This window comes from Palaemon carinicauda, chromosome 8, assembly GCF_036898095.1.
Source record: "Palaemon carinicauda isolate YSFRI2023 chromosome 8, ASM3689809v2, whole genome shotgun sequence".
NCBI lineage: Eukaryota > Metazoa > Arthropoda > Malacostraca > Decapoda > Palaemonidae > Palaemon > Palaemon carinicauda.
Window position 1 is genome coordinate 11,373,276 of NC_090732.1, and position 72,089 is coordinate 11,445,364.

The 72,089-nt window shown below is 37.6% G+C and overlaps 1 protein-coding gene and 2 long non-coding RNA genes across 3 annotated transcripts in view; 2 read left to right on the top strand and 1 right to left on the bottom strand.

Annotated features, from left to right (window-relative positions):
- The first annotated feature begins 5,222 nt into the window (after nucleotides 1-5,222).
- On the top strand, nucleotides 5,223-16,277 carry LOC137644830 (glucoside xylosyltransferase 1-like). The gene is made up of 7 exons (XM_068377718.1): nucleotides 5,223-5,319; nucleotides 8,073-8,126; nucleotides 8,917-9,013; nucleotides 9,489-9,822; nucleotides 12,959-13,132; nucleotides 13,243-13,401; nucleotides 16,089-16,277. Exons 1-7 carry the CDS (start codon nucleotides 5,229-5,231, stop codon nucleotides 16,257-16,259), a joined length of 1,080 nt encoding a protein of 359 aa, XP_068233819.1. The 5' UTR covers nucleotides 5,223-5,228; the 3' UTR covers nucleotides 16,260-16,277.
- Nucleotides 16,278-20,524: 4,247 nt separating this feature from the next.
- LOC137645651 (uncharacterized) lies at nucleotides 20,525-40,924 on the top strand. The gene is made up of 2 exons (XR_011045326.1): nucleotides 20,525-20,802; nucleotides 40,204-40,924. It is a non-coding gene; the product is annotated as an uncharacterized lncRNA (long non-coding RNA).
- Nucleotides 40,925-64,076: 23,152 nt separating this feature from the next.
- The window catches only part of LOC137644831 (uncharacterized), a 19,785-nt gene continuing 11,772 nt past the window's right edge, over nucleotides 64,077-72,089 (bottom strand). Inside the window, exon 2 of the long non-coding RNA XR_011045206.1 lies at nucleotides 64,077-64,583. This is a non-coding gene — a long non-coding RNA (uncharacterized lncRNA). The remainder of the gene's footprint in view (nucleotides 64,584-72,089) is intronic.

Consider the following 72,089-nt stretch of genomic DNA (forward strand, 5'->3'; position numbering starts at 1 on the left):
TGCATGTTCAGGCGCCTGTAATCCCCACACGGACGGAGGGAGCCGTCTTTCTTCAGAACGATGTGTAAGGGTGACGACCATGGGCTGGAGGCCTTTTGGCAAAGGCCCATTTCCTCCATTTCGGCGAACGTCTGTTTGGCGGTTGCCAATCGTTCCGGTGCCAGACGTCTGAATTTTGCGAAGACTGGGGGTCCCGTCGTCTTGATATGGTGATAAATACCGTGCTTGGCAGGAACCGTGGGCGTTTGGCAAAGTTCTGGACGGAAAACTTCCGGGTACAACGTGATGAGGTGGGCGTAGGCATCCGTGGGTGCGCTGATGTGGAGAGCGAGGTTAGAGGGGGCGGGTTGAAGAGGTGTCGACAAGTACGAGTCTGCGTTGACCAATCGTCGGTGGGCGACATCGACCAGAAGGTGGAAATGAGAGAGGAAATCCGCACCGAGGATTGGTATTGGGACGTCAGCAACGAGAAACTTCCAATTGAATTTACCGTTTCCGAACGATAATGTGAGGTTCTCGTAACCGTAGGTGGGTATCGCAGATCTGTTGGCAGCTACCAAACGGACGTTGGCAGATGTAGACAGACAACGTCGTGCCTTGAAGAGTTTCCTTGGCAAAAGAGAACGACAAGCACCCGTGTCTACCAAAAATCGCACGCCCGTTCCTGCATCCTGTAAAAAGAAAAGATTAGAAACACGGGAGGCCACCGCCACAAGCGATGGCCTACTTACACGTTTTTTGGCCACTGACAATCCTTGGCACATTTCTTCGCTGTTGCTCCGAATCTGAAATGGTAGTAGCAAAACTGCGGCGGATGGGAGGTAGTAAGTGGCTGTAGAAGTCGTTCGTTGGTGCGCGAGCGATTGGTGGGTGGTGGGCGGCTTTGTCGCCGCTTCGGCACGACACGGGGTAGGCGTGTATGTCCTACGGCATTTATGTCAGCTTCAGTTGACGTTGAATAGGCATCCTCGTCGTCAGGGGTGGAGGCGTTGATGGAGGTCTTGAAGTGGCTGTCCATAAGGGCGTTGGCTTTGGTCATCAAGTCCTTTATAGGTAAACTATCAACATCGGGTATGGCAGCGCGTACAGGTTCGGATAAACGGCGTATCCAAAGGGCACGAAGTAGGTTCACCTCACGAGGAAAGCCGTCTGCGGCAGGTTGAAGGCGAGCGATACTGGTCATTTCCCTGAGGGCAAGCGAAGCCCTTTGGTCCCCCAACGGTTGTTGCGAGAGCTGAAAAAGCTTTGCTATACGGGCGGCTGGCGACGGCGAGTACTGCTGCAGAAGGTATGTTTTGAGGGCGTCATACGCTATTGGGGTGTCTCCTTGTTCACAAAGCCAGTCGGATATTTCTGGGAAGGTGTCCTCGGGTATCGCCGCGAGAACATAATCCGCTTTGGTGGTTGAGCGAGTCACGCCCCTGATATGAAACTGGACTTCTGCGCACTGAAACCAAGCAAACGCCTCTCCGCTGGCAAACGATGAAAGTTTGAATGGAGCGGCCGCAGCACCAACTGCCGTAGAGTCCGCCATAGTACCAACGATGAAGGGGCGAGGGGGTGGGGGTGGAAGGCGGTGGGAGCGAGTCGACTTCCGGGGTCACCAATGTGACGGGCCGAGAGAGGGTTGTGAACTCAAAGGCAGGATGCAATCAACTGAGTTGTTTATTAAGGAACACTCTCCTTTATATACAAAACCTCAAGGCAACAGGACATAACATGTTTGAGAGACAGACAATGTTACAGAGAAAAACCGGAGACATGATCATTCAGGTTCTTTATAGTGCGAGGGAAAGCGCAGATACAAGCATAATATATACAAAATAATCATGTACAATTGTGTGACACACGGTTGGTACAAATCAATCTATTTACTTTTTAGTTTGAAATCCATGGGGAAGAAATGATACTGTAGAGTTCTTCTTTTAGAATGTACTAAATTACCCCCATTAACAAAGCAAAACATAGACACTTCATAGAATATCCCCTATACGAGTTCATACACTCCTCACGCCGAAGTACAGTAGGCTATAAAAAACAGGAGCGTGAGAGTGACTATAGATAGGAGGCTCGTGAGAAACCGACCTCACTTTATAAATCAGGCCCACTATCCCATGACGTCACAAGGATTACTCCATCTAATGCGCAGGAGCCATACATTTTCCCCCAAATCCCTACCGCCGTGCAGATACCTGGTCCCCTTTTCAGTATCTTTGGGTAGAAAATGTATCCGGGTTGATAAATAGGTTAGTATCCGAACCAGAACAAGAACAGCAAACAACCGCAGCATTGCCGACACTTGTAAATGGAGTTTAAACACACACGAGTGTAAACACACATGCCTAGGTGAGTGAGGTGACTCAAGATGCCGTAGTTCGAAAATGTCCAGAATTTCAAGCGAGAGTTAAGCCTATTGACGAACGATGACCTAGTGATTTTTGAGAGACTTTGAAGTGGCCACAGTGGGTGGCCAGAAAAAAAAATCCATACAAGTTATGAGACTTTTAGTGGATCCTCCTGCAATGGAGTTGATTGGTTGACCACCTTACTGTCTGAAAAGTTATAGTGAAATAAAGTGATGGCTTATAAAGAAATTCACCTTCCCCAATGCAAGGAAAGGTGATATGAAAGAAATTTATCAATAAAACATTCGAGTGGGTGAGACAGTTCTAATATTTGCAACCCTGATCTACCCAGATTTTGATAGTATCGCAACTCAGAGTGAAAAACTTCCAGAAGGGGATAAAAAAGCAATAGCCTACAAAAATACACAGAAACTTGTAAATCCGTATTTATTTGGCTATCGGTTCACTGATTATCACTCATTGGCAGACGTAGTGAAGATGATACAAAATAATCTGGACAGTTTGTCAGAAGAAAACATGCCCGAGTATAACCTGCATGATTCCGGCCAGGTGGCAGCCATAAGAGCTGTAGCTATCAATCTCCAGTCTTGGGAAGAGGAGAATGGAGTCAGCAGGTGAGGAGGAATTTCACCCACTATTTAAAGGTTTAAAGGCCGCTCATGATTGGCAAAGGCAAGGGACAGTGACATTGCCCTAGCACGCAGGAATATGCCCTAGAGACTGACCATATTTCATATGATCAGCGCCCAAGCTCCCTCTCTACCCAAGCTAGGACCAAGGAGGGCCAGGCAATGGCTGCTGATGACTCAGCAGATAGACCTATAGGCTCCCCAAGTCCCCATCCTTAGCTCACAAGGATGGTGAGGTTGCAGCGACCAAAGGAACTAACAAGCTTGAGTCTGGCAATCACCAGGCAAGGATGCTACCACCAGGCTACCAGGGGGCACCAACAACTGAAGTGCCCCATCAAATGCCTATCAAGCCTATGTTCATCTATCTCAACATTGCCCAGAAAAAAATACCGAAAAGCAGATGAGTTGACATATACAACACCCCTGCTAGTATCAGAGGAAGGGTAATGCAAGGAAGATTGATGGCCCCTACATGGCAGCAACAGCAGTCCTGAAGCAGCTAGGGGCCCAGGGTCTGTGGTTTGCTTGTTGATACACTGGCCCTAGAGCAAGGGAGACAATATTTCTTTGGTATTTATGTTGTATTAGATTCCCTACTCTAACCTGCTTCAGGAAACTCCTTGAACTACACAATAAATTAACCCCCCAAAAAGATAAATAAATAATAAAAATTAAAACTAACAAAAACATACTTCATCATCTGCTTCACTATTACAGTAACCCTGTGTGTCTTTTCTTCCTTCACTCCTTATTTCACTCTCAACAACACGTATTTTCATCTTTTATTAATCCTTTTAAGTTTCACCTCTGTCATTGTTTCTCGTCTCCCTTTTCAAACTACTCCCATTGTCACTCACAAGTGCATTCATCTCGACCAGCATCTGTTCACTTGCATCTTTTATCCTGAGGTCCAACTCCTTAAGAGGATTCTTTAATCTCCCTCTCTCTAATTTTTGTTAGCGGTCATATCTCTCTCTCTCTCTCTCTCTCTCTCTCTCTCTCTCTCTCTCTCTCTCTCTCTCTCTCTCTCTCTCTCTCTCTCTCTCTCTCTCTCTCTCTCATTCTATCCCTGTCTACTCATTTAATTTTTCTGGATGTTTGCACCTACTCTTCTCTTGCATCATGCAATTGCACTTAACATCATCCTTATTTTCAGCTTTTTCACTCAGTTTTACGAGAACAGTTGAAGGGTTATTCATTTTACACCATGAATAATATTGGGCTATATGAGTTATATGTTTACAATGAGTGCAATGTAATTGATGTAATCTCTACTCATTCTAGAGCACCAAGATGTATGTCAATTAATCCTTAAATGTATAAAATAATTTATATTTAGTTTATTTACGAGGAGAAATGAAGAGTTATTACATTTTAAACCAGATATGGAAGAATTTGAATTATTCTTTTGCAAATGAGACGCTGCCAATACTTTCTTTCGAGTGCATTATTGTATCTATACAGGAAATATAATTGAAGGTAATAGTTGCTTTATCATCTTCAATTATATTTCCTGTATAGATACAATAATGCACTCGAAAGAAAGTATTGGCAGCGTGTCATTTGGAAAAGAATAATTGAAATTCTTTTATACCTGGTGTAAAATGAATAACCCTTCATTTCTCATCGTAAATAAACGACATGTGAATCATTTCATACATTTAAGGATTAATTGATATACATCTTGGTGCTCTAGAATTAGTAGAGATTACATTAATTACATTGAACTCATTGTAAACATATAACTCATATGATTTTCTGACAATTTTTCGAAAAACTATTATCCGAAAGACAATTGTTCGAAAAACTTTTTTTTTTAAAAAACCAATTATTCGAAAACAATTATTCGAATGCGTAATTGTCCGATTTTACAATTGATCGAATTACAAGATATTCGAATAAGCAAATTTTTGAAATTAATATTATTCGAATACATGAGTTACAGCACCTGACTAGTTGAGAAGAGTAAGAATTCATTATTTTTGCCATTCATAAGCAAGTGAGTAGTTATATGAGAAATAACTCAATTGAGGTTTTTGTCTTTTAAATATATTGATGAAAAAATTAACCGTAAAGAAATACTTCTTTTGAAAATAAACATTAATGATAAAATGAGTAGTTAAATGAGAAACAATTCTATTGCATAATTTTTCTTAAATACATTTATAAAATAAAATAAAAACAAAAATTAACCGTAAACAAATAATTTTTTCTTCTTTTCCAGTTAACGATGATTAGGAGGAAAAAAATCTTAACCTGGCTAGCGATCGGATTGGCCATAACGATGATAAAGAGTCGTTTAGGTGGAGAGCGAAAATTAGGTAAAGTCTAAAATGAAAGAAATGGATGTTTGGAAAGTTTTCAATTCTACGTTTTATTACTTTTCTTTGCATAATTATATTATTCCAGCTATTATTTTTTTAATGTTCATATTTCATTCTTATCCTTTATTCATTTTCTTGATTAGGTGTAATTTCTATCAATCACTATATTCCCATCTTGATTTAGATGTTCAGTTGCCAAATTCATTCACTTTTATCTTTGTCGTTCTTTTACTTTAATAATAGTAATAATAATAATAATAATATTAATAATAATAGAAGCTATGATAATAATAATAATAATAATAATGATAATAATAATAATAATAATAATAATAATGATAATAATAATAATAATAATAAAATTGATAATAATAATAATAATAATAATAATAGAAGCTATGATATAATGTTCCCTAGCAATAACAGATGTAAAGTAGAAAAAGCCATGCTCAACTGTTACAGTATGGAAGCACTAAGGATATTTAGTTTTAGTACCAATCAATTGGAGTCAGCAGTGTTAGTAGTAATATACAAAAAAAAAAAAAAAAAAAAAAAGAGAAAGATTCACAGGGTGGTTAAAAATGTAAGGATAGAAACAGTTAAAGAACATAAATATTTAGGGGAATCAAACCAGGGTAGAAGACACTCTTTAGCTATGGTAAGCAGCTCTTCTAGGAGAAGGACACTCCAAAATCAAACCATTGTTCTCTAATCTTGGGTAGTGCCATAACCTTTGTACCATGGTCTTCCACTGTCTTGGGTTAGAGTTCTCTTGCTTGAGGGTACACTCGGGCACACTATTCTATCTTATTTTTCTTTCTCCTGTTTTGTTAAAGTTTTTATAGTTTGTATATGAGATATTTATTTTAATGTTACTGTTCTTAAAATATTTTATTTTTCCGTGTTTCCTTTCCTTACTGAGCTATTTTCCCTGTTGGGGCCCTTGGGCTTATAGCATCCTGCTTTTCCAACTAGGGTTATAGCTTAGCAATAATAATAATAATAATGATAATAACGGTACTCAGAAAATTGAAACAATAGTCTTAGCCTAAGCAAAAATGGGAACAAAAATATGTATGCAAGAAGTTAGGAAGTATGAGGACAGTAACAAGGTACGAGATTTGGCATTGTTGGCGAGAATAAAGTTATATTGAAAGTAATGATACTTGCAATGTCTGCAAGTAAAGGGGTGTAATAAAGGAGAAAGACATGAAAGAGCTAGAGAGTACACATTACAAGATTATGAAAGGAATGTGTGAACAAGTTGGAATTACACCTTATATAAGGTTAATAGCAAAAACAGGAATATGGCAAGTTAAGAATAGAATTGATTATAAAAATGTAATGCTGTTCATAACAGCATCACATCAGCTGATAAACGATTAATTAAAGAGATAGTGGAAGAACAAATAGAGGAACATATGGGTAATGCTGGAAAAAAAAAACTGTTAGAAATATTGAAATTGAAAAGGTAAAAATGTATAAAAATCAAGAACTCAAGAAAGAAATTACCAAGATAAGGTATGTAAATAGCAATAGAAGATGTTATATACTGTAGGTGACCTTAACACTAAGGAGGCTGTCATAGTAATAAGGACAAGGGTTAATGTGATGGACTTGGAAGAAAATTATAGAAACAGGAATGAAAGTGATAACTTTTGTGAGTTGTCCAGAGAGGCAGGTGATGAAACGGAACATTTCTTATCTTTGGGGAATTAAGAAATTAGAAGCAGTCGAATAGAATCAAAGAAATAGAGAATTCTTTAACTCTAGAGAATTAAGAAAAATTATGAGCAGTAGCTTAGAATCAAGGAAATTGGAATTGCCACCCATTGATGTTGCCCAATATATTAGACATGCTCTGGGATTTAAAGATAAAAATATGCAAGCTATGCTATCTGTGTAGGTGGTAAATAATGACAGTGAACTTTCTGCAGATCGCAACGCTTTGCACCTACACATCTGGTAGTGTAGCTACAACTATAGTGTTGTGAAGTGAGTAACGAGGAACTTGAAACCTGGGACAAGTTTTAAGTACCATGGAGGCTATCTTTTAACTTTTCTCAATTGAAAAAAGGGTAAAAATTAAAGATATTTTCCTGGATGCGGAAGTAACGATCCCTGATCCCTGATCCATAATACTTGTTGATTTCAGTAAAAAAAAAGAAAAGATTCATCGGTTTTGTAAATGAAGTTGAAACTAAGACTGGTGGATGATGGGACGTCCCCTTGAGAAGAGTATTTTTCTCGTTCAGGCTCTTTTAGTTATATTATGCTATGATATATTTAGTCATAGGAATAGTAAAATACTTATATTGTCAGTTTAAAATCATCAATAATCTTTTCCAGTCTTTTATACTTTGGGCAAAATTGTAATACCATTAAGTCATCATAAAAAGCATCAACACTTTTCGAAATCTTTCGTAATCTCTTAAAGCTTCTGCTTCCTTTAAAAATAAAAATGGAAATGTAACTTATTAAAGGGTAAATGAGCGAGTATATTCGATGATGATAAATCTCTTATAGAGCCCCGGTAGCGAATCCACGGCCTCATACCAAAAGAGTTAACTCCTGTTCTATTGTAAGGTTTTAGAAATTCTCTCTTTTTTTATGCATGTACCACCAATGACAGTTTAATAATTCAGTTGCTTGAGATCTAAGCTACACAGATATAAATCTTCCAATTTGTTTCCTTTGCTTTGAGACTCATGGCTTTATTGAATGACATTATACAATTGCATTTTTGACAGGTCTTCAAAACAAGAAAGAAATTCTTCCACCGTTTATCATCATCGCCTGCAAAGGTTAGTTTTCACATCAAGTATTAAAACCTTTCATAATTATAGATATTTTTTTTCTTGAATCTGATGTGGTCCAGTTATCACAATCTTCAAGAAAATAAGGAATAGAATCAGAAATTATACAAATGAATTACAAAACGTTTCTATTATTCATGCATTCTCACTGACAGCTTTTGAAACAACTTTTATAATATAGAGCATTGACCATCTCTTCAATCCTCCGAGGTGAAGGCCAGTTCTGATTGCAGTTGCTTTGGATAACATTAATTACACTGTTAAAAAAAATACGGGCGACCCGTAATTTTACTACTTTGTTATTATCTTTTAGGGGTTGGTGACCGTAATATCACTCCTTTGCGTCAATAGATCCGTTTTTTAAAACGGTAAAAATCATGGAATAAATGTTGCCAGACATTTACCGTTTTTTTTTTTTTTTTTAATGCACACTTTTAATAGTGTAGAATGTCTTTGTTTTATCGTTGGTAGTAATATTTGCAGCACTGTTAGGAACAGGGGTTAAACTTTAAGGTAATTACTTTATTTTGAGGAAATTTGCATGGTTTCAAAGTAACATTTTAAAGCTAATGATATTTTTAAGGTAATTTTGGTTTTACTAGCTTCAAATTTAAGGAAATTTGAAAAGTTTCAAGGTAATCTAAGGTAAAAAGCAGCAGCATCTTAGGTAATGGTATGTGCTCAAGTTTAAACCCTGGTTAGGAATGTTAATCAGTCAGCTTCCTGAATTGTATTAAGCGACAAATAATAAAAAAAAAAAAAAACACCTACTTTCTAGATGAAGCCAAGTCTGTGACTTCTTCCTTCACAAGGCAATTGCGTCAAATTACAGTGCTTTTGAAGTCAGCCGTGACATTCACAAGTGAAACCTTGAGGTAAGAAATTATTTTTTTTCTTTAGGTTTCGAATATTTCTCAGCAACATCCTACATTCGCAGTGGAATGTTCGTTGATGTTTACTTAAGGAAATGTGAAACAGTAGAAGTAATGTCTAGTAATGCGATAATCTTAACTTTTAAAATTATTAATGAAAAAAAAAAATATTATGCATTGAAATGTGAACCTCTTCCTTAATATACAATTCCCATCAGTCATTTTTTTTTGGGGGGGGGCGGGGGGCGGTGGGGGAGGGATAGTAGATATTGAAGGAAGAAATTCTTTTTACATGTGTAGTTTTCTGATTACCTTTTGCATCCAACTCAGGCAGCACTTTTTAAAGTGTTAACCAATTTTGCAAGCTTTCTCTCCTGTACCAGATTCATTGTCTTAACAAAGTCTGATTACTTTTTGCATCCAATTTAGCTTTATTGAAAGAGTTATCTAATTTGGCGAGCTTTCTCTCCTGTACCAGGTTCATTGTCTTAACCAATTCTGTAGATGTCTTTAACCAAATAAAGTCCATCCCAAGCAAATGGCCGGACAATTACAAATCTCGACTGCAGTTTGAATCTGGTAACGTTTGGTATCCATCGGATAGAGAAGAAATGAAAAATTACTTTAGACCATGCTCGAGTGCTAGGCTTTTCCTGCCACAATCCTTGAGGGATATTGATGCTGCGGTTCTCGTGGATACGGACACTATATTCCTGAGGCCTCCGGAGGATCTCCTGAGGGAAATTTATAGATTCAACGAGTCTCAAGCTGTTGGAATGGTTCAGACTTCGAAAGGTTATGTTAGGAAACAGGTGGGTGATAATCTACTAACGTTCTTTAAATTTTATTTTCAGCACTAATTCAGTAAAGAAATGTGTAACGTGACTATTTTTCAGAATGCAATGGGATTATTGGAGGGAAATTCTATTCAACTATCACTGACATAACGTCATGTAACTTCCAACAAATAGGAATGAAAAATATGATTTACCACGGACTAGACAATTGTTATTTTCGGCAATCAGCTGAGGCTATAATTACTTTATATAGATTTTCCTCTCCTAAAGTCTCGAGAAGATCAATAGTGAAGGATGTAATCAATGGCCTAGTATCAAGTCGAAGATAGGATGAGTGCTTACAGTAAACGAATGACTAACCTAACCTAACCTAACCTAACTTAACCTAACCCCCCTAACCTAACCTACAAATTATTTTCAGGAACCATTGGTGCATAAAATGTTCATAAAACCGCTTTGAATAATCCATGTTCGCCTTGCAGATTAATTGAGATACTACCGCTAGAGGGTTATTGGGTCCTTTGACTGGCCAGACAGTACTACATTGGGTCCCTCTCTCTGGTTACGATTCATTTTTCCTGTGCCCACACATACACCGAATAGTCTGGCCTACTCGTTACACATTGTCCTCTGTCCTCATACACCTGACAACACAGATTACCAATTAATTTGAAGTTCTCTGGCATCCTGACATCGAAAGTCATTGACGCCGACACAGATTACCAAACAATTCTTTTTTTTTTTTTCGCTCAAGGGGTCAACTACTGCACTGGAATCGTTCAGTGGCTACTTTCCTCTAGGTAAGGGTAGAAGAGATTCTTCTAGGAGAATGACACTCGAAAATCAAACCATTGCTCTCTACTCTTAGGTAGTGTCATAGCCTCTGTACCATGGTCTTTCACTGTCCTAGGGTAGAGTTATCTTGCTTGAGGGTACACTCGGGCACATTATTCTATCTAATTTCTCTTCCTCATGTTTATTTTTTTGGAAGTTTTTATAGTTTATATGTGAAAGATCTAATTTAATGTTTGATCTTGAGATATTTTATTCTAATTGTTCATTATTTCTCTTGTAGTTTATGTATTTCCTTGTTTCCTCTCCTCCCTGGGCTATTTTTCCCTGTTGGAGCCCTTGGGCTTATAGCATCCTGCTTTTCCAACTAGGGTTGAAGCCTAGCTTTTAGTAATAATAATAATAATAATAATAATAATAATAATAATAATGTCTTTATATTTGAATTTAGATCATATGAAAATAGAATTACTTTGGAAAATAAGGTTTTAGCACTTGGAGAATTGGTGATGTTACTCCACTATGAAAATGTGTTTGTGGTAGCTCAAGTCCCACTGATTACCGCCCAATTTCCAAAACTCCCATATTATCTAAAGTTTTTGAACGTCTTTTGGCAAAACGTCTCAATAGGTTTGCTGCATGTAATCCTTTATTCCCTAGTTTACAATTTGGTTTTCGTAAAGGCCTTGGAGCATGTGATGCCCTTCTTACAATATCCAATGGTGTACAAAAATCCTTTGATTGTGGTCAGGAAGTTCGTATGATTGGCCTTGATTTTAGTGCTGCCTCTGACCATATTAATCATGAGGCCCTTGTTTTCAAACTCAAACAGTTGGGAGTGGGTGGGTCGTTTCTTAGCATTATTATTGAATTTTTAAGTAATAGATCTCAAAGAGTTGTTGCTGATGGGCACCATAGTGAGTATAGGAATGTGATATCTGGTGTTCGTCAGGGTGGTGTTCTTTGCCCATTACTTTTCATACTATATACACATGACATGTGGTTTGGCGTAGAAAACAAGCTTGTTGCATACGCGGATGATGCTACTACCTTTGCATCAATTCCATCCCCTGAATATAGATCTGAATAGAGATCTAGCTAAAACTAGTACATGATGCAAATTATGGGGTATGAAGTTGAATCCTAGCAAAACTCAAAGTATGATTGTAAGTAGGTCAAGGGCAATGGCTCCTCAACATTCGGATCTCAGCATTGATATTTTTTTTTTTTTAACTTTTTATGACTTTTTTAAAATTTTAGCTGTGAATCTCGACGGCAAATTTACTTTTACGAAACAAATTAGGTCCGAGTCTTCTTCAATTGCACAAAAAAATTGTCTTTTTGAGAAAATCTTTTAAGTTTTCAGTGATCAAACTATTTTGAAGAAGTGTTTTAATTCTTTCATTTTGCCTTGTTTCGAGTATTGTTCTCCTGTCTGGGCCTCAGCTGCTGATTCGCATCTGAATTTATTGGACAGGAACTTACGGTCTATTTGATTCCTTATTCCTGATCTAGATGTTAATCTTTGGCACCGTCGTTCATTTAGTTCATTATGCATGTTACATAAGATTTTTCATAATTCTGACCGTCCTTGCCACAGCCCACCCTCCCCCTTTATACACCACAAATGAAGTTTCATATGCTGAATCCCCTACTACTGCTCCCTCAGCGGTCACCAAGGCGGCCGGAGGAAGCAGCAGGGCCTATCGGAACTGCGTCACATTAATGAAAAAACACTGAAAAGAGACTGTGAACAAATACAGGGTTTATTGTGGAGTTGATGAGCAAGTGCATGAATAGTCACAAGAATAGAAAATTCAGCTTTTTAAACTCTGGTTAAAATGTATTATTATTATTATTATTATTATTATTATTATTATTATTATTATTATTATTACTTGCAAAGCTATAACCCTAGTTGGAAAAGCAGGATGCTATAAGCCCAGAGGCCCCAACAGGTAAAACAGCCCAGTGAGGAAAGGAAACAAGGAAAAATAAAGTATTCTAAGAAAGGTGACAACATTAAAATAAATACTTCTTATATAAACTATAAAAACTTTAACAAAACAAGAGCAAGTGAACTCTAACCCAAAACAGTGGAAGACCATGGTACAGATGCTACGGCACTAACCAATACAAGAGCACAGTGTTTTTGGTTTTGGAGTGCCCTCCTAGAAGAGCTGCTTACCAAGAGGAAAGTAGCTACAGAACAATTTCGGTGCAGTCGTTAACCCCTTGGGCGAAGATGAATAGAAAAAAATCAACTTTTTAAACGCAGGTTATAATGTATGATCACTAATAGATAATAGCAGAGCTGATTATCTTAAGAGTGTTTTAAATTCCCTGATTCCTTCAACAGATTCCTTTCCCAAAGCCAAATGGAGCCAACACAGGAGTTATGGTCATGAACTTGACGAGACTGAGAGCACTCCGAGAAGGCTGGACTAACGTGACTCTGAAGGCTTTTGACAAATACAGAAAACGACTCTCGGCCTTCAAGACCAATGATATCGTCAATATTGCTGTGGGTCAGGTATTTGTCAGAAAACTCAGTTGATATTCTATGATTAAATATAACTATAAAATTCATTAATAAGAACAATTCAGTGTATTGTTGTTATTACGCAGTATTTCCTTTTCCAGAATCCTGAAATCTATTATAATCTAGACTGCGTATGGAACTATAACACTGGATCTTGCATTGGCAGTAAGAACATTTGTCCGAAAGCTGAGACAAGTGGAGTCTATCTCCTTCATGGCACAAAAGGAGTATTTACTCGACACAGAAGTATTAAATTCCGAGTGAGTATAAAATTGACAAAGTTGTTTGTAGATTCTATATACCTCTGTCTTTCAACACATCTTGTCACACATGCAATACACTTAGAAATTATTTACTTGATGGACAATCAGCTTTGCCAAACGTATTGAAGAGACCCTGACACCTTTCTGTCTTCACCTTCCCAGTGAATCATTCTTTCTGCATTGACTCGGAGGGGTGCCCTTTTAGCTCGAAAAAGTTTCCTACTAGCTGATTGATTAGAATAACTTTGTCCAACCAATCAGCCAATAGGAAACTTTTCCGAGCTAAAATGGCACCCCTCCGAGTCAGTGCAGAAAGAGTGATTCACTGGGAAGGTGAAGACATGCGAGTCAGTACAAATACGCCTCATTAAAAAAAACTTGAGTATAGTGTCTCTATGAGTTGGTCTCGGATTCCCTTAACCCCCAAAGTGGAAGGACTTCTCCATATTCTAGCCCCTTATTTAATATCATCAAGGTATTCAGTATCTTTGGTCATAGCTTTTATTTCAAACAGCTTTCAAAGAGGGTAGTTTCATAGCGGTATTTGGAGTCTCTTGTAGAAATCATCATATCATCTTAGGCACACAAACATGCATACACATACATTGCACACACAGATATATATATATATATATATATATATATATATATATATATAGATATATATATATATATTATATATATATATATATATATATATATATATATATATATATATGTATATATATACACTGTATATATATTTATGTATACATATGTACTGTATATATATATATATATATATATATATATATATATATATATATATATATATATATATATATATATATATATATATATAAATAAATTTCTACCTCATACTTGGGATCGAACGCTAGCCCCTTCTAATGAAAGGCCAGGTCGAAACCAACCATGCCACGAGAGCCCATAAAAGGAAATCTGAACCTGACGCTAACTAGCTGTCCGAGGATTTACCTGGCGAGACATCAGTCTCTCACCAGCGAGTTTTACCTGATTTCCCCGGGCCACCACGTGACACAATTGGTTGTAATTCATTCAAATTACCCCTAATGAGTCAATATGGATAAATATCAACACAACATCGTGTTCAAATAGAAATAAATTTCTACCTCATACCTCATTAGAAGGGGCTAGCGTTCGATCCCAAGTATGAGGTAGAAATTTATTTCTATTTGAACACGATGTTGTGTTGACATATATATATATATATATATATATATATATATATATATATATATATATATATATATTATTAAATGCTAAGCTACAACCCTAGTTGGAAAAGCAGGATGCTATAAGCCAGGGCCCCAACAGGAAATATAGCCCTGTGAGGAAAGGAAACAAGGAAAAATTAAATATTTTAAGAAGAGTAATAACATTAAAATTAATATTTTCTATATAATCGATAAAAACTTTAACAAAACAAGAGGAAGAGAAACTAGACAGAACAGTGTGTCCGAGTGTACCCTCAAGCAAGAAAACTGTAACCCAAGACATTGGAAGACCATGGTACAGAGGCTATTGTACTACCCAAGACTAGAGAACAATGGTTTGACAGTTGGAGTGTTCTTCTCCTAGGAGAGCTGCTTACTATAGATAAAGAGTCTCTTTTACCCTTACCAAGAGGAATGTGGCCACTGAAGAATTACATTGTAATAGTTAACCCCTTGGGTGAAGAAGAATTGTTTGGTAATCTCAGTGTTGTCAGGTGTATGAGGACAGAGGAGAATCTGTAAAGAATAGGCCAGATTTTTCGGTGTCTGTGTAGGCAAAGGGAAAGAACCGTAACCAGAGAGAAGGATCCAGTGCAGTACTGTCTGGCCAGTCAATGGACCCCATAACTCTCCAGCGGCAGTATCTCAACGAGCGGCTGGTGCCCTGGCCAACTTACTACCTATATGTGTATATATTGCATATAAACTTAATTTATTCTTTGAGGAAAAATGAGTAAGTATTTGTAAACACTATATATATACAAACAAAATATATGACTTTCTTAACTGAGGTATTACCGCTAAAGAGTTATTTGACTAGCCAGACAGTAATACATTGGATCCTCCTCTCTGCTTACGGTTCACTTTCCCATTGCCTACACATACACCGAATAGTCTGGCATATTCTTTGCAGATTCTCCTCTTTCCTCATACACCTAACAACACTGAAATTAACAAACGATTCTTCTTCACCTGAGGGGTTAACTACTGCACTGTATTTGTCCAGTGGTTACTCTCCTCTAGGTAAGGGTAGAAGAGACTCTTTAGCTATGGTAAGCATCTCTTCTAGGAGAAGGACACTTCAAAATCAAACTATTGTTCTCTAAGTCTTTGGTAGTGCCATAGCCTCTGTACTATGGTCTTCCACTGTCTTTGGTTAGAGTTCTCTTGCTTGAGGGTACACTCGGGCACACTATTCTATCTAATTTCTCTTCCTGTTGTTTTGTTAAAGTTTTTATAGTTTGAAATAGGAAATATTTATTTTAATGTTACTGTTCTTAAAATATTTTATTTTTCCTTGTTTCCTTTCCTCGCTGGGCTATTTTCCCTGTTGCAGCCCTTGGGCTTATAGAATCCTGCTTTTCCAACTAGGGTTATGGCTAAGCAAGTAATAATAATAATAATAATAATAATAGTAATAATAATAATAATTATGTTTGCTCATTCAAGAGTGTTTTTGATGCGTGGGAAAATTACCAGCTCGGATCATCGTTGTCAGAACTCCTTGAAGATATCAAAGATAAATTGAAAAGCAAAGGCCGTCACCAGATCACATGTAGAAAAATGCCTTCCCTAGATATTATGTTCACAAAATCCCTACAAATTATGTTGGAAAAGTGAGAATTAACTCAGTTCTTATTGATTCCTAGTGTAATGAAGCTAGATTAAAACTATGTATATTTCTTTTTTCTTTTTTTTTTTTGTCCCATAATTTCCAAGATGTTGTTATTTTGGAATTATTTAATCAGAGCAACATTCAACAGAGCACCAATATAAATATTATCTTGGTTGCTGTTTTGCTTTGAGGCGATTTTCGATGCAGCAGTTGCAAATGTAAATCGAGATGTAGATGTGGCGTGAATGTTGAAATTGATTTCTATTCGCCTTGAAATATTTTTTTAATCTTACTGATTTTTAATCTGATTGTAAAATTATTGTAATAAATACAATTTTAGCGAAATCATGATGGTTATTTTCATTGTATTGTATCAAGTATTTAGTTTTAGTTTTTAAACTGTGTTAACATGTTGTACTGAGTTACACGTTTTGAATATGAATACATTAAATGAACCTATTGCAACTTGATTAAATAGATCCTTTTAAATTTCCAAAAAATTACATCAATATACAGTTTGATATTTGTTGACTTGTGTTCACTTCACTCTGTTCCTAATGGAAAAAATGATATATAAAAAAATTGTATAAATTGTATAAAAAATTGTATAAGAGATTCAGAATTGCATCACATCGCAATTCAGTTACAAAAGATACAAAACGGGTACAATATCAAACTCCCCTTGAATTTTTCTGTCTGTTAAAATATTTCAGAATTCTTGAATTTTGGTGCTAGAACAATGTATTCTCAAATAAAGCGTTCACGGGTGTTTTTCAGAGTATACACATTTGGAACGAACTCTTATAGTCTCTCTCAATACTTCCTATGAATGAGGGTGCCATATTAGAACTTCATTAAAAGAGGATTGTGGCAAACTTTTTGTATTATATCATATAAAATGTTTAAATGGCTATAAAGTTAAATCTGAGATTTGTTCATGATTTCTAACAAAATATAATGTGTATTAGGTGAAAATCAAGCATCATAAACATTTCAATTTCTTTAAAGATAAAAGAGACCTGGTCGGTGCATAAGGAGAAAATTAAGATTGAATATATATGGTAATAGATTGTCACGAGGACTTTTTCAAAAGACTCAGTTCTAGCCGTGAAGCAAATTGTACTGCACGTGTATCACATACGCTCGTACACTGAAGAGTATTTTTGTTTTTTGTACATTATCGTTGTCACTCCCCTCGCACTGATAGCCCGTCAATTCCTGTATGTACTTGAATCATTGTGTTTGAATTTTTGTGCCGTTCTTGCTTGGAACGGCTTGTATTCATACTCATGCTGTGTCGAAATAAAATCAGTTGCAATTACGCTGTCTCTCAATTATCACCTAACTGCTCGATCGCACACTGGTGACCAGCGGAGTGACTAGATCCCTCCCGCCTTTTCCCCTCACTGCTGTGTCTCTTTGTTTGATGCCACCTTCTGACGCTGACTCACCTATCAACGCCACATCATTGAAACTACTGTCCTTCGCCAGTGGAGAGGCGTTCGCCTGGTTCCAATGCTGAAGTCCAGTTTTGCATCAAGAGCATGACTCAGTCAAGCACCAAAGTAGATTACGTTTTCGCGGCAATCCCCAAGGTCACTTTCCTGGAAATATACGATTGGGTGTGCGAGCAAGGAGAAGCGCCAATAACGTATGACGCCCTAAAATCATATCTCCTGATGCAGTACTCGCCATCACCTGCAGCCCACATAGCGAAACTTTTGGGGGACCAAAAGGATACCGTCGCCCTCAGGAAAATGACCAGTATCCCTCGCCTACAACCTGTTGCAGATGGCTCTCCTTGTGAAGTGAATTTAATTCGTGCCCTTTGGGTACGGTGCCTAAGCAAACCTGTACGTGTTGCTATCCCCCATGTTGATATTTTCCCCATGAAGGACCTGATGACCAGAGTCGACGCCCTTCCATCAACGCCTCCACTCTTGACAATGTGGACACCTATTCCACATCGACGTAAGCCGATGTGAATGCGCTAGGATACAGACTCCCACCCCGTGATGTGCCGGAACGGCGACAAAGCCGCCCACCACCCACATATACCACTCCTCGCTTACGCCCCAATCAAAAACCTCTCCAGCCACTTCCTAACGCCCATCGACTTTAGTTATGCTACTACCACTCCAAATTCGGGCCTGCTGCGAAGAAATGTGTGAATGGTTGTCAGTGGCCAAAAAACGTGTGAGTACGCCATCGCTTGCAGCGGTGGCCTCCTCTATTACTCATCTTTTCTTTGTACATGACAAAGGTACAGGCGTGCATTTTTGGTAGACATGGGTGCTTGCCGTCCTCTTCTGCCAAGGCCACTCTTTAGGACACAACGTAATCTGTCTAAGTCTGCCGATATCCGCTTGGCTAATGAATGATTTGAAGTTCTCTGGCATCCTGACATCAAAGGTCACTGATGCCGATCCGCTTGGTTACTGCCAACGGATCTGCAATTAATAATAATAATGATAATAACTAGCTGAACCCCGGACGAATATTGTTTATGAGATCGCCATTGTCCCTCGTTGATGTCGCTCACTATCACGCAGTTCGCTGTAATGTTGCTACATTTAACAGCATATTTAAGAAGGCTACATGATAGCTGTGTATTTTCAATTGTGGATATTACCGTGGAATTTGGCAGGAACAGAGAAACTATGTTTCCTATTAATCCCTGAAATTTTCACTTGGATATGTGAATAATTCTATGAACAATTTACTCCACCGCCAAAAATAACCATTCAACCCATACTGAATTAAACATTTGGTTTGGCTTTTCTATGGCAGATATCAACATGAAAATTGGTATGGACAAAGTAAATATCCATCCCATAAATCTCTGAAATTCCATTTAGATACGTAAAGTATTCTACAAGTAATTTACGGCGCCGCCGAAAATCGGCCTCCCGTAGATATCGAAAAATGGCTACTGTGACTTTTCTATGGCAAGTATCAATACGAAGATTGATATGAATTTAGTTCACAAAACACCCATCAAACCCTGTGAAAATCATTTTGATATCTGTAAAACTCTAGGAGTACTTTGCTCCTCCTCACTGATATTTTAGCTAAAATTGGTCACTTACGAACAGAAGTGAAAGCCAGAGCATGCCTATAGCAGGTATGAACATGAAAATTAGCAGAAACAAAGCTTATATATATCTAAATAATCCCTTAAAGTTTCATTTGAATATGTTAATTGGTATATGGGTTATTGACTCCGCCGTCGAAAATATCATCTGCTCCCCCCCCCCCCACCACCACCTCCTCCGCTCCGAAATCTATGGTTAGAGAATGACTGGGTGAGATATCTTTAAATAAATTTGGCATTTCATGTAAGGTCACTCACTTCGTTCGCGACAACAACAACAACAACAATAACAATAATAATAATAATAATAATAATAATAATATTATTATTATTAATAGTTACCAAAAGATAAAGAAATCCGAAGTCAGTGGCACAACGTTAGATACATATATTAGAAAACTGCCAGTGTTTTGAAACTTTACGCTTTTGTGGTTAAATTATATTGGTCTTTCCCAAACTGGAATACATCTTGTAGCTCCTAGAAGTTTCTCTTTCATCAAGAATACGCATTGAAACGCGACCAGTACTGAATGTATTGTAAAATGGATTTTTTGTCGTATTCTACTTTTATTCATTTATGAACTTCTATTTTATTACAATAAATCCATGGAATATTACAGTTAAGTTAGTGAAGGATTCGATTAACAGATGTTTTCTCTCTCTCTCTCTCTCTCTCTCTCTCTCTCTCTCTCTCTCTCTCTCTCTCTTCGTTGACCAGTCTTGAGGTCCATACCTTGCTTCTTGCATTGGCTCACATCTCATATCACTTTGGCGATGATCTATGCTGGCATAAGGCAAGTTTTATCTAGACAATCATACCAAGCATCTCTCTCTCTCTCTCTCTCTCTCTCTCTCTCTCTCTCTCTGAGGTCCATATTACTTTGTTAATCTCACATTCTAGCTGAGAATAAGGCCATTTTATGCATTACCTAACTAAATTTCATCTTTCTCGATCTCTCTCCGCGTTGGGCTATACAGTCACACACAAATTATGATTAGCCGGCATAATGCAAGTTACATTAACTGAGGCTCTCTCTCTCTCTCTCTCTCTCTCTCTCTCTCTCTCTCTCTCTCTCTCTCTCTCTCTCTCTCTCTGTTGATTTTATTATCTTCATGTGATAATCTATATGTTATCTCGTTATCAACAAAGTTAATTCAGACATAGTGAGAGAACTATCTTAATCCATTACTACCCAGTTATAGGTACCTTGGTACAAACTGCAGGTATAGTAATTATACCCATTGAGGTAGCCCTGTTTTCCACCAGCCAATTAGGAGCCGCCATGCCCGTCTTTGTTAAAACTGAAGGAATGTGGCGCTTCTGATTGGCTGTCAACCAACGGACAGAACTTGAAATTTAACATCGATACCTTGGGCTTCAGTTTGGCCTCTGATGTCAGTGACTGTGAGTCCAAACGTCTTTTGTTGCTGACTTGCTGAGTATTTCTGTGAAGGTAGGGCTTGCTAATCTCAAGAACTTCCATGTTTCTAATATACGTAAACTGTGAATGTAGTAGATAAAAATCTTATCAGCTCAAAACCGATTTTATTTACGATGGATATTTGGAAAGCAAATTTGTGGTGATTGAAAACTAATGGAATCTTATCATAGGGGAGAACTTCTTGATAACTATGTGTGGATAGTTCAGAGGAGTAAAAGGAAGAAAAATAAGCGTTTTAAGTTAATGAGACCCGGATAGTTACTTTACTTTAAGGGCTGCTTTTCCGGTACTATACTCTACAGCAGCACCACAATCATTTTATATTCGTTCGAAAGCATTCAACATCTCTCATAGTATTGCGTGCTAACTGCTAATTCACCACTATCGAAGCGCTCGCAAAATTAATTTTTTTTTTTTATTGTGCGTAAAGTTTACTTGTATAGTTTTCTTCTAGTTCTTTTCAACATTTTGAAGTTGAGTGCGATTTATGTATAGTTCAAAATATATTATTAGCTATTAATTAGTATTGCTAAGGGTTTGTGGAATGCATATTCAACTGCTGGAGTAGTATCTGATTAATTAGGGACAGTTTCCGACTCGCGAGTCCTATTCATTTCCGTATATTCAATGAAAGCAACAAGGGCATAAGTGGACAAATATGTTCTGGAAGGGATACTGGTATTTGCTGGGTCATGATCTACTTACTAGGAAGATTATTTACCATTTCATCTCCCTTGATATGTCGGAAGGTATTTTTTATCCACACATTTCCAGTCTCATTCGGGCAACACGTCCTGGAAAAGGGCCTTTACCATTAAAAGATAATCTAATCTCCGTAGGAATGGAACCGAATATTGAAAACAGGGTTTAAACTTTTAATCGAGTTACCTTAGTTTGAGTTTATTTACATGTTTTCAAGGTAAATTTTAAAGGAATAAAATTTTTAAAGTAATGGCATATTTGAGGTAATTCTAAGGTAATTACGGTAATCTAAGGTAAAATGCAGCAGAATCTAAGGCAATGACCATATGCTCAAGGTTAAACCCTAGTCCCTGTTTCTGTGGTGGATGAAATCGCTATATCAGTTGAAATTGCGTAAAATTTTACAATGTAGCGAAACTGGAAATCGTGCTAAGAAATTGACGAGTGCTGGCTAGTTTAGTTTGAAATTTTTCTCTATTAGGGGTTTGGCCATAACTTGCATATTGATCGATTAAATTGCACATTTACATTAGCTTTTGTCAGCTGTTTAATATGTATGACTTGATCATTACCTGGCTCTTTAACCAATTAAGAGCTTTCAAATATTTGATAGTTCCCGAATATTGTTCTACAACCGCCAATTTTTTTTTTCCATCCTCCCCTTCAGGTTCAACATAACTGCCATCACATGAATATGAAGTACTGGCTTTTTCGAAATTTAGTGTAATTTCATATTTCATTAATTGTTAAAAATGGTCTCCATTCAGTATATAGCTATTGCTGATTATGTGTTAAGTAAAAAAAAATCCTCGAAATGGTCCACTGGGATGGCGTGAACAGTGGACTACATCCCATCAATGTACCGCTAGTCAGATCAGAGCAACAGTGGGATTCATTTTTATTTTGTGGGCAGAGCCAATACCATTAGATGGACGTAATGAATTATAGGCAATATCAATACTTTAATTTCCCGTATCTTAAGCGGGGTTTACACGGGCGAACAGCTCGTCGAGCCTGGTTCGACAACCCTGTGTTTGAATTGATGTTCGAGCGTGTAAACGGGCTATTTGGTTGTCGAGTGGCTCGATGAAAGTCAGGCTCATCTTGACTTTTGTGGGCGGAGCTACATTGTTTGACGAACGTGTGAACGGGTGTCGAACATCGAACCTCAGTTATTTAAACCTGTTAGAGGACACATCATCAAAGAAATGAATAATGGCTGCCATTAATGAAATTAAGAATGAGAAGAAAGTCGTACTTGATCTCATACATGCATATCGAGCTCATCCAGCTTTATGGAAAGTTAAATCAAAAGACTATTCCAATAAAGTGGCCAGAAACAAAGGAATACCGGACACTCAGTCTTTCATGTGGAGTTATGGCTTTCCTCATAGTAATGAAAGGGCTGACACGATTCAGTAGATCAATGTACGTGTCTTCATCCTTACGCAAATAATTGCGCCAGTCATCTGGCTCTAATTTTAGAGAAACTAGCAATTTGGTATTTGAAAATTTCTCTTTTGATCTTTTTTTCCCCTTAGTGTCACTGCCAAAGCAATGGTTATCAAATCATGTTGGTCGAGAGACATGTTGACGCTGTTTTAGCACACGGCACACTGAGGTTCAATGTACTGTCTGAAAGCTCTTCGAGCCGTTCTACAAGTAGGTTCGACAACCGGGCTCGGCGAGCTGTTCGGCCGTGTAAACCCGCCTTTAAATATCCCATGTTTTCCTACTGGGTATTTTGCGTTTATTATGCATTTCTGTCCATTATTATTGTCGCAAATCACTATTTGGTGTTTCCCTACACACAACTTCAATTTTCCACAGGAATAGAAAAGTTGTTTTTATACTCTTGAGGGCTTCCTATCTGGTACCGTACAGCAGGGGAACCCCATTCTCTACAGGACATCCACGGTCGTTTTATAATCATTCTGGAGCATTTAAAATTTCACAATGCGTATTGTCCGTCTACTGTTTGATCATCATTGTCAAAACACTCGCAGAATGTCTTCAGTTTTCTCTTGAAAGCCTTAATATCTTCAATTATTCGGATGTCTCGTGGTAGCCTATTGTATAGTCTTGGGCCCCGCATATTTAAAGGCTCTAGAGACTACAGTATTAAAGTATCTAGATTCTAATAGTTTGAAACCATCTGTAATTATTCTCGTGTCAGGACGATTTGTTGGTTGCACAATGTAGCAATTCTCGGATATTTTGGACGACCGCTTCTGATAGCTTGGTGGGTTATTGTACATTTTTAAAACTCAATTCTCGGTTTAATAGATCAATTAGTATAGGGGTGATCCTTTCTCTAGGTGGGACACCTTTTATCAGTCTTGCTCCTCTTGTTTATTACGTCTTGTAATTTCTTAGGTTTTACTTTTGGTAGATTGTAGTAGATGGTTACAGTATTCAGTTCTGGTAATCACAATTTATCACCAGTTTCTTTACGGAACATTCATCCAGGTTCCTTTTTTTTGTAAAAGAAATATTTCTTATGATAACCAGCAGTTTTTACTACGTTTATTTGGGCATTTGAAAGACACGTTGCGGTCAAGAAATACGCCTAGATTACGAATTTTACTAGATATCGACACTGTCATTATTTGTTTATTTGAATATCACCCAAGCTTCTCGGTGTTTTCCTTTCCCGCCACCATTACTCATTTTTGTTCTCATTTATAGTTTGTCATCCCCTTTCTAACACTATCAAGGATTCTGTTTAGTTTCAGTAGTGTCGTCTATATCATTTATGGAGAAGTAAAATTGTGGGAGAGGTTGTAATGGATAAACCAGAAGATATCGAGTAGGAAAAATATATTGCGCAGCCTATATTTACCGTTGAAATTAAATTAGGCGAGATGTACTAACCCAAAGTACCACCCACGTAACCTTGCCAAACATTCCATGTCCTTACGTTCAATATGTACACCCAGCAACAAAACCGGTGTCGCCGGGCTAGACCTGACTTAGATCATGCCCCTCTTGCCCTGAAAGGTGGCCGACGTTAAACAGACATCGTTAGGATGGTTCGAATATGAGGAGGGGGGAAATTACCGATATCACTCAAAGGAATGCGATGAAGAGAGAACTCTTTTATTCTTTTAAGAAATGTTATCTAATATTTCGAAACTAATACATCAAAAGATTTTATCATAACGTTTTATTTGAGTTTTCCTATCTTATTTCTAAATAAAATTTTCTTCAATAATATTGGAACTGACTATTCATATCAATATTCATAACACGGTAATATTCTTCGTTTGCATTTCCCTAAGCAGGGCTTCCCCCCCCCTCCCTCTCCCCCCCCCCCCCCCCCTCTCTCTCTCTCTCTCTCTCTCTCTCTCTCTCTCTCTCTCTCTCTCTCTCTCTCTCTCCCTTTCTCTCTTTCTCTCTCCCTTTCTCTCTTTCTCTCTCCCTTTCTCTCTTTCTCTCTCTCCCTTTCTCTTTCTCTCTCTCCCTTTCTCTCTCTCTCTCTCTCTCTCTCTCTCTCTCTCTCTCTCTCTCTCTCTCTCTCTCTCTCTCCACATAATTACACACTGTGGCATACGTATTATATGTTGGCGCTAATAATGTATCTTTTCAAATAGCACATATTGGGTTACCAATCATTAATAAATAGCCCTTGTTCAAAATTTCGACGGTAATGAAGTTTAGAGGTTTAGTTGTTGATTTCAGTGTTTTCTTTGATATCGATCATGAGTCACATAGCTCGGTGTGGTTGGGGTCAGCTTTTGTCACGGGCTACTTGGCTCCGGCCCTCATAGAGAAAATAGTATATTAGTTTGAGGTTGGAGATTGAAAATGCATCATTAGTTAACATACTTTATATTGTTTTAGAAGTTTGGTGAAAATAAAATATGAAATGACATGCAATGAAAATGTTCATTGGTGCATTATTATAGTGTTGTGGTATATAGGATGTAGGGTATAAAAGATTATACTATTAACACTTATGTGATTCAGCATCAGGATGGCAGAAAACTCCTAATCAATCAATTAAATCATCTGGGCAAGTCGATTACTTCCAAGCGAACCCCTTAACCTGGTGACGATTGTTCAATGCTCAAAGGTCCGAGTCTAGCTGGCTTCACCCTTCCCAAGGCAAAAGGAAATATTTCCTTAGCATTGACACTTCGAATTATTACGATTTTGTCATTTCATGACCAGATGTCCAACACCCTATAGGTGTTCCCCCAGTAAGCTCTTCAAGAAATCCATTACTCTCGATATCTGTTCAATCATTCTTTTGCATATTTACTTCGTTATTTATAGTTTTCAAATAATTGTAAACACCTGGAAAGCAAAATTTAAATATCATCTATTATTTTTTTTTCTTTTACTAAACTTCCACCAGAAGGATCTCATAACCGTGAGACCTTTAAACTTCAAACATGTGGGGATGAGGGTAGAAGGATATAACCATGTGGGGGTTAAAGATGATGGAGAGGTGGCAATTGGCTGATCTTAATGTATGACCTGACAAGGTTTGCTTATAGACATTTAAGAAGTGCTGAGGATGATGATGGTAATACCCTTAATTATTAACATTTAATATTAATGATTCCAACTCGCAATGAAAACGGGCATATATCGTTCTAACATCGTTTTTAGGTGAGCACAGAACATCTTTGGAACATGGAATTTTCACCTAAAAGTAATAAAAATCCAACAAGCTTGCAAAGTAGCGGTTTTGTGTGATCCTTGGGCACATCCAAATAACAAAGTAATTGGATACAGGTAATATATATATATATATATATATATATATATATATATATATATATATATATATATATATATATATATATATATATATACATATATATATATATATATATATATATATATATATATATATATATATATACATATATACATATATACATATATACATATATACAGATACTGTGTTACAAGGATTTTGGATGTCTCAAAGACTTTTTAGTCCATCCGCAGAGACTCCATTTGCTCTTTGGTAGAGCGATTTAGTTTAAGCATTTAGAGTTCTTATGATCTTATCTAAATTATTCTTGAACTCGAGAGAGAGAGAGAGAGAGAGAGAGAGAGAGAGAGAGAGAGAGAGAGAGAGAGAGAGAGAGAGAGAGAGAGAGAGAGAGCGAGCTGTTAGGATGATGCAAAGTTCTCTTTTCATATATTTCATTCATCATTGCATTTGTTTAGTGATATCGGAAATTTCTCTCCTCACATTAGAACCATTCTAACGATGTACTGTATCGGTTGTTTAAAGTCGGACACCTTTCAGGGCAAGAAGGGCGTGATCTCTGTCAGGTCTGGCCAGGTTACATCGGTTTTGTTGCTGGGCGTACTAACCCAAAGTACCACCCACGTAACCTTGCCCAACTTTCCATGTCCTTACGTTCAATATGTACTGTGCAATATGTACAATAACCTACCAAGTTATCAGGACTGGTCGTCCAAAATATCTAAGAATTGCTACATATTGTGCCGCCAATAAATCGTGTTGACACGAGAATAGTTAGATGGTTTCAAACTATTGGAAATCAGATATGTCTGCTGCAGGCTTTGGAGCCTTTGCATATGCTGTCCCGAAACTATACAATAAGCTCCCACAAGACATCCGAAAGATTGAAGATATCATGCTTTCAAGAGGAAACTGAAGACTTTATTCTGCGAGTCCTTTGACAGTGACGTTTTAACAGTAAATGAGCAATACGGGAAATGTTGAATGCTTTCGAACGAACAAGATAAAATGACAGTGAAGTTCCTTTCGAGACCAGGATTAATAGACTATTAATCCTGCCAAGTATGATCAAAATTTAAAAGGGAATGTAGTTACTACGGGGAAGCTCGAATGGAAAATCTAAAGTAAAGTTGATGGATTTTTGTATTATGACCATACTTCAATGTTTTTTTTTTCTAAAGTAAAGTTAATGCATTTTTGTACTATCATGACCATACTTCAATGTTTTTTTCTAAAGTAAAGTTAATGCATTTTTTGTACTATCATGACCATACTTCAATGTTTTTTTTTTTTTCTAAAGTAAAGTTAATGCATTTTTTGTACTATCATGACCATACTTCAATGTTTTTTTTTCTAAAGTAAAGTTAATGCATTTTTGTACTATCATGACCATACTTCAATGTTTTTTTCTAAAGTAAAGTTAATGGATTTTTGTACTATCATGACCATACTTCAATGTTTTTTTTTTTCTAAAGTAAAGTTAATGCATTTTTTGTACTATCATGACCATACTTCAATGTTTTTTTTTCTAAAGTAAAGTTAATGCATTTTTTGTACTTTCATGACCATACTTCAATGTTTTTTTTTTTTTCTAAAGTAAAGTTAATGCATTTTTTGTACTATCATGACCATACTTCAATGTTTTTTTTTTTCTAAAGTAAAGTTAATGCATTTTTTGTACTATCATGACCATACTTCAATGTTTTTTTTTTTCTAAAGTAAAGTTAATGCATTTTTTGTACTTTCATGACCATACTTCAATGTTTTTTTTCTAAAGTAAAGTTAATGCATTTTTGTACTATCATGGCCATACTTCAATGTTTTTTTTTTTTCTAAAGTAAAGTTAATGCATTTTTTGTACTATCATGACCATACTTCAATGTTTTTTTTTCTAAAGTAAAGTTAATGCATTTTTTGTACTTTCATGACCATACTTCAATGTTTTTTTTCTAAAGTAAAGTTAATGCATTTTTTGTACTATCATGGCCATACTTCAATGTTTTTTTTTTTCTAAAGTAAAGTTAATGCATTTTTTGTACTATCATGACCATACTTCAATGTTTTTTTTTCTAAAGTAAAGTTAATGCATTTTTGTATCATGACCATACTTCAATGTTTTTTTTTTTTCTCTAAAGTAAAGTTAATGCATTTTTGTAATTATCATTACCATACTTTCCTTCTGTTTTTTTTTTTTTTTATTGGTAGCGCTAAAACATATTTTAGTATTATTGTTTAGAGCATATTTCATAGCCTCTGATGGATGTCACAGAGTAAATATGAATTGCAATAAAGTGGTAATGCTTAAATTATCCATAGTCTACCACAGATGTGAAAAAATACCTCGCCGTATGTAGATTTGCGGACAATTTGCCTATTTAATTGTTTTTACGCTATCGAAAAATTAAACTGAATTGCTAAAGTAATTTTAAACCTCCAAATATTAACTTTCCACTTTGATTTTAAATATCGTTAGAGGTTTGTCCATTAGATTGTCACGAACGACAGACAATACCATGTAGCAATACTGCTACGTGAACCAAAGGGCCTAACCACTCCCACCCTATTATTAAGACGGGGTTGTTGTGGCCTGATTGGTCCCTCTGACTCGTTAGTGCCATTAGTGTCTGCAACCTTACCATCCTTGATAAGGTTGAGGGGTTTCGGGGGAGCCTATAGGTCTATGTGCTGAGTCATCAGCAGTCACTGCCTGGCCCTCCCTGATCTTAGCTTGGGTGGAGAGGAGGCTTGGGCGCTCATCATTTGATATATGGTCAGTCACTAGGACAATGTCCCTGTCCCTTGCCTCTGCCATTCATGAGCGACTTTTAAGCTGAAGTCAGGTTAGTTGGGGTTATTTTATGCTATAGACTTATTCCATCGACTTCATTACTACTAAAGCACAATGGCGGACCCAGATGGCTCCGTTCTTTTGAGTTGGGGTTATTGTAAGTATCAATCAGCTGAAAAAAAAAATCTCAATCTGAAATATACCAAAAACATCACTAAAATCTAATGGAAATTAGTAATTCCAGGGTGAACTTAGTGTTCAACAGGGGGTGGATTCCGGGTCTAAGAATAACCTACCTTATACAGGTAACAATGTCGAAGAATTGTTGCAGATTTAGTTATTGGAACAAAGTTGTACCTTTTATGTAGGTACAGTTTAAATATGTCCCACAAAGACACTATAGACCAATAGCTCAAAGCAGATCATTTTGTGTAAATGAACAAGAGACCAACATCTGAAAGTCGAAACACGTCGAATCATATAACCAATGCAGTAAATGGCGTCTGGCGGTGTCACAAATGCTAAACTGTGCCAGACTCGCATATAGAATTTCATCCATAAGAAATGTAAAGACTGGTTTTGCTCATTATTATGATTGGAATAGATGTAAGATTAACCTCAAATGGTGGCTTAGCCGTATTCAGTAAATTATTCTACAAAATACTCCACTTGACTTGAAAAGTCTTAAGTTAGTAATATTGATGTAAATGGGAAAGACTACGGGCTGTAATGTTGCAAGAGCCGTGCTTGCCCAGGCAATCTAAAGCAAGCAAGTAAAAGACAACGAGAGGTCCTGTAGAGAGTGGGGTTCCCCTGCTGTATGGGACCGGAAAAGCAGCCATCAAAGTGTAACGACTTTGGCGCATTTTGAGTAATAGTTTGCTGAATGAACTTTCAGACAAACTATCTTATAAAGATGTGTCTTGCTACTGTTAAAAAAAAAAAATGGTAGAATTCCTGGAATAAATGTTGCCTGGCCTTTACCGTTTCAAAAAACGTATATATTGACGTAAAGGAAGAATATTAGTCTCCAACCCAGACAGATTTTAAAGTAGGGTACAAATTACGGCTGCCTGTATTTTTCTGAAATACGGCTGAGAACAGCGCATGTTTACGGAGAAAATCCGATTAAAATTACGGTTTTTTTAAGTGTATCCAATTATAAAGGTCAGAAATTTATAAAACGCAACCGGCAGGAAAGAAAATTCGTGTAACTAGTGTCACGACACGCAATTAATTTAAACATTAGTATTCAAGAGGTGGGGTACACAAAGTTGAATTTGTATTGAGCAATATATTTTCACAAAAATCATACACAGGTCTGAGCACTTTAAATTAAGTTTATAATTCTTAATGTTTTTAAAATACGTGCTCTTCATTTCATGGTAGCATGGTACAATTACTCTTAACTTTATGAACAACGGTCAGGGGACGAAGTCTTAACATTTACGTTAATTCAGTTTCCACTGGAGAATTTCTAAGTCTAATAAGTTCAGAAAATGTTTGTCTAAAAATGAGGGATTTGGTATGGCAAGCAAAGGGACAAATATTATTGCAACTTCTCCTACTGCTAGTTTAGGCCAGACTGATGCATGTCCGGCGCTTATCATAAGGCGTCACCGACATCGTAGGGTGTGACCTCATGACGTCAGAGGGAAAAAACCAATCATCGTCATCTTCGTCACAGTAATCCAGATATAACCGGTAGGCCTACGCCCTCCTGGCCGTTGTTCCCTCAAGTCCCGCCTTTCGACTCTCCCACGAAATCTGCAAGATAAGGAGGGAGGCAGAAAACCATTCGTTGGCAATTTGGCAAGGGGACAACCTCTTCTCCAGTGGAGGCTGATAAATCACACTCCCCCTAAGCGAGCCGGTAACCAGGGATCATTCACATGACCACAAACAGAGATTCACAAACAGGGTGTACGTGACACTAGCCTAACGTTAAAATCATAATTATAATTTATTACTTCCCACAAGTGGTTATAGCTCCACCGAATGTCTCGCTTTACTCGTAATTATACTTTGTGTAGCTTGTTTAGATCTGGCAAACGGTAAACCAATTGGTCATTTTGAAGGTACTTTTTGATTTGGGAGATCAACAGCGGATAATAGTCAACTGATTATTATAATCAGTTATTGAAATAGCTTAAATTGCAATAAATTAGACCCTATGATCCTCAACCCTGACCTTACCTATGCCTCTTAAAAAAAAAACTTGCTCTTGAAACTCTATTATCCTTATCCAGACTGAGAAGTGGCAGATAGTGATTGAGTTGCAAAAAAAATTAAAAAGAAAAAAAAGAATCCTATCTTGACTCGTATTAATTGAGTTTATCGTACAATACTGAAGCGAAATTTTAAGCACAAATTTGACGTCCACATTAAATACGTCTCCACTCTTAACTATAAAGCCAGTTGTCTGGAATTACACACATTCCAAAATTATAGTAAAGGGAAACGCTAAAACAAATGAACCAATCAGTTTTAAGCATTATCTCGTGGAAACCACTGTACAATCAGATTTTGGAATACAAAACACCAACCAGTTGTATAAGGAAACTTTTTCATAGCCTAACTTTTGTTTAAAAGTTTCCCTTAAAAAATTCAATTTCCCTTTTTTGATAATTTGATCCGGGCTAATATTGCTCTCGGCTAAATGGCTAATTGACTGCTTTATTATTACTCCAAGGGGGTTCTGTATCTATAAAACAGTTTATATACGATAGGAATAGTCAATCTTTTGAAACCTTTCTTCTTTTCAAATAGGGAGTGTTTTCAGTGGGTGCTTGAACGGGCGTTGAATTAGTTAACTAATTCAACGCCCGTTCCAGCACCCACTGAAAACATTCCCTACTTGAAAAGAAGAAAGGTTTCAAAAGATTGACTATTCCTTTCGTAAATAAACTGCTTTATAGATACAGGACCCCCTTGGAGTAATAATAAAGCAGTCGATTAGCCATTTAGCTGAGAGCATTATTAGCCCGGATATATATATATATATATATATATATATATATATATATATATATATATATATATATATATATATATATATATAAGTGAGAGTAAATTCCATTACTTGCAAGAGGGCACCTAGATCTGTAATAATTTTCCGTTACTAATTGAAATTGTTCGAATGTCTGAAAATATTCACATCTTCGTATGGCAATACTTCAAGATCGTAGGTTTCCACTGATACGCACTGAAATCTATTGAAAGTCTGGAAACATGCACTCGTTTGTATGGCAACACTTCACGTCGTCACTGATAAGGAGTGCGCTGGCAGCCACTTCCTGCCCAAGCCTGTGTCACCACTCACTCCTGAGCTGACTGCCTCAGGACGTATGCATGAATGTCCTGTTATACTTCTGTCCTATACAACTTTCTTCGCCTAGAGACCTTTATTTCAATTGACCAATCCTGAACTTCGAGGGCAGTGCCACGAAGAGGTAGCCATAGGGCGGGCTATAGAGGAGGTCGGAAGTAGTGGCAAAATTATAGGAGTTATAGGCAACATTATGGGAAGTTTAGGTGGCTGGCCTTTTCATAACAGCCAATAATGCCACGTGGCAAGAAGTATATGAGAATGGAAAATGTTCGAGAGGCAAAGGCACAGAAAAAACTTGAGAGAGAAAAACAACAGCCTCTCCCCAGTACTTTAAGGGAGCAAAAAAAACAAACAAGAACAGCCGCTGCACCTTAGTACTTCAGGGAGCAAAGAAAAAAAAAAACAAGAATAGCCACCGCACCCCAGTACTTCAGGGGAGAAAGAAAAAGAACAGCAGCAGCAGTAGCCCAGGGCCAGTACGTCATGGGAGAAAGATGATGAAAATGAACAGCAACAGTCGCAGCCCAGTACTTCACGGGAATGTCTTGAAGACAGCGAAAATGAAGATGATTATGACAGTGATGAAGAAGCAAGCAACATTTTCCCCTGCCATGATGAAACGGGCGCAGAGAGGCAACTTTGGAAAAAAAATAGTGAACAAAATACGCCTAAGTACGTCATCATGGATGAAAATACGCTTAGCAAAAACTTTGTAGTGAAGTGCAACAAATGTGGGGGATTTACCTCAGAGTGGACAGAAAAGCAAACAAGACATGGTGCGGCTGTATCACTAAATTTCACCTGCCCCACCTGTCGTAAGTCGTAAGCAAGTGGAGGGCTGGAGTTCCCAAAGGATGGGGCACCCTAAAAAGCGGGACCACCGGTGTAAAGGATTCAAGTTACCCCCCGTTTCAAATTAACCCCCGGTAACTTGAAACCGGTTTCAGATTACCGGGGGGGGGGGTAGTTTGAAACCGGTTTCAAGTTACCCCCTCTGTTTTCAAGTTACCCCCCTCATCAGAATGATAAATAATTCGTGACATCGCAAATATGTATCATACATTTATTGCTGGCTTCGCAGCAGTAGGAAAAGTAGTTTAATTTTGTATTTAAGACCAAAAATATTGTATTAGTGAATTGTATGACACGTTAAAAGTCACAGACTGTAATTTAAGGTTTTGTGATAAAGGCGAGGTAAAATTTTACTTTATTTCAGTGTTCGTGTGATTGTCGATATTTTCGTATTTAAGACCTAACGTGTCATATAATTAACTAATACACGATATTTGAAGTTACAGACTATCATTTAAGGTTTAGTGATAACGGTGAGATAAAAGTTCATTTTATATCAGTGTGCGCGTGATTGTCGATATTTTTTTTTCTCATTTTTTTTTTTTTTTTTTATCCAGTAGATTCCATTCATGTGTTTTATGTGCATGAGCTTCGGGCGGCAATATGCCTGGAGAAATTGACACAAAAAACATTCAGAATAAATGGTGTTGATTATTTTATTATTTATACAAATGCATATATATATATATATATATATTCACACATCTTTTGAACAAGGGTAGCCAACGCGCAGCTTAAGGTGTCAATCACCAAAACTCATTTGTGGCGGTGCCAATTCTCCTTAATCCCGATGCTTTCCTTCACTAAGACAAGGGAAGGAAAATGACAAATTAGGAGATATGACATACACGTTGCCACTGGGTCAGTTCACTGAGACCTTTGGTCAAATCCTATTAAATGCATGAAGATTAGCTTCCTCATTCACTGTCTTGCACAATAGGCTTCCGTAAAAACCATGGTAAGTTCTCAGCGTCGTGTTTTTCCCTCAGAAGAAAGAAAAATGGTATACAATGTCTATTAGTTTTTTTAAATTGGAAAATGATAATGAGATTGTTAAATTTGGAATTGACCAAACAATCAAACGTGTCAGAGATGCACCCAACATATCAAAAACAACTTTGTTTCAGATTTGCAAGGAAAATTGGGTCAAAGGTATTTAGCATACTGATAACATTATAAAGGAAAACATGAAAATGGTTTGAATTAACTAATTCGTTGAATCTTTTGTGGTAGTACTAACTTCATCTGACGAAGTCATCATAACCACGTTTGCTAACACAACCTTTGTTGTAGAAATTTTTTTTCGATTAATTAAATAAATTCTAAAACAATAAAATCACGTATGTAAATATACCATATTAAACATAGTTAATTAAATACTTTGTAAAGAACCATGTCTTAATAATCAATCAGAATTGAGAACTGAATTCATTTGATATCAAAATTAAGATTATTTCTGTTAGTATGATGATCGTTTTATAACAATTTTGCTCTTTGTTATATTTAAGAGTTTCGATTTGTCACCACGTGGTTGCAAACAAAAAGAGCGAAGGAAACAATTTGGAGAGAGTATCAAATTAAAAGATTATATTCTTAGACCGTTCAAATCCGGGTGAATGACTAATTAGCTGACCCTTTTCTCCTTTTCTTGGCTCGCCCATAGATTAAAGCGGTCAAGCCAGGTGTGCTTTCAAAATGACCCAAGAGGATTGGCAATGCCGCTATTGGGCTCCGAGTTTGCTCTTAAAATGGTTTGTCTATACCCATAGATGCAATATAACAATAGAACTCCTTGTGTCCATATATCTTTTTGTTTATTCATATATTTTGTCAGTGATAATGCACAGTAACTTCGTAGTATTTGGATGCTATGCACGTGAAAAATAAAAGCTCAAATATAAATTACCAACATGAATGTTGTCATGCAGACAGAATTAACGTTGTGTAAGCTACTGTTAGCTCGATTCAATTTAAACCAGAGGACTTTAAAGATGGTATGAAGTCTCGATTTCTAGGTATTGCTGTTTTGCCATTTGATGAAATGAGTTATAAGAAAGAATGGAGCTATGACAAAGGAGCAGAAGTCTTATATTAACCGCATGGAAATGTACAGGTGACTATGCTGCGAGTTTTTTTTTTCATGATACATTTCAGGTAAAATTCTAGAACATTTTATCACTCAGTTTTTCAGTAATTTTCCATTTCGAGATCAACAATAGAGAAAAAATCCATACACGAATCCATCACTTACTACTCTGGAAGATGGTTTAAATAGTATTTGATTTAGCCCATGATAACACACAGCTGCCTGCCTTTAGGCTAAAATCAGTAACAACAGTTGTGAGATTAACACAAGTTGTGTTCAATGTCATCCATAGAGGGCTATAAAGTGTAACGACTTATTCGTAGTCCAGGTGTTTTCGTATACAAACAACCAATGTAAGTACAGTAGCAGCAAACAGCATGTACTGTATCTTGTTTTATTAAAACTGTTATAATTGCTTACAATCTTTCTTTATTAAAAGTGTCAATTATTTACAGATATCATGAATGATATAGTATTTACAACATACATACATACATATATATATATATATATATGTATGTATATATATATATATGTATATATATATATGCGCACACATATACAATATATATATATATATATATGCGCACACATATACAATATATATATATATATATATTGCGCGCACACATACAATATACAGTATATATAAATATATATATATATATATATACGCACACATATACAATATATATATATATATATATTATATATATATATACACACATATATACACACACACACATATATACACACATATATATATATATATATACACACACATATATATATATATATATATACACACATATATATATATGTGTGTATATATATGTATATATACATATATATACATATATATACTTATGATCAATATGTTGATTATACCTTATATAATATTTGCTTGCAGTATAATTATGTAATATTTCAAATAATGGAAAAAATAACCGTCAAAATCAAATTCCACCTCGTCTCCCTGTCTCAGAAAAATATGCGCCCATGACTGGCAACGGAATTTCTGACATGTATTAGCTAAGATATAAACATAAGACGGATAAAGGCTGGATATTAATAAACGATACCAATAGGTGAAACAATACATGTATATACATATAACCTAATGATTGTGTTGACCCTGATCAAAAGCAATTATTAATATTCATAAATGATGAGATCCTGCGCAAAAACGAGGGGGGTAATTTGAAACCAGGGAGGTAGCTTAAAACCGGTTTCAAATTACCCCGGGGGTAGCTTGAAACCGGTTTCAAGTTACCCCCCCGGTAGTCTGAATCGGTTTCAAATTACCGGGGGTAAGATTTGGAGGGGGTAATTTGAAACCGTACACCTGGATGGGATGGACCGGGACCACCGGGACGAGATATATAAAAAGGCTCAAATAACAGATTTTGTATCAAACACTATAGTCTATTATAATGTGGGGTAATTACGTTCAACATACTGATTGCTATGGCCTTGTATTGATGGAAAATGACTATAAAGAATGATTAAATTTTCTTAATTCATATAATATATAATAATTTTACAATTTACACAGCCATTTGGCATCAGAAAATGATTTTTACAATATTTCTAATCAATAAATGCAAATAACAATTTCATTACTTATGTTTACAATAGCTTTAATTACAAGCATATTTAATGTTTATAATTTTTTGGCACCTTTAAAGGTCTCTGTTGCACCAGAAAATTACTTTTACTATATTTTTAATCAATAGATGCAAATAATTTTATTGAAATTATGTACACAATAGTTTTAATTACAAGCATATTTAATGTTTATTATTTTTTGGGAACCTTTACAGGTCTCTTTGACTTACAATTTACACAGCCATGTTGCACTAGAAAATGATTTTTCATTTGAACATCCTTGGTGAAACCATTTAAGGCATCTATCGCAATTTACCATCAACGACCCAGTGATGTTGGGTAAGCCCAGGGACAGTCTATATTTATTATAAAAATGTCCCACAATGAAGGTCTTTGGCTTGTACAACATGCTTTGGAAAAGGTGTGAATTCCTCCTTGTCAATACAATCTATTAAATGTTGTCGTGCTAGATCCATATTAAATGTCCAGTTTGATGATTTTTATCCAGTTCAGGAAAACCATTAACACAAAATTCCACCGATATAGGCAATAGCGAAGACACCACAGTCCAATGAATCAGGCTTCTGTCTTTGTAGATGCGGCACATACACATGTAAAGTCTTCTTGCATGATCCCATAAATGGCAGACAACTGCAACCTAACTGAAGCTGATATTTCTTTGCTTTACATATGTAATTACCTTTGAGTTTTACACTTTTAAGTCCAATCACAATTACGCTGATTCAAAATATATCTTTCTACTGTCAGTTACTAGGTACTTGCAAGTAAGGTACTTTCAATATATAACAATTGGGTAACTTTTTTTAAAAATCAATTATACATATGGCTTAAACACAATTTAACAAATTTATTAGACTTAAAATGTTTACTGTAATTCTTTATTAAACCTTTTATTAGGCCTATTACAATGAATGGACAATGGTCCCATGGTCCCCGCCATCATGCCCATGTCCCGTTTAATATAGCAAGTGGTCCCGGTCCGTCCTGTCCCTTGGTCACGCTTTTTAGGGTATCCCCCAAAGGATAAGATCGAAGAAAATCTTTGATGAACGCGTGAAGATGGTTGATTTCGCTTTACAAAATCAGTATAAGAACTTTGAAATGATTTTCAATACAAAATTGATGGCGGAATCAAAATTTTATAAAACTGTGAGGAGTCTCTTCGGGAGGCAAGAGAGGTAGTGCATAGAATCCTTGAAATCGATAACCCGGATTCTAGAGAGAGAAAAAATATATGTTAGCTGCGATGGTACCTGGTCCCATCGTGGCTTTGTCAGCTAATACGGTGTAGTACCTGTCCTACACCATGACACGGGCATTGTGATCGATTTTGAGGTTCTATCAAAATATTGCGCTGTGCAGCAAGCACGCAAATGATAACAGAATGGTATGATGCACATGAGCAGGAGTGCCAGAAAAATTTTGATGGTAGTTCCCCTGCAATGGAGGTCGAAGGTTGGAGAAGGTTCTTTAGTAGATCAGTAGAGAAATGTAAATTTCGATACACCGAAATATCTGACGGACTGGAAAGCCTTCAATGGGGCCAGACAGATTGACACAACAGCGAAGAAAATGAACCAACCATATTCGGTTCTAGAGGAACCTCGCACCTCATTACCCCTCTGTCCTGAACCGAAGGTCAAAAGAGCTGCTGACAGGTTGGAGGACTTAAACAAATTCAATGACCAGTCCAGCACTGCTGAAGACGTTCCCTATTTTAAAGATCTCAGGCTTGTATATCTAAATATAAAGCAAATTACTTTTTAAAGTTTATATTAAAGACAGGCAGTAAGACAGTAGGCATAACTTCCCTCTTAGTAATCTGTGAAAAAAAAATCTTATTTTCTTTACCAAATTTACACAAGATATCGATGTTTCACCATAAAAATCTCAATTTCATGTAAGTTCATAAAAGATAATCTTAGGTTTAAAACATTTTACATTGAGTTTGAGAGACTAAAGTATGTGCATTAATAAGTGAATAAAAGGATTAGCCATTTCATACTTAAGAGATCAAAATGACCATAATTCTGCAATTAGATACGATAGTCTTGTTATATAGCTTTAATGGTTGTAAAATAGAGATTTGCTTTTGCTTGATACAGATTTATCTTCGAAAATAAAGTTTAAAATGATAGTTTAAAGCTACGCTGAAAATTACTATTTTGTGAAGTGTATAGATTGAAGATAAAAACTTTGGTAAATTTGAGAATTTGCAAACCTTGAATCTGGAAAAAATAGAAATCATACTAATCGTGATTTTTTTTTTCAGTTGGTAATATTGTCATGTATTAGTAGGAAGAACTAAAACATGAAATATCCTTGGGTAGAATGTATTATGGAAACTTGGAATAATTTAGATGGCCGTGTTCCCAATCCTAATTTCTATAATTGAGCAAAAGTATATTGTATGGTAATCTGTTGACTGAAGATGACAAGTTTTGGGTAACAAAAATTTAGTTTTAAGCTTTGTCAGTGAATTTCATTAGAAAGTAAATTTTCGATTTTGATACCAACGAATGTAAAAATTAAATGCTATAATCCTATATATGTGTGAAAATTCCTGAATGGATCGAAGTCAGTTTAGTTGATGGGTCAAACTATGGATACTTAATGGATTAAAGTAAGAGTTGATAATGGATTATAGGTTATTGATGAATTAAAGTATAGTATGTTGATGGTCTAAAGTATGTTATTGATGGATTAAATTTAATTTATTGATGAATTAAATGTGGTTTGTTAATGCATTTAATTTGTTTTAATAATGTATGGAAGGTTAGCTTATTTGTGCATTATTAAAGATCGGTTTAATGACTGGTTAAGGTTTGGCTGATTGGTGGATTAAAGTAGTCACCAGACAGAATTGTTCTGTTAATTGTTGGATCAATGCATGCTACACTAGTCAATGAATCGAATCATGATAGTTCATGGATTGATGTAGGCTGAGTTAGGCACAGTGTTTTTATTAGTTGATGGAGGGGAGTAGGATATGCTTGTTCCTGAAATAAAATCAGTGCAGGATTTTATCTAATAAGGATGGTGAAAATAATTTGAACATAAATTTTGAACTACCTTCATTTAGGGAAATGGTATGAAAGGTTTAAGGAGAGACCTGATTTATGACTTAATCAAAGTTATAATTGGTCAAAGATGGCAAGAGAATTTGCTATCTATTTTTACATCAAATCTATGCCACATGCTAGTCTCTTTAGTTAATGTAACTTTTATCCGTAAAACAGTAGTCTATTAATGTCATTATTTGGTTAAGTTAATCACATGTTTTATTCTTTCCACAGTGTTGAAAGAGATCGACCATTGAAGACTTATCAGGACCTGGAACCACTGGAATTGAATTCTACAAAATTGAACCCATTTGGCCGTATCGAATGAAGATAAATTGAACGTTTTGAAGTTGATTTTAAAACCTGCAGATATCAACATTGAAACACAAGACATGCTGGAAGAGTTCCCATCCCTTACAGATAAAAGAAAATATTAAGAATATTGATTTTTACATTAGGATTGCAATACTAATATTAATCCATTGATACTCAAATGGCTGGCAATTTTCTCGGGCTTCTGGTTTTTGCATCGAGTCCTATCGAGCACTCGAGTGAATTCTAGGACTTTTCGTATCTTAAGTTTCTATATACTGCGATTTATTTTTAAGTTTACATTTTCATACTAGTTTCCGCATTTGTATTTTATTTCTATTCAAGTTACAATGTCTCAAGTCCTCCATCATGGTCAATGTTAAGGAAGTCTTAAAGGTCAACACTCGTCTTATCAGGTTTTAGAGATGTTTTGGGTCTTGGTTTTGGGGGTCTACTCTGATTCGTCAGTTCTGTACTAAAATCAAAGTAGTTTAAACTGGATTTGTTTACATTATTCTATAACAAAATGTAGAACTGGCCAAGTTACAGTAAATCATCATTATATCTCCTCCTACGCCCATTGACGCAAAGGGCCTCGGTTAGATTTCGCCAGTCGTCTCTATCTTGAGATTTTAAATCAATACTTCTCCATTCATCTCCCCCCACTTCACGCTTCATAGTCCTCAACCATGTAGGCCTGTCTCTTCCAACTCTAGTGAGATTTAAGGGAAACAAGATTATTTCAAGTTATTACATTAAATAGAAAATTAGTTCTAAAGATAAATAACCACATTATCCGGTCTACGTTACTTTCCTATCTTGGTCTTAATCTAATTTAAGTTCATTGTAAACAGTCAAAGCTGGAACCACACTAGGGTTTTTTTTTCCGCTAGTTGCTGTCCAAAATGGAAAGCACGAGCAGTTGTTGCTAGAGACATTAGCAGCAATTGGATTCCCGACTAGACGGGAAGCAGCTCGAATAAACCGCAGGCATGACGTCAGATGTAAACACACATTATAGCGGCTGCAAGTAGGACGTGCTCCTGTTTGCCAATTTTGGGTCCAGCAAGCCTCAAGCGATAATAGACAGCTTTGTTCATCCTGTGGTAGTTATAGAATTCTTCAATTCACGTAATATACCGATAATACATATTACTGCAACACTTAGGAATTTTCTGGGTGCCATAATATCAGCTGATTGGTTTCGTTCAACTTTTTCCCCATTTACTCCTCGAACTAATTATTCAAGTCGATGACATATGTGGACCGAAACCCCTATAAATTAGCCGCAAAAATTGAAAAATTAATATTTAGAAGCCTGACTTAATTTACTTAGCCCTATAAATTGCCAGCTATTAGTTTTGAGTTTGTATTTAACTTTCCTAAAATACCAGTTAATGAAAAAGATATAAAATGACTAAGTTATTGCATATGAATAATCCAATATAAGCGAGACTGGTAACTAAGAAATATCTTAGGTCTGGTAACCAAGCTTTTAAGTTATGTTATTTCAGATGTATCTTCCTAAACTGTTTTTTTTTTTTTTTTTTTTTTTTTTTTTTCAAGATTAGCAAGTGTTAGTTTCCTTAAGGACTTGTTGAACATTTTTCTTGTGAAATTGTGTAAGCGATGAACAAGTTCCTACCATGTTTGACTGTTATTACATTTACAATATTGTGCTGACGTCATTGGTGTCTATTTGAGAATATTTACAATTTGTTGCTATACCATTGCAATTTTCCTAAAATTTCCTTTTATCTAATTTTAGCTTTTGCAATATTATGCCACATCCTCTTAACCTTCTATATCACCATGTTCAAAAACTTTTGAGATTTTGCTAATGGGGAAAGTTGGAAAAAGTTAATATTAGTTTTATCACTAAATTTTTCTATACTTTTTTTAATTAAATGTGCTTGGGGCTATGATAATGCTTGCAATCAATAATTTCCTAGCCATTTATCACATTAGGTACTCTCAACTATGGAAAGTTGAAAAAAGTTAACATAATTAGTTTCAATATTAAATTTCTCACTTTTAATTTTGTTTGTGGCTATGATATAAGGTAATGCTTGCAATCAATGATTTCCTAGCCATTTGTCACACATGGTTGGTACTCTTTTCAAGATTATTTCCGTAATATATAAAGAAAAAATTATATAATCACAGGGAAATTTAACGAAGTATGAATCCAACTTTTTAGCTTAGCTTTTTTTTAAATGCTGTAAATGATATAGTTTGACTGAATCTTTGAAAAATCTTTTGAGAGATGTAATTGTTAATCTGAATATTATTGTTAATATCCGATGGAAACACTGTTTGCTTATATTTTATTCATTATTTTAGAAGATAACGAAAGCCTGCCTCTCTCTCTCTCTCTCTCTCTCTCTCTCTCTCTCTCTCTCTCTCTCTCTCTCTCTCTCTCTCTCTCTCTCTCTCTCTCTGAAAGTTTTTAATTGATTTGATATTGCCAATTGTAGTTGTTCAAGAACTTTTCAATAAAATTCAGAGTTCAATAATAGATTTTCTGATTTACCTGGTTGAGTTTCCTCAAGTTCCTTTTGTCTTTTAATGTGGTATAATGACACTTGTAAATGTCATCCTTTTATGACAAATTAAGTTCTCACAAATGCAGTCACACGTGGAAGTCTTGTTTATAGCAGCCCTTAACTTTCATTGACATATAACATTTCTAGAAAAAAAACTGCTATATTTCATAGTTATAGAGGGATAAAACTGCTTTGAGAGTGACGATCTTTTATATACTTTGTATTTTATAGTGTTCATGAGTGGTGTCTTTTGTTACGTGAGTTAATATGAGAGCTTAGCAGAATTTGTCTTGGTTATATTTTAACATCATGAATGTTCAACCGAGGGGCTCAAAGTCTGTTTAGGCAGCAAATACTTGAATATGTTAAAGTAATAACTTAAGGAGGTCGGGTTCTTATTTGAGCGGTTCCAGGAAGGAGTATTTTCAACGTTTAAAACTAGGTTTAATTAATATACGAGAATCTTAAAGAAGTTATTCAACGTGACAATTAAAAAAAAAAGTTAGCTAATTCTAAGTAGGAACTCTTGAGGATTTTTTTTACAAGAATTTTTTTAAATAACTTTTAAGGGAAGTAGGATCTTGGTAAGTTTTAAAAAAACAAACATTTTATTGAAAGAAATACATTTTTATTGAAGAAATATACTTCAAAGACGCTTTTAGTAGGATAAGTTCTAAAATGCTTAAACTCGGTTCAGTACAAGATTCTTTTAGGAATTGTCAAGACATTTTTTCGTCTAGAAAATAATTTAGAAAAGAAATTGAGATAATTTTAGTAATATCCTTAGGGAGAGTGATCTCTAGGGGAATCCTTCATGAAAATATAATGTTTAGAGATTATTTTAGGAGGAGCATTAAGAAAGGGCAATCAATAGGGGATGCTTTTAGGGTATAATATAAGGATAAGGTAATCTTGAGGGAGATGCTTTTAGAGATAGCCATAGGGAGAAAGAAATCTTGAAGGGTGAACCTTATGGTGAGGAATCTTAGAGACATGCTTTTGTGGGGATCTTAAAAGCAAAAGTAATCTAAGGGGAAAGTATTCTAATGAAAGATGCTTCTAGGAGGATGCTTAAGAATACAATATTAAGGAAGATGCTCTTAAAGGGGAAGCTCAGGAAACTAGTATCTAAAGAGATTATTTTGGGTAACATTTGGAAAGGGTTAGTATCGTCAAATATTAAGATTTTTATTTTTTTTTGGGGGGGGGGAGGCTTGGTAAAAAGCATTTATGTTGGTCCTCCAAAAAGTAAACTCATTATTTATATAGCAGGTTTTACATTGATGATGTTTTCTTTCTAAATAGGCCCAGTATGAAATTAAAATGATAAGTTTTGAGACACCAAAGATTTTGAGACACCAAAAGTTTTAGAGACATCAAGCTGTAGGACGGTTTGAATGATTTAAAGCTGTATAAATGACTAAAGCTTATGCCTTTGCAGTTTTGTCATTCTAAAACTTAGTCTGGTTATCAATGTATTTCTGTGATTTGATTATCATCATTGGTGGTTGCTTCAGTCACCTCAAGAAGTATTATTGTACAGGAATATCTTGATTGTTCAATACATACTAAATAGATTGCTATGATAGAATAATATACAATATTTTGGATATCGGAGCAAGCAGTATTTATGGGATGACAGCAGTTATGCAATGAATAATTTAAACATTCATTTTTATATTAAGAGTTGTTTTTCGGTGGGCCAGTATTTCTCATTAGAATATCGTTATGATGAACACTACAATTCTTTATTCGTCCTAACAGTGGTTTACACCATTCCATGAAATCTTATAATACACCAATGTCATTTTTTATTGTTCAATAAGAGTAAATAGGTTTAGGAATTATCATATATAAAAATGGGGTACTTTAAATAAGTGGGTTGTTAATCAACTATTATAATAACTTACATTCTGGATCATTCTTCAAGTCTTTTTCCCAAGTAAATCACTTGGACATACATGATCCATTCAATTTTTATTCAGTGTATATATTTAATTCAAGGAACAAATCTTTGCTACACTAAAGATGTTAAATTCTTCACAGTATGGCTTAGCAACATGAAGTATATAGCCATTGTCGAAATAATTAAATTTCAATATAGAGTATCAATACTCTACATTGAAATGATTACATTAGTTTGACAATTGTTATATTTTCCACATTAATAAACTATACTGTGAAGAATTTGAACATAGCGTAGCAAAGATTTGTTCCTTAAATTAGATATATAAAAATTGGCTAGAAATTTAAAAATTGAATTTATCATGTCAAGTGATTTACTTAGGACAAGCTTCTGACAGAAGGATCTAGATTGTACGTCATTAATGTAGTTGATTAACAAACACACTTATTTGAAAGTCCCTATTTTTATATGCAATAATTCGGCAACCTATTTTTACTCTTCTCTGAACACACAAAAGTGACTTTGATGTATCTATTTCTTGGCATGTCGTAAATCAATGTTAGGACACATTAAGAAATGTGGTGTTTTTCATGTCGATATTCTGAGGAAATACTGGCCCAATGAAGAAAAAAACTTAATATAAAGATGGATGTTTAAATTATTCATTGCATGGGTGCTGTCATCCCATAAAAACTGTCTGGTCAGATGTCCAAAATGTTGTACATTTATTCATAGCATCTTACGGCAGACGTATTTTTACTACAAATGTTAATCCATGATTGTTAAAAATTGTCCAAAATTGTCCAAACATTTTACGGAAAAATAAAGAAAACATGAAAAATTACTTTTTATTACCATAACTCTATAATGTTTCACGTACATGGCAAGAAATAAAAATGAAAAAAAAAATTAAAAAGTTGCTACGTGGAGTGGTCTCCTTATTCAAGGTTCATGTGGCCGAGTGTTCTCCCCACCCGCCCCCCTCCCTCTTCTAGCACCAGCAAATGCCTGTCTCTCTCCACTAAAGGCCAAAGACCTCATGAGATACATCCTGTTTTTACACACTAAAACCACGTGTATTTTTAGGCTTATTCAATTCTTCCCATATACACAGCTTGGTCACTCCACCATTGATGGAATGAGGACAGTAACCTTCCGCCTAGTATTCGAGTACATTGGTACTTTGTCAAAATTGCCTTTTAAATGTTGGAGAATTCAGCTACTTTAAACCCTTATACCCGTAATCATATATGAGTGATTAATCTTGCCATTTCATGATTGAAGTTGCTTATGAGAACTATTTCTAATATTTAAAACTGTGGTAGACTCTCAATAGTTAAACAAGTTATATAAAACCTAAAAAATCTGGTTCAGGTAAAACATAGTAAATGTATGATAATCAATCTTTTATTGTAGAAAATTGAATGTCAAACATAAGACAAGTTTTTCAGTACATATTTTGCAGTTTAAATATGAATGCTCATCAAAGACAATTATAGAAAATGGACATCGTCTAAGAAAGCCCATTTTCTGAAAACTTGAAGTCATAGAAAACGGGATTCAACCTTCATTTTCTATGATAGATTGAACATCTGGGCTACGTCAAAGTTCAGCATTGAGGTCAAATGTAATAACAGTGTAAGCAAGTAATTCATACATTAATAATATAATAAAGTTTTTACAAAAGAAAAGGAAAAGGAAAGCCCACCAAGGCCATCCCCTGTCCCACCCGGTAACAAGAGACTTAACGAAATCTGTTTTATTCTGAACAAGTAAAGTTACCGGGCCCTTGAATGCTTTCCTTTTCCTTCTCCTTTTCAATACTTTATTATAAATGTTACAAAATGTAATGATTATGAATTAAAGTCATCAAGAAGTGTATGAAAATCACTTGAAGTTAATACAACATTTAAATTATGTATATTCATGGTAGATTAATGAAACTAAAATCAAATATTTACATGAAAATCTAGCAAGGTAAGTTTGAACAAATCGTAGGCTACACTTAAACGGGAGGAATATATTGAATTTTAGGTTTTGAAAATAGTACACTTGAATGGGAGTAATATACTAAAATCTAAGAAAAAGGAGCCAGACATCTTTATTCCCACAAGTCTGCCCTTTCCCGTCTCTGCCTCATGCCACCCGATGTCCCAGATCGAGTCGGGTAAAAGAGAAGAGCCGTGCAAGCCTACTGCCCTGACTGCCCCGACCTCTTCCCCCAGCGGACAGCCAGGTCGGACCGAAGTACACATTCACCTTGCACGGGGTTAGCCAGGTCACTTTCGATGTGCAATAAAGTTCTCAAATAAGCACCGATTGGAAATCAACGTTGGGAGGCGAACTTGACATCAATCACTAAACTTAGAGACAGTTTTTCCTAGATACACAGACAACTAAATAATTGAAATTGATTCAATAGATAACTATTATAACTATCACCACTTTTAAATTCATGGCTCTTACTAACGAAATCAATTGATCTACGTTGAGAAGCAAGCTGTGTTTTAAAAGCATGTACTTTCATTTTTACTTTTTTGTAAGTATAAGTTACTTGAAATGTACGAGAAATTATTATCCTTTTTTGGATCTTAATTAGTTCACCCGAAAAAAAAAACTGTCTAAACACTTCATTGAACAAGAGAACACTGTATGTGTTTGTGTGTGTGTGTGTGTGTGTGTGTGTGTGTGTGTGTGAGAGAGAGAGAGAGAGAGAGAGAGAGAGAGAGAGAGAGAGAGAGAGAGAGAGAGAGAGAGAGAGAGAGAGAGAGAGAGTAGGCATTAAAAGCCTATCCAATCTCTTAACTGAGGAAACCAAAGTACACGATAACGTACCCACGAGATGATAAGAAAGACTAACTTCTTCAAGACTAAGAATCGAATCGAAAAGTTAAGTAAAATCATGATTACTTTATCAAATAAAATTTTCGTTGTTCACCCCGAAGGAACAGTTAATGCAAATCTACACAGAAAAATGTAGTACTGAAACTTATTTTCATGCCTAATTCTTAATAAGATTAGACGAATCACAAGTACATAGGAGCAAAAGCTATTACTTTATTGGCGGTTATTAATTGATTCATCGTAATTAATAATCTAAAATCAGATGAACTTAATAAGGAATGGATTTTCGGATTTCTTTACTAAAAAAGTAAATATTGATGATGTAAACAGAATTTAACTCTTGAATAACCAAAGAAAACACACCAACGCTTATCAAGTATTGTATAAAAGTTGTCTTGAAATAGTGTTGAATATAACAGTGCCAGGGCGTGTGTGTATATATATATATATAATATATATATATACATATATATATATATATATATATATATAATATAAATATATATACACACATATATATATATATATATATATATATATATACACACGTGTGGGTGTAAAATGCTATGAAGCCATCTGTTTATGAAGTGGAAATAGATAAATTACTAAATTATTCATTTCTCTTAATGGAATGCAAATCTGTTTTTCATTTGTAGAAAAAAAAAACAAGTCCATCGATATGAAAATAAAAAAAAAAAATAAAAACGATTTCTGGTCTTGCCCATTATTATTTTGCTAATTCATCTATATAGATATTAATTTTCAAAGACAAGGGAAGAGAAAATTAATGACGTTGATAGAAAGATAAAGTTCCTGAGATATGGAAATGAAGAAAATATCATCAAAATCTAATTATGGAAACAAATGTTGGTGTCTGATTTTGTATTAATGTCACAAAGCTTTGGGTGTGGAAATAAAAATAGTTATTATAAATACTGATCGTGGATGTTGATGTTATTGTCAAAAATACAAGACTGAATTAGAGTTTATAAATGAAAAGTTTTGAAATAATTAATCTTTGCGGTGAAATAACACAATCAATTACCAATAGTGTTGATCGTCTTGTAATAACAAAAGACTTTTAACTAGAAATAGCATTTACGTTCATAAATGTGGTGATTTTTTCGGGCAACTTGGAATAAATATTATTACTCAGTGAGCTGCTTCTATAAATACGTATAAGAATGTAAAATAGGGTCGTAAAATAAGAGTCATAGAGTAGGGTCGTAAAATAGGATCTAAAATAAGGTCGTAAAATAAGGTCATGCCAAGTGAGAAGCTTTTCGTGTGAAGTGGAACCAGATAAGCAGACCACAAACTAAACTAGACGAGTAACGATAATGAAGAGAACAAACGAACTAGATGGTCAACAAGAATTCTCTCAAATATAGATTTACTCTCCTCACATGAAACCAAAAACACAATTCCTTCACTGCTTCTAAACCTTAATATTCCATGTGGTAAATCTGGAACTATTAAGCATACGACACTCGACCTACAGTATACATCCAACTCACTCTCTCTCATTATCACCTTACTGATGTACAAGGAATAACCATTTGATTTATTATATATAGACTTCATTTAGGAATATGGACTCGATAACTAAGAAAACTTTTGTGAAAAAATTATACCTGGTAAGAATAATAATTACTTTAAAAAGTCTGCAATGACCTACTATTTAGACTGATATATCATTAAAAGTATTCTAAAAAATAATATCAATATATGGTAATGGCAAAATAAATAGTATTCCAAGAGTATTTTGCAGAGAGAGAGAGAGAGAGAGAGAGAGAGAGAGAGAGAGAGAGAGAGAGAGAGAGAGAGAGAGAGAGAGAGAGAGAGAGAGAGAGATTTTTCAAGCTAGATTCTGTCTGTCTATTCCTTAGTATGAGTCAGTTTTTACGTATAAATTATTTTCTAATGGAAATTTAATTACTCGGCCTTACAATTGTTGTTAACTGTAGCATTTCCTTTACTAAACTAATTCTACGGCCGTCTAAAGGCATAAATATCTTCAAGTACTATTTAGCTGCCAATAAATGTTAACCTTGGGTTAACCAACATGGACTCTCATCTTCTTCCATCCATCGTTACATTTCAAAATTCATTTATAAAAGTATTTATAAATCAAAGCAGTAATGATAAACACCTTACTGTTAATTATCTGTTCATGAAAACATGTGTACATTTATTTTTGATAAGAAAATTATTGATAATATTACTTCTTTACAGCGAATAAGACATTTCTTGAATTGTTAAGACTAATTCAATAAACTGATCAAACATTACGTTAAGTTTTAATGAAATTACTTTATTCTTCCGATATGTATCGACTACGGAAGGTGAATATTCCCTTATCTTGCATAGGTATAACACCCCCCACCCCCCCTTTTTTTTTGCCTTGGTCAACAATCAAAATGGAAAAGGAGATATGAAGCAAAAATTGATAGGTTTATCAACAAAATAGAAGAAAAGGAAGAGGAACAAAGTTAATGCAGAAGAGTTAAAAGCAGGTGCAGCTTGGAGCCTAAGTGACGCTGCAAAGATCATTTTATAATGCCTACAGTGCACCGTGGAAAGTTGACTAGTAGCACTACCTCCAACGGGATATTTGTAATTCAAAAATGCCTGTGAGATTTTAAATGGTAAGATCCTTATTTCAAAGCTTTGACGTTTACTAAACATTACTTCCTAACATTACTCAATTACACAAGATATTCTTTATCAAGACCCGTATCTGAAGTACTGTACCTGAAATATTCATCTGAAAAGTAATTTCTTTTTTGCTATGTTCTATACATGGTATATTCCTGTACATCAGTAGGCCTCGTCTACAGATTTACTACCTAATTCATATAATGATGTTAATCTAATTGAGACGGACTTTAAATCAAGACAGCTTCCACGTAATACACACATTAGGAAAATATAGCAAGCCAGAAACCACATAATTCAAATAGTGGATTAAAAATATATCGTTTCCTAAAGATAAGTGGATCATCCTGACTTGAAGTATCCAAAATCTATTTCTGAAACCAATTAATTTTACCCAGTTAGAATTCACCATCCTGGACATCTTCAACTCTAACCAAAAGCAAATGAAGCACTTTTACATTAAATCCAGACAATTTTCTACCCTTGGAGAGCCTAAATCAGCCACGGCCACAAACTAATTATCAACAGAAAACTATACCCCATTAGAAACACACACACACACACACACACACACACACACACACACTCTCACACTATCTATAATTAAGACAAGATATTCGAAAACTTATTACACATTTCTTTTGAAATATGACTAAGGCGTTTATTTATCCTTCCTCGGTGTCAAGGACACAGATGGAGTCATCAGAGACAAGCCAGACTTGTGGGATCCCAGCTGGACCCCTTTCCAGAGAGCCAAGGTATCTCAGTGCAACAAAAATCGCTTAAATGCGAAACTTTATAATGACTCTCTTTAAATTACTTGAGACTTTGACGTTAAAACACCAAATATATGAACACTATACTTTAACTTAATTTTTTTCATGGAAATCTTCACCACAAGTTTCATTAACATCTACCAATGAGTTACTGCTAATCTAGTATCAACTTTTAGAAATTTTCATACGTTCTTGAGAGTACTTTAAATCACAATCTTTTCATGTTATTAGAATGTACACAACTCACATTACACTGAACATTACATTTGACCTTTTGTCATTGAAATTGCATTGCAGACATATTTACACTTGAAAACTGCACCAAAACCTATCCATTTGACATTGCAATCTCCAACAATTCAAGATGCCTCAAAATTATTTGAATATAACTGATAATTCATACAAAACTTTAAAGCAAAATTTGAAAATGAGGTGAAGCCTTTAAGCAACTTAGAAAATGACAAGACAATTACTGATCATGACTTGTGTTGTCAAAATAGGATCTACTTTAATTTGACAACACTTCTGGGGAAGTAAGTCGACTGAGCTCCCCAACACGCTCACCAACATTTTGACAAGTACACAATATACTCTAATTCTTACATTAGGAGGCTTCTGCTCTCATTACATCAACAATAGAATGAACGAGCTCTGTACAAAGGAAAAATTAACGAACAGCCTAAATAAACAGAGGTTCCTAAAGGTGAAAGCAGGATCTACTTCATGAACTCTTTGGCCCTTTCGTGGAGAGGAACAAATGGCAAATGCTGATGCTAGAAGAAGGAGGGGGGCGGGTAGGGAGAGACCTCAGTCATATGAACCTTGACTGGGTGTGAATTTTTTTAAACATTTCCAAATTGGGTGTGGGTAGGATCAAGGAGTGGGAATGGGAGATCTGGAATTGGAATTGAGCATCAGCGGTGAAAGAACTTCCGTACAGTTTAATTCAATCGAAAATTATTGAAATTTTTTATAATTTTTGAAGTAGGGTCCACAATATTTAATGCTATGATGTTCAAGGTATGTTCGTGTAGCCCTACAAACACAGACTAAAACAACTAGAGAGAGAGAGAGAGAGAGAGAGAGAGAGAGAGAGAGAGAGAGAGAGAGAGAGAGAGAGAGAGAGAGAGAGAGACTTCAAATGACAGTCGCCACATTCAGTAACTATGCAACATCCTGTCTAGACCTCTCCTTACATTTTCTCAACCACATTTGCACCTTTTCAAACCCAGAAGTGTTGTATATAGTCCACTACAGGACAAACTCCTCGTACATGCCCTTAGTCATGTCTGGAGTTTGGCCATTTTCATCACACAGTCGCCACTGAGGATTGGTGATAGTGGGAGACTTTACTGTGAACGCTCACAGTATGACCCTGACTAGTACAGCTTTGCTGATCATGACAATACGCAAGCCCTTTCATCCCTTTAAGGTATATATATGTGTATATATATATATATATATATATATATATATATATATATATATTATATATATATATATTATATATATATATATATATATATATATATATATATATATATATATATATATATATATATATATATATATATATATATATATATATATATATATATATATATATATATATATATACTGCACACTGCATCATCCACCCTCTGCACATGTTTGACAACTAGCCTTCCCTTTGAAAAATCAGGTATGCTTCATACTAAAGTTTTCTTAGCCATCACTCATTGCAACTCTAGAATAACTTAGACTTCATTATCTGATTCAATTGTGATCAATGACTGAAATCCCCCAACCTAGTTTCTTATCTAGAATCTTTTTTGTTATTTCAATCTACCGACTACTTTGGTATTGTACAACTCTTTAGCTATTGCTTGATAAACAATAGTTCTTCAAACATTTGTAAAATTATAAGGCACAAACACCCATCACTTTTATGCACCTTTAATTAGTGACTACTCTCTTTACCTTTGTTCTATGATTTTGATTATATTCCCTTTAGACCTATTTGCTTTTATTTGTATACATTCCATACTGTTGTCATTCCACTTATTCACTTATATCTTATATCAATTACTTTCCTTTAATTTCATATAACAAATTTGGAAGTAATTTGTATTTTTCCTAACTATACACACCTTACATTCTTTACAATTGGAGAAGAAATCAGTGCTAGCTGACACGCGGCTATAAACATTTTAACGATTGGCTTTCCCATGGAGTTTAGGTGATGGTAGGTAAAAATATGCATAAAGAACTACGGGTTTGTATAGTCAGGAAAAATACAAATTAATTCCAAATTTGGGATTTGTTCCTACACTGTATACAAACCCTACATTCTTTACAGTAGGAGACTCATACTACAGTGGGTGGAAGTCCCTTCAACTAGGTGAAAACTTTCCACGAAATTGCAGCATCCATGTATGGTAATGAGAGAAATGGGCATCGTTATACCTCGTTAACCAGTGGCCTGTAACCAACAGGTTCAACGGCTGAGTGAAGTGAATATGAGCGTTATAACATAGTTGTGACCGTCCAGGCTATGTATGATAACAGGACTGCATTTCATACTCAGTCTTGAAAGCCAACATCCCAACTCCCGCTCATAAAGGAGATTGGGGACGTGACTTGAATACGGAAATATTTTCTAGCAACAAGTCAGAGGGGCTACTTGCAGTCGAAGGCGTTATAGCCAACAGTGTCCAGATGCTATGCTCAAAAAGACGGGAAGATGAAGAAAAGAATGGCCAGTCTTTCCTTTTACATCCATCCTAGCCTAACATTGCAACTACTGTCATCAAACGACTGCTACCGGTCCTATAAAGGAACTAATGTAGCAATAACAATTGCTTTGCAACTACCACAGGGCCTATCAAGAAAGTGCCTAGGGACCTGTGGATCACGTCTCACAGGTAATGGGCAGCGAAGGTAGTTTATCTCTTCCATAAGCCTGCTTGTAGAACCTGAATTACAGAAAGGTTCTTTTTAAATTACATGTGACATTCTGATGCCCCATGTCATGAGCTCTCAGTTTTGATCCTTGAGGCGAAGGGGAATGATTAATGGTTTGGTTAATAACTTGCCTAGTCCAAGAGAAAATGGTGTTCCTTGTCACCCCTCTCTTGGCCCTACCTGAACTTACAAACAGGTGGCTGATCTGAGGACGAGCTCCTCGAGTTCATTTGAGGTAATGCCTTAGGGTCCTTACAAGACACAAAAGCAATTATTCCAGGTCATTAGTTACTTCCTGAAGACTCAAAATTTTGAAGAAATTAAACCCAAGCTCCAAAACCATCAGATTCTGAGTCTTCGCCGCAAAGTAAGGGATGGAGCTGAAGTCATTTTTACCCATCCTTTTGATTGGGTGATGCTGTAAGAGAGACCATGCAACTCACTTACCCTCTTGGCCAAGGCTAATCAAGAAGAAAGACTGTTTTCATGGTACGGTCATAGTCCGAAGCCTGACATAAAGGCTCATATGATACTTCTTTCAGGGAATGCAGAACTTGTGCAACTTTCTGAGGAGGAGGTCTCACTTCCAACTGAGGAAAAGCTAGTTTGAAACTTTCTATGAGCATAGACTGCTCCAACGAAGAGGAAATCTTAAGCATCTTCAGTCTAACGATCTGGCTGAAGGCTAAGTGGTAGCCTTTCACCACTGAGACAATGCAGAGGTTTTCTTCCCTAAGGTATAATAAAAACTTGGTGATTAGGGATAGAGTGGCACCGAGTGGAGCGACAACCTGTCTACAACACTAACCAACTTAGCTTGGTAGACTTAGGTCGTGGGCCTTCTGTGGTATCCACACATCTGTTTTGCCACTGGTGCTGAAAAGCCTCTATCCAAGTGCCTACTTCAATGAAGCCAACCTTCACTTAGTGATTCTAGAGTCTGATGGTAAATCTGGGTATGTGGTTTGGGAGAATAGGATTTCTCTCGGTACTTCCATCAGAAGTTGGAGAAGATCCGGAAATCATTCTGCATGGGGCCTCATTGATGCTATCAATATCATTGACAGGTGAGCTAGCAATCACATCCTGTTGGAGATTCTCCGTCATTGACAGGTTGGTTGACAATCTTACCTTGTTAAGGATTCTACGTCATCAACAGGTTGGTTGACAATCTTACCCGGTTGAGGTGACCCCACTGATGTTGAAAGGCATCTTGGAAGATTGCCAGGACAGCAATACACCAGAAGCTTCCAGTTCAAGGACGTTGCAAACAGGTCTATCGTCTGTAAACCCTACAAAATCAAAACTGTTCACTATCTGATGATCCAAAGACCATTCGGAAGCTAAAATCTGAGCCTGTCTGCCACAATGATCTTTTTGCCTAGGATGAACCTGGCTGACAGGGATATCTAGTCGTTCTCTGTCCATTGCAGTATTTTAACGGCTAGCTGGCAAAGTTACCGTGAAATAGTACCTCCTTGTTTGTTTAGATGTGCCACTACAGCCGTGTTGTCGCTCATCAACACAACCGAGTAGCCTGAAACGAAGCCGTTGGAATTGTTGATGAGCCAGGAAGGTTGCCTTCAACTCCACGAGCTTTATGTGGCATTGTTGGTCTAACTCGGACCGTAGTCTGGAGGCTACACGATGCAAAAGGCAAGGGCCTCACCCCTCATTTGATGCATACGTGAAGAGCATCAATTTAGGGTGAGTAGGAAGATCTATCCCTCTGAGAAAGTTTGAGTCTTAGACTCCCAACTTAGGTTTTTTTTTTTTTTTTTTTTGCCACAATCCTAATAGAATGCAAGTTCTAGAAGGATCCCTGTTTTGGGACCAGGTAGTCTTCATTTGCCACTGAAGTGACCGCATATAAAGACGACTGTATGGGAACAGGCATTCTAACGAAGCCAGATGTCCCATCAGTTACTGCTACAGGTGAGCTTGTGGTGACTGACAAGTCAGAAACTTTTGTGTCACTTCCAGTAGTCTTTTGACACTGCTGCGATGGAAAGACTTTCTAGTTCAGTGTCTATTTTCATACCCAGGTATACCAGGCTATTTGTGGGCTCTAGGGAAGACTTCTCTAATTTCACCACCATCCCAAGAACGTGGCAAAACACGAGAAGCAAGGCCCAGTGGCGGAGAAGGATCTCCACCGAATCCGCTAAGACCACCCAATCATCTAGATAACAGAAAAGATGGATGTTAATGGTATGAGCTCATGCTGAGACCAGAGTGAGCAACTTGGTGAACACCTGAAGAGCTGTGCACAGGCCAAAAACACCCGAGGAGCTATGCACAGGCTAAAACACAGCTCTCAGAACTGGTATACCTTTCTGTAAGATATGAATCTTTGGTACTTCCATGAGGATGGATGGATTGGGATCTGGAAGTACACATCCTTCAGATCCAATGTGATCATGAAGTCCCCCAGTCTGATTATCTGCCTGACTGTGGCTGTGGACTTCATCTTGAAGGGAATTTGGAGAACAAACTCATTCAAGGCTGAGAAGTCTATGACTGGTATCCAGCCTTCAGATGCCTTCTTTTCCAGGAGTCGATTGAAGAAGCCTGGAGACCCCGTAAACTTCCTAGAGAGCATCCTTCTCTATCATGGTCTGGAGTTCTGCCTGTAGGCAGCATCCTTCGCTGATTCCTCTGCAATGGACATGGATCTCATTGGAGGATGAATCAGGGGAGGTGGGGAGGTGGAGAACTGGCGAAAGGGATGACGTACCCTTTTCGAAGGATATAGACTGTCCAAGGGTCGGCCCCATGGTAAAGCCACTGCTACCACTTGAGCTGCAGGCATCCTCCCACTGGTGGAAGAGTGGAGGGAGGGGCACCCCTAGCGTGGACATTAACATGTCCGCTACCTCTCCACTAACATACTTTCTGGTCCCTGCCCTGAGAGGGCTGTTTGGAAAAAGTCAATTTTTTAGCGTTAGTTTGATTAGAAGTACCCTTTGCTGGTCTGTGGGCTTGCCTCCAAAAAAGAGAAACTTTAGGCACTGCAGGTGCCAAAGAGGTTAACCGAACTGGGATGGCCTGGTGAAGGAGGGAGTCCTGGCTCACCATCCACAACTTCTCTGTCACCGTATCTCATCCTCGAATGGAAACAAGGTCGGGGACCTGACTGATGAATTTCACAAGACTTTCGCAATGGACCCGGATGCCAATGTAGACCACGGTAACTCCAACCATTGTCTAGAGGCACCTGGAGATCAGCAAAGGACATCAATTACCACGTCTCTCCCCTTAGAAGGGGAACGTGAGGTCTCTCTGACACCATATACTAAGCGTATACATGCAAGCATCTGCAAGAATACAGATTCTGGGTCATCTACCTGCGTACCAGGAGCCTGAGGCTTAGCAGCTATCAGGAGTTTGTTGGACAAATGATTGGAGTCCGAGCAAGCGTAGTTATCAGGGTTAGCCATTGAGGAATGAGACCTTGGAGGGACAACACTGACCTCCTGTAGAGGATTTGTTGCCTTTGCTATCACCTGTTTCTGAAGCTTTGGATCCTCCAACAGTTTGGAGCCCAAATTCTTTGGCAAAGTTTTGGCATCCTTCCTTTCCTAGTACTCACCCGTGAACGAGGTGAGAACTATAGAATACACCTCTGATGCTCTGTTAGTTGAGGCCAGCTCTGTTGGTGCTGGCACCGAGCTGGAAGGTGCCTCCAAGGAAGAAGGAATAACAATTTTGATAGGCGAGAACCTGTATGACTCAACAAATGAGGAGATCTCAATCCCCTATGGGTCCTGGCATGGAAATTGTCACCAGGTGGAGGAATGACCTGCCATGGGCAACACTTCTTAAGAATTGGTTTAATGGGTACCAATCCCCACCTCTCTGCTGATCTAAGCGTCACTCTCAATGTCTCTTGATAATTTTGCTCCTTAGAAGCTTATTTCTTACGCACTGCAGGTGCAATGTGAAGAATTCTAAAAGGAAAAGAAATAGCTTGACTGGGAGCCTTATTTGGCACCAATGGACAGGGACCCGAGACAGAATCGTGTAGCTGGTGTGCGCTGCACAATGCAATCTCGGGTCAGATGGGGAGAAGAGTCACTGTGGTGTGGAAAGACCTCCCCTAGTTTTAGAACAGGTGACTGCAAGCAATCACAAGCTTCTAGAGGAAGTGGCGTAACCTGTGAGCGACTACAAGACCGCTCGTAATTCACCTTGCTAGCATGTTCTGGAATGCTAGCCATTGACTCGGGACTTCCCTGGTCAGGTAGCTCATAAAGGAAACACCCAAACCCCGAATGGTCGGTAAGCACGTAATGGGGAGAACGACCAGGGTCAGTAAGTGCTTCCCTTCACCCACACCCCAGAAGGTGAAAGTGCTGACGGGAACTTGGCAAGAATCACCCTGCAGAACTTCAAGTGAGAGAAGAACCACAGAGGACAAGGGTGTCGGGGCCACAGGATCGTGCATGAGGGACTCCTTCCTGTTGGCTCTGGAGAGAGAGGGGCCTAGACCAACCCCAGCAGGTTATCAAATATGTATTTTTGACACCTCATTAAGTTTTTATAGCCGTATGTCAGCTAGTGTTGATTTCTTTTCCTATTGCAAAGAATGTAGGGTTCGTATACAGTGTAGGATCAAATATAACTTAACTCAATTGTATTGCATAACCCTGCACTTATCACTTTTCCTCCACTGTTCTTGTCACCCTAATCCCATTCAAATAAAAGAGAAAATTTAGAAAATATACGCAGACAGAAAAATAATTGACATCTTTCTTCATTTCTATGCAAAAGCTATTCCACCCTTGCCTTCATTGTATGACATCCCTCATACTTTTTAGAATGATAAAGCTATAAAACTGCAGTATTTTACCTAACAGATTTGTTCATATTATGTGAATGCTGTGAGCTATAATCTCTCCTACAATTTGAAATATTTAAAATTTTATTAAGATATCATTCCTTATAAAAAAGGAAGCAGGAAATCTAGAATAACTAAGACATTAATTGAAAGTAAAATTATTCACGTTTCATGATTTTTCGGTAATTTTAAAATTGAAGGGCCACACGAGAATTACATACCTTGAAATAAAAAATTACAGAAGTTCTTTTTGTTTACGACAAAAATAAAATAAAATGAAAGTTAAAACTAGTAGTAATCTCATTCTCATCAATTACAAATGATAATGATTGTAAGCTCCTTAACAGTTCCTATTTATTATACTATTGTTACTGTAGTTAATAAAATTTTCTTAACGCTAAACTTTATAAACATGTTGATGGTATCAAAGATTGAAAACTTTCACATATCAATTTGAAGGAAACATTATTATGACACTAAGGTAAATGATTAGTAAATAATTATTGGCTACTGCGAAACTCGTCACTGCATTTATTTTAAATCTACTGCCAAATTTAAATTTGAAATCATAGTCTGATATTCTCTGGAATAACTATTGCAGAACACTTAAGAAATGTCTAAACCATCAAATTTTATATCTGAATCCAACTTGAAGGAGTAGGGATAAGTGATATATAAGAAGAGAGAATGATGTTAGCTTGATTTCATTGTTTGTCTGGAAGCTTACATAAAAAAATGTGGTAATTAGTCTATCCATCATGAAGAACCATTAGCTTTGATGGAAAGGATCATCGCATAGGTTGAAAATAAATAAAAAAGAAATAGGGAAGGAAGAATGTACTGAATCAGCTTCCAACTCTAGAACAGATTCTATGAAAGTTCACGAAACTTGGTTTTCTCAATACCGTGTGATTGATGCAAATGATAACCGACAAACATCAAGTATTGTAAACAACCATTGATAAACAAACAAAAATGTTACTAAACATTCCACAAGGTTCTGAAAACTTACTCTAGAAGAAGTCTGAGGAATAAAACATCACAAAAACTAAAGCAAAAACTCCAGATGATAATCATCTCTGAAATGCCAGTTTGTTCCACTGACCAGTCATTTGAATAATCCAGTTTTGAAAGGTATGTTGAAGAAGCCAACAAACCCAAGGACATCATGAACTAGCTTCCCATCTATTCAACGGAATCCAACAGACAATGTTCAAAAAATTGAATTTGTGTAATACTACCAAAACTGAATAAATAAGTGACAAAAATTAGAATGGAAATTGACAATCTTTAACGATAATGAACTGTGCTCTCATTACGCATATTAAATATTATAGTAATCATAAGCTTCTGACTGGTCTTACAATATTTTTCACAGTAGAATGATTTAAAATTAAAATTAAGTTGGCACAGCAATGCAAAGATCAGATTGAAAAGATCATTAAGCCTAGTAAGATGAAGCTATATTCCTTATACCAGACTAAAATCAATATCCACAAAAGCGTAAGACTCCTTCACCATGAGCAAAGACTTCCGTTGAAGAAAGTTACACATGATTATTCAGAAAAGAGAGTATTAGTGATTGAAAAAAAAAACACTAAAAGTCATTGATCTCAACAGACTATGTATCAGAATCAGAAAGTAGAAGGTATATTTTCCATATATGCAACTTCATGACCTATTTTGCAATTAGTTTGTCGAATGAAAACACAAGATTTAAATAAAAATCAAAGGAAAAGTTTGAGTAGCAAACTTTTCAAATAATCAAAACTACATTAGATTTCTCAACTAAAACAGCATTATGTTTCTGATAACTCTCAAAAAATCTAAATTAAAGAATTCGCCATTTTTTATAGAATTAAAGTTACTTTGTGATCGAGTTTCGATGCAATTGACAAGACCTTTTTTCATACGTAGGATTACATTGATGAGAATGAGATTCCAGGATGAGGCTCTAAGTATGAGGGAGCGAGATGTCGAGAGATAAATTGAGGTACTACTGTGGTTGTTAGAAGTGATCGCAAATTCACATAGTGAGAAATTACATGGAACTGATTAGATTGGAATATCAAATTCATTAAATAAGTTTGAAGAGATAAAATAGAAAATCAAATGGTCAACAAATGATTTTAACATTACGTTTAAGAACTAATCTCACTAAAAAATCAACTGGGAAAAGATACTCAGAGCCTCATCATAACTCCTTTTTTACGAGACTATTTCTAAAATTCGGAACCATCCTTATACTAAAAAGCCTAGTGTCTAATAGCAATAGTAGAATGGACGTTTTTCTTGCTGGAAATCGGGTTTCTGGTGTACATCAACGCCCAGTTATTTGCAACCTGAAAGAAATTAAAAAAGAAAGTTAACAAGTTACGCTACCAGTAATTCCAAAGGAATATGTACTAAATAACGTTGATTGAACCTAGACCTTTTTTACATTTCAAAGAACAAATAAGAAATGGCTATAAATTCTGAATATTTCTTTAATATGTAAAATAGAAATTTTTTGAAAACTGATCCAGATACATCCATCAGAACTTTAATTATTAAATCATAATATAACTTTTACCACAAACTCATCAATCATATTATGCCCATATTGATTGTATCAAATGTCCACAGATAGTCTATGCCTCCTATGCAGATAGTAGAGACCAAACAATTACTTCGACATCCATTGTGTATCAACAAATCATAACTAACAGCTATAAATGAGGGACAGAAAGAAGAGGATGGTCATGTGTACACGAATAGCGGGACTGAATAACAATCGCTAATCATTTTCCCAATCAATTTAGGTGGGCAGGCATAAATCTAAAAGCTACATTTTAATCATGCATGTCTCATGGGTCTGGGAAACCTCTTTGGAACCATGTATGTCATGAGACAGAAATCCAGTTAATTCTATTTAAGAGGTTATCTTATGTAGTGGAATACCATAAAATACAAAACAATTAAGTAAAACTATTCCTGATTGACTAAGGGCTAACAAGGTATCTTGGAATGCAATGTCACTTCCTCTAGTTGTTACATCAAAGAAGGTAACTATACCACGGGATAATAAGTAAGAAACTAAAAATGCAAGGCTGAAATCTATACTAAAGAATTAAAAAAATAAATTATGGACAGACTTGCCTCAAATTAAGTCGTACTTTTTCTAAATTTGCATTGCGCGAAACTTGCCACAAATTAAGTCGCACTTTCTAAATTTGCATTGCTCTCTCTCTCTCTCTCTCTCTCTCTCTCTCTCTCTCTCTCTCTCTCTCTCTCTCTCTCTCTCTCTCTCTCTCGAACTAAAGCCTTTAACTAAAATTGGTAATTTATGACAATTAATGGTCACATATGTATAGAGACAACAAAAATTCTGTCATTGCAAAAACCAGATTGTTTTTAAAACAACAATCTTTGGATGGTTTATATTTCCATATTAAATCAAATTTGTTGATTCTAAGTGACATCAAATGGGGAAACTGAAGGAAAATTAATTTTTCCAAATTAGAAGGATTTCGTTTCTTGCTCTTAAAAGAATTTTACCATGAAAAAAGACGCAATCACTTGTTTGTACAATCGCTCATAAACAGGAAGATTTAAATACTCATACATGGGACACAATATTGATTTAATAAATCTTCAATATTGCAATAATCTAAAAATGAGACGTTTAATCTATTCTTCAAAGACTTAATAGCTTCAGCCCTCCGTATATTCAGTAAAAGTTTGACAAGGAACGAATCGTCACTCACCTCTGCTTGTTTGGATGCGAAGTAGAACCATTGTAAACCAGAAACTTTCTGTTGCATCCAAATAAGTCTGAGATTCATCACCATCAACAGCATCACGATCTTCATCATATCTTCGTTTTCAGGTATATTTTTGGAGGTCCTCCTGTCTGACCTCACTTGGTCCGTCTTCTGGAGCACATGTCCCACTCATGATCCATGTGACTGTTGAATTCGTTGTTTCTTCTTCTTCTTCTCCTTTCTCTACAAGCTTGTCCCTAATTGGGATAGCTGTAATGGTTTCAACACTTTCATCCATTTCCTTCGGTTCAGTGCATTTTCACAGCTCAATCCCAACTCCCTCATCTCTCTTTTCACACAGTCAGTCCATCACAATTTTGGCCAACCTAACCTTCTCCCACCTGGTAGTTCCATATCCATCTTCTTTCTTATCTGATATTCATCTTCTCGTCTCTTTACATGTCCATACCATCTCAGTTTACTTTCCCTCACCATGATTGATGCTGGTGCTATTTGGAAGTGCCTGGAACTTGTTCATTCTTAACTTTATCCTTTTGTTTGTCCCCTTCAGTTTTCTTGAATAGTTATCTCATAAGAAGTTTTTCACTAAAAATAAATATTTTTCTGCTTAAATGCTTTCAATATCTTCTTTAATTTATGGAGAATCTTATCTACAAGTATTTTTTTTTTACTGTATTTAAGGTTATGTTTTTCAAAGTTTGTTGAATGTTACCTCTATTAATCTGTGTTTTCTCACTTGTGTATTCCTGTTTTCATTGGCAATCATCTTTCATAAGTTTGTCTATTTAATTAGTGCCGTTCCTCACTGCTTAAACTTTCGTCATATAGTATTTCTAATTAATCATTACAGCATCTTCTTAGTAGGCTACATCTGATATGATACGTGCCCCTTTCAGTGTGTAGGCTAACTAGGCTAATTACTTAACTTCATCTAAATGACAATAACTTTACCTGTGATCCTTCCCACTCTTACGAATTACACAAGTTTCCCGATACATTTCCTCTGTATGTATAGAATGCTTTGGTATTCATGTCATACATATTTTACACTGACTTGGTACAAGGAAATAATAATCATGCAGGCCTATTCCCTTTTTTCTTCTAAATAACATACATTTTCCGAGGTAAATTTCCATTTCTTTACTTTGAAATTCATTGGCACTAGATGTTTTAAAGACAATTTCAACACTTGTTAAACCATTGAGCCAAATGTTGGTGTTTTTATATATTCCTTGATATTCTCTTCTTTGGGGATATTTTCTATCACAATGTTTTTTTTCCCCTTTTAGTTCTCCATCAGGTACATTTATTTCTTAATTTTCATCCAATATATGATTTTTTTTAGCTTGTAGCTTTCTTCTGTTAAATATTCCACACATCACTGTCTCCATTCATAATTATCAGCAGGTCATTTACTACAAAAAATATAGATCTGTATTGTGACTGGTTCTTTCTATATGACTAACTAGTTGTTCAAGTACATATCCTAGCACTTTTGATATGAAGGATAGATTCGAAATAGGTCCATGAACTTACGCCCTGATACCCAACAGGACCTTTCAGAACTAGTATAACTATAGGAACTTTCTGAAGAGTTAGGATGCTTACATTCGTCAGTGCCTCTATTCACGATTCTTGAAATTATGTCGCCAAACCTAGAAAGTTTTCTAATCCTATTACTTCGGATATGGCATCGGTTTCGGATCACTCACACAATGTTGTAGATATATGCTAACGTGTGAGCGAACTGTTGATGAAATCTCTGTAACATTATCACCCTAGCTTTTATAACAGGGTCGATCCTAGGCCTATACGTAGGTTTCTTAAATACTTGTATTAGCTGCTACAACTTGTAGCCTCTTGTTGGGCATGTTCTACTAGTACTTCCAGATTGGCAACTGTTGTGTCAAAAAAGTTTGTTCTGTTCCTCAAGCCTCCGACGTCCGTGTCTGTTCTTGTCTGTCTTGTAGCCATGGCTTGTTGGTAACGGTGTGGTGTCCGTATTACAAGTGAGCCAACCAACTGCTGAAAGTAGAAATATCTTTATGTAGAAATATAGTAAACAAATTTTTACGCAACAAATAATCATTTGCAACATATCAATAACTAAAAATAGGCCCAAGTATCCTCTACGAGAGAGTAACACAAATTATGAATAGATTTTACAAGAAAACTAGCTATGAGGGGTTAATTTGTCCTCCACTTATTCTGATATATATATATATATATATATATATATATATATATATATATATATATATATATATATATATATATAGAGAGAGAGAGAGAGAGAGAGAGAGAGAGAGAGAGAGAGAGAGAGAGAGAGAGAGAGAGAGAGAGAGAGAGAGAGAGAGAGAGAGAGTGGGTGTTTAGTCGAGAAACTTGTCGTTTTAGATAGATTCACGTGTATTTCTTACTTAATCCCTACGCCTAATTCAAATTCTAATTACGATGTTTAATTTATAAAGGCAATAAAAATTGCGACTTGGCAGAATTTTATGTTTCAAAAGTTTACCATTGGAAATGTTTTTAACTTTTTGATATGTAGGCCTATAATTTTATCAAAGTAGAGAGATTTCTCTCTCAAAGGTGACTTACTTTTTCTATTATTATTATTATTATTATTAGCCAAGCTACAACCCTAGTTGGAAAAGCAAGATGCTATAAGCCCAAGGGCCCCAATAGGGAAAAATAGCCCAGTGAGGAAAGGAAATAAGGAAATAAATAAATGATGAGAACAAATTAACAATAAATCATTCTAAAAACAGTTTTTAGTTTTTGTTTCAAATATTGAGTGTAGGCTACAGACTGTAGGTTAAGAAATTCAATATCTTTTCTTGATTAAACAAAGGAAATCAACTGATGTTAAAAAAAGTGAGTGGTAAATTTTCTCCGAAATTGTCATTTATTTTGAGAAATCGGGCTTTAATGTTTTATTTATATGATTTATGTATAGTAATTATGGGCTTTTATATATGTAATTTTTCGCAACACTAGGGATCATAAGGATAAAATCGTCATATTTCAGAGTTATTTAGTAAGAAATGGTGAGACAATATATACTAATGTACCAAATAGCCTACCATGGGTAATACAGTGCTACCATAATAAGTTCTTGTCTACGTATTATCTGGGAAAATTTTATACTGTAGATATATTTATATATCGTCTCTGTCACTTTATGCACCTTTAAGCATATACCATAACATAATTGTAAATATGACAAATTCGTAGGTAATTGTATTTTTCCTAACTATACAAAGCTTAGCTATTTATTATGGGTAATTACTTTCGGCGTAGCTGAAATGACGAGCCATTAGAATTTTAACGAGGGTTTACTACCCCACCGCTAGTTAGCAGGGGGGTAGGGAAGGTAGCTTGCTACCCCCCCCCCCCCCCACCTCACACACACCGGTGCTGAGCTCAATTTGCTTAGAGGTAGGACTCCACGGGGGATAAGGCTGGTGGGCAAGTCTGATTAAATAGCTAAGGTTTGTATAGTTAGGAAAAATACAAATTACCCACGAATTTGTCATTTGTTCCGTAACTGAAATAAAAACCACGCTATTTAATATGGGTGACTCAACCCTTAGGAAGGGTGGTAAGTCCCGGCCAGTACTGGCTTTTGGCTTTGCCCGGGGACTTAGTATCTGAGTGTGTCAACACTCAACAATAAGGAGTCCATGCACCTCGCTAGCACCATGCTATGCAAGGGCTGCGGCCTACGTAAGCTGTGTGTGAAGGTTTGAAGAGTGACTCGTCCTAGGAAGTTGACCTGAAGTCCTTTAGATGGAAACTTAGGCTAGGACTCTCCCAATACCACCTCGTCAGGGTATGGAGACGTGACAGTATTAGCTTAATACTAGGAACACAAGGAAACATGGTTTACCTGCAGTGGTTTGAGGTTAGCTGTGCAGAGAACCCAGGATGCTGCTTTCCCCAAGAGAGGGGAGGATGAAGAAAAGAATAAGGGCTAAACATACCTTTTCATTCATGCAGACTAAGACCGAGTAACAATGCCCTCAACCTTCTGCTACTTGTCCATTAAGGAGCCTGAGGTTTAAACCAGCTGTTGTGCAGCCACCGCAGGGCCGATAGAGAACGTATCGAGTCTCCTGTGGGTCACGTCTTGCAGGTAGTAGGCTGTGAAGGTCGTCTGACGCTTCCACACCCCTGCTTGTAGAACCCGCGTCACTGAGAAGTTCTTTTCGAAGGCCAGGGACGTAGCTACGCCCCTGACATCGTGTGCTCTAGGGCGACGTGACGGAGGAGGGTCAGAATTCAGGGATAGATGGATTACCTTCCGAATCCATGCCGAGATGGTATTCTTGGCAACCCTCCTCTTTGTCCTCCCAGTGCTCACAAACAATGCCTGCACTTGGGGACGAACTGCAGCCGTTCTTTTAAGATATAGCCTCAGACTCCTTACTGGGCACAGTAGGAGATGGTCTGGGTCATCTGTTACAGAACAAAGACTCAAAATCTGGAAAGAGTCTAACCGTGGGTCCGGCACTCCCGGATTCCGAGTCTGAACAACAAACTCAGGGACGAATCTGAACGTTACCTCCCCCCATCCCCTTGAATGGGCGATGTCATACGAGAGACCATTAAGTTCACTGACTCGCTTGAGTGAGGCCAAAGCTAGTAGGAACACCGTCTTCCAAGTTAGGTGGCAATCTGAAGCCTGGCGTAATGGTTCGTAGGGAGGTCTCTTAAGAGACCTGAGAACTCGAACCACGTTCCATGGAGGTGGTCTCACTTCCGACTGAGGGCAGGTAAGTTCATAACTTCGTATGAGTAGGGAAAGTTCCAGCGAAGAAGAAATGTCCACTCCTTTGAGCCTGAAGACTAGACTTAAGGCTGAGCGATACCCTTTCACTGCCGAGACTGAAAGGCGCATTTCTCGCAAATACACGAAGAACTCCGCTATTGCTGGAGTAGTGGCATCGAGTGGAGAGATATCCCTTCCACGACACCAACCACAGAAAACTCTCCACTTTGCCTGGTAGACCCCTGCGGATGACCTTCGCAGGTGTCCAGACATCCTGTTCGCAACTTGTTGTGAAAATCCTCTCTCTGCGAGGAGATGCTGGATAGACTCCAGGCGTGAAGTCGAAGCGAAGCTACGGCTTTGTGAAAGATGTTGGCGTGTGGTTGTTTGAGTAGCTCGTGTCGTGGAGGGAGTTCTCTCGGAAGTTCCGTTAGGAGTTGCAGAAGGTCCGGAAACCATTCCGCGTGATGCCATAGCGGAGCTATCAGGGTCGTCGAGAGATTGACCGATATTCTGGTCTTGTTGAGTACCCTCCTCATCAGACAGAATGGGGGAAAGGCGTATACGTCGATGTTGTCCCACCTTTGTTGGAAGGCATGTTGCCAGTGTGCCTTGGGATCCGGGACTGGGGAGCAGTACAGCGGGAGCTTGAAGTTCAGCGCTGTAGCGAACAGATCCACAGTCGGGGAACCCCACAAAGTCAGGACTTTGTTGGCTACTAGATGATCCAAAGACCACTTGGTACTCACTATCTGAGACGCTCTGCTCAGATTGTTGGCGAGCACATTCCTCTTGCCTGGAATGAAGCGAGCCGATAGTGGAATCGAGTGGACTTCGGTCCATCTCAGTATCTCTACTGCAAGATGGGATAGCTGCTCTGAAAAGGTACTTCCCTGCTTGTTGATGTAAGCCACTACTGTGGTGTTGTCGCTCATCACCACCACAGTGTGACCCGCCAGGTATTGTTGGAACTGTTGAAGGGCCAGGAATACGGCCTTCATTTCTAGCAGATTTATATGGAGGCAGTTTTCTGATTCTGACCACAGGCCTGAGGTCCTGTGGTGCAGAACGTGGGGCCCCCACCCTTTCTTTGAAGCGTCCGAAAACAGCATCAAATCCGGGGAGAGGATGAGAAGATCCACTTCCTTTCGTAGGTTCTCGTCTGTCATCCACCACTGAAGATCCGTCCGTTCCGCAGGACCCATCGGGATCATGACATCCGGAGAATCGTGTCCTTGATTCCACCGGGACTTGAGTCGCCACTGCAGATATCTCATTCTGAGGTGACCGTTGGGAACTAGACGGGCCAGGGATGAGAGGTGACCGAGGAGACGTAACCACGATTGGGCTGGGAGTTCTTCTCGTCTGAGGAAAGGACTCGCGACCCTCCTCAGCCTTGCTATCCTGTCGTCTGATGGGAAGGCTTTGTGGAGATTGGTGTCCAATATCATGCCTAGATATACCAGTCTTTGAGTAGGAAGCAGAGAAGACTTCTCAAGATTTACCATGATCCCCAGATCTTGGCTAAGTCCCAAAAGTTTGTCTCGGTGTCGAAGAAGGGCTAACTCCGATTCTGCTAGGATCAGCCAGTCGTCCAGATAATGGAGGAGACGGATGCCGATCCTGTGTGCCCACGATGATATCAGGGTGAGCACTCTGGTGAAAACCTGAGGTGCTGTGGAGAGACCGAAACACAGCACCTTGAACTGGTAGATCTTGTTGTCTAGGCTGAATCTTAAGTACTTCCCTGAAGATGGATGGACTGGGATCTGGAAGTATGCGTCCTTCAGATCCAGTGTACACATGAAGTCTTTCGGTCTCACTGCAAGTCTGACCGTGTCTGCTGTCTCCATGCTGAACGGGGTCTGCTTGACAAACCTGTTCAGAGCTGAGAGGTCGATGACTGGTCTCCAGCCTCCAGACGCCTTCTTTACAAGAAAGAGTTGACTGAAGAAGCCTGGGGACCCGTCGACGACCTCTTGGAGAGCGCCCTTCTTCAACATGGTCTCGACTTCTGCCCAAAGGGCTTGCCCCCTTTCCGAACCCATGGCAAGGGAGCTCAACGACACTGGATTCGCTGTCAGGGGAAGTAGAGATGTTATGAACGGGACGCGATATCCTTGACTGATTACGAAAATTGTCCAGGAATCGGCCGTGAGTTGCTGCCACCTGGTTGCGCAACTTTGTAGGCATCCCCCTACTGGTGGACATGCAGGGGGACTGCCAATCCTAGCGTTTGCGGCCTCGGCCACTCCCTCTAGGATTTTTCCCTCCCCTGGAGGACTTTTTGCCTTTCTTGTCCTTGGCAGGAAAGGGCTTTGACACCGTTGTCTTCGCTGCCGTTGCCGGTTTCGTGGTCTTGGTAGGGCGTGGTTGCTGGGTTGCTGGAGGTTTATAGGGCTTAGATGTTAAAGCCCTATGTAGGAGAGAGTCCTGGTTGGACTTCCACCACCTCTCAGCTGCCTGCTCCACATCCTTAGGCTCAAACAGATTTCTCCCCAAGATGGAAGAATGTCTGAGCCTGCTGATCTCGGTGCTGGGGACTTTCTGGTGGAATCTCTCAGACACCGCATCAAGATGGTATTAGCCCACAAGTTCGAGACTTGGTGGGCTAGAAACTCGATGGTACGAGTGCCTGAGAGTAGAAAGGTCTCCATGGCCCTCCTGGTACTCTCCTTGGACAAGTCCTCAGATCGTGCCAGATGTCCAGCCACGAAGTTGCCTGCATGGCACACTTCGCCACCTTCTCCTGGCTGAGGATCTCCGTAGCCGAGAAAGCCACTTGCCGGGTGGCGAGTATCTCTAGAGGGACTCTTCCAAAGAGTGGTGCAAAGGAAGAGCTAAACAAGTCTCCTCCATGAGGAGGAGGTAGGAGTTTATTTCCGGCGCTAGACTGGCTGGAGGAGGCAAGCTCGGAGAGCTGGCCCTCGACCTTATCCCTGGCACTCTTAACCCCTTGGGACCAAAGCAAAGCCGCACTGGCCCTAGAAGGTTTTTGAGTACCAAAGACTCGGTCCAGGACCATATCCTTGCCCTCACGAGGAGGAATCTCTGGGTCCGAGAACCCATTGAGATTCCTCATGAGGGTCAGAACCTGCCAGAACGCATGCTCTGACTCCTGAAAGGCTGGCAGCGAAGTCTCCTGTTCCCAAAGGCTCTTCTCGGGGGGACTCGTGGACGTTCTCCGAGGGCTTGGCTGGCTCTGGTCTAATCCTTGAGGATGACTTCGGAATCATCTTGGAGTCCTTCGACTTCCTCCTGGGAGGGATACAGGACTCCAGCAGTGATGATGGGAGGCTCTTCTCCACCCCTACCCGAGAAGACTTCTCTGCGCGAGGTAGGGTTTTCCTCATTGGTGCGATGGGGGAACGCCTCACTCACGGAACTCCCCTGAGGATGGGAAATCTTCATCCGTAGGGGAGGGAGAGAAAGTCTGGGGGGGGGGAGGAGGCCTTCCTCAAAGACTTCCAAGGAGTCAACTTCGCCCTTGGAGAAGTTACCACGTCAGCTACTCCTCTCTTCCTCTTCAGGGGAGTCGAAACTGCCACTGATTTGTGTCCCAGTTCAGAGACCTCTCTGACAAGGGACCCAAACCAGGGCTGCTGACTGACAGCTGCGCTGTCAGATACTCCCTCTGGAGGGAAGGGGATCGTTCGATCCCTAGGAGGAGTTACCAAAGCAGGGTCGGCCTGAAAAGAAGAAGGTAAGTTCCTGGACCTATCCGGAGTTCTCCCTCCCTCCGGCAAGCGCGCGGTTCTGCGCTTGCGGGGGGGGGGTAAAGCGATGACAATGACCTGGCCGCGCATCATCCTGCAGCCTCGCGCGAGGGGTCGAGCTGGCGCTCGCGTGATGGGATTTTACCTAAATCGCGCGCGTAGGCGAGGGCGCGTAAGCGAGGAGGCGCGTTGGCGCGTAAGCGAGGAGGCGCGTTGGCGCGTGAGCGAGCGATGGCGTGCAAGCCAGCAATGGTGTGCAGGCCAGCAATGGTGTGCAGGCCAGCAATGGTGTGCAGGCCAGCAATGGCGTGCAGGCGAGCAATGGCGCGCAGGTGAGGGCGCGCGTGGGCGATATGATGGCGCGCAGGGGCGCGTTCTGGTGACAGCAAAGGGAGCGCAGCAAGCTGAATAAGCGCTAGCTCGCGCGAAGGCGATTGTTCGCGCGCACGGGCGCCCAAGATTACGCTGAGCCCATGAGGGCGATAACGTTGGGCGCACGCGAAGGGAAATATCCCTTGCGAGCGGGCACACATCAGAAACAGCAACAGGAGGGCGTGCGATGGCACGTAGGTGAAGGATGGCGCGCTGGCGAGCGCTGGCGAGCAGGGGAAGAGATTATCTTCCCCTTTGCGCCCAGATCCGAAGATCGAGGACGCGCAGGAGATCGTGGGCGTGCATCAGGATGAGGGCGCGCAGTGGCACGCTGGCGGGCAGGAGAGCGCGGACGCGCAGGTGAGCGCTGATGCGCAGGTGAGCGCCGACTACGCAGGTGAGCGCCGACGCGCAGGTGAGCGCTGATGCGCAGGTGAGCGCCGACTACGCAGGTGAGCGCCGACGCGCAGGTGAGCGCCGACGCGCAGATGAGCGCCGACGCGCAGATGAGAGCTGGCACGCAGGAGAGCGCTGGCGCGCAGGAGAGCGCTGGCGCGCAGGAGAGCGCTGGCGCGCGGGTGAGCGCTGGAGTGCAGAAGAGCGCTGGAGTGCAGAAGAGCGCTGGAGTGCAGAAGAGCGCTGGAGTGCAGAAGAGCGCTGGAGCGCAGA

Bases quoted from the DNA above. Each gene is read 5' to 3' on its own strand.
- LOC137644830 (XM_068377718.1), top strand. From the start codon at position 5,229: ATGATTAGGAGGAAAAAAATCTTAACCTGGCTAGCGATCGGATTGGCC. The intron at 9,823-12,958 runs GTGGGTGATAAT...TTCCTTCAACAG, and splicing joins AAGGTTATGTTAGGAAACAG to ATTCCTTTCCCAAAGCCAAA. The intron at 13,402-16,088 runs GTGAGTATAAAA...TGCTCATTCAAG, and splicing joins ACAGAAGTATTAAATTCCGA to AGTGTTTTTGATGCGTGGGA.